This window comes from Muntiacus reevesi, chromosome 4 (genome assembly GCF_963930625.1).
Source record: "Muntiacus reevesi chromosome 4, mMunRee1.1, whole genome shotgun sequence".
NCBI classification, from domain to species: Eukaryota; Metazoa; Chordata; class Mammalia; order Artiodactyla; family Cervidae; genus Muntiacus; species Muntiacus reevesi.
Window position 1 is genome coordinate 48370490 of NC_089252.1, and position 72089 is coordinate 48442578.

Below are 72089 nucleotides of genomic sequence, written 5' to 3' on the forward strand. Positions count from 1 at the left end.
TGGTGGCTGTCCACCAAGCCCCGCCCCCTCTCCCCGCCCCGCCCCACCCCTTCTCACTCGCCCCGCCCCCTCTCCCCCACCCCGCCCCACCCCCCACAATTCTGCCTTAATTGGTCTGGGGTGCGGCCTGGACATCTGTGCTTTCAGAAGGCACCAGGAGATTCTAATACACAGACAGGGTTGAGAACTTACTGTTCTTGTCTAAATTCAATTTACCGTTGAGGATTTGGAGACCCATGTCTCCCAAACTACAGTCCTTCATTTAAATTCTTGTTGGCCTCCCTAGTTGGGAGTTTAGCCAATACCTAAATCTCACACATCCCCAAATGGAAAACATGTTCCTTTCCAACCAGCTTAAGCTATTTATTTATCATATTATTTTATTTTATTGAAGTATAGTTGATTTACAATGCGTGTTATTTTCAGATGTACAGCAAAATGATTCAGTTATGTGTGTGTATATACACACGCACACACATATATGTATATATACACACACATGCACGCACATATACATATATATATATATATACACTTTTTCAGATTCCAAGCTGAAGCTTTTAATGCCATTGCCATCATTATCCTCAATGCCTTCCTGGAAACCTCAAGCAGCTTTAATATTCTCCTTATCCCCAAGATGAACTCTGGAACTGGAAGGATATTTCTTGTCTATTTTTTTCTGTTTCCACTATGCTCATGACCTCGTCCATCAGCTGGTAAGCTGGTCTCCTTGCTTCTCTCCCTTGCTTTATTCTACCCCCGAAATATGAGGCTCGGTGGAGGGTGGTCTCTCAACTCCTCAGCCTGGTCTTAAAAGGCTCTGGGTCTTTGTTTTGTTTTAAAATTTCTTTACTTATTTTTGGCTGCGCTGGATTTTTGCTGCCACATGCGGGTTTTCTCTAGTTGTGGCGAGCAGGGGCTCCTCTCTAGTTGTGATGCACGGGCTTCTCATTATGGTGGCTGCTCTTGCTGCAGACCACAGGCTTAGTTGCCCCAAGGCATTTGGAATCTTCCTGGACCAGGGATCGAACCCCTGTCCCCTGCATTGGCAGGTGGGACTTGTAACCACTGAACCACCAGGGAAGTCCCTGGCTCTTTGGTTTTATTCTCTCTTGCTGCCAGCTAGCAGACCTGGACCCTGGACCCTACTTGCTGAATACGCTTTTTTCTTTTTAAGTGTCTGCTCAGGCTCTGCTCGTAATTTTCCTTCTCCTTTTCGGCCTGTTGAATCTCACTTACCCTTCAAAGTCCAACTCCAGTGTGGCTGCAACCATTAAGTCTTTTGCGATCACCTCCTGCCAAAGGGATTTCTCTCTGAATTCTTGCAGCACTTTCTTTGTGTTTGACATTGGGCACTTGGCAGATGCTGAGTTTCACATGGAGACTTTGAGCTCCATGGGGACTGGGGCCCTGTTCTGTGTGTCTCTGTGTCTCCCAGCTGATACCCAGCATAGGCTTCTCTGTCATGGTGGGGGTGTAGTCAGTATCTGTTGTGTGAGTGACTGCAGGGTTGAAAGACAAACAGCTAAATGACTTTTGCAAGATCATCCCGGTTGTTTGATGGTCTGAGTAGGAAGACAGTCTGTATCTTTGATATCTACACTTTATTCTGCTTCAAGGAGCCTGTTTTGCTTAGATAATTCACAAATGGTGTACTTTATAGAATATTAATTGTTTCATTAAGAACACATGTTTGTTAATTTTGAAAAGAATCACAAGTAAGAAAAAGCTGAACAGTTTGAAAGAGGAAAAAGTAATCTTGTATGTGGCTCAACCGAAACAACCAAACATTAAAGAGGCATGGAGTATGACATTTTCCTGTCATTCCTGGGAGGGTCTGGGAAACCTGGATGTCAGAGGAGGAAGGGACAAGAACAAGTTGAACAAAATGCTTCTATTAAGAGAAGATAAAGAGCCTCAGTCAGTCAGTCAGTTCAGTCGCTTAGTCGTGTCTGACTCTTTGCGACCCCATGGACCGCAGCACGCCAGGCCACCCTGTTCGTCACCAACTCCCGGAGTTGACTCAAACTCATGCCCATCGAGTCGGTGATGCCATCAAGCCATCTCATCCTCTGTCGTCCCCTCCTCCTCCTGCCCCCAATCCCTCCCAGCATTAGGGTCTTTTCCAATGAGTCAACTCTTCGCATCAGGTGGCCAAAGTATTGGAGTTTCAGCTTCAGCATCAGTCCGTCCAATGAACACCCAGGACTGATCTCCTTTAGGATGGACTGGTTTGATCTCCTTGCAGTCCAAGGGACTCTCAAGAGTCTTCTCCAACACCACAGTTCAAAAGCGTCAATTTTTCGGTGCTCAGCTTTCTTAACAGTCCAACTCTCACATCCACACATGACCACTGGAAAAACCATAGCCTTGACTAGACAGACCTTTGTTGGCAAAGTAATGTCTCAGCTTTTTAATATGCTGTCTAGGTTGGTCATAACTTTCCTTCCAAGGAGTAAGCGTCTTTTAATTTCATGGCTGCAATCACCATCTGCAGTGATTTTGGAGCCCCCCAAAATAAAGTCTGACTCTGTTTCCACTGTCTCCCCATCTATTTCCCATGAAATGATGGGACCAGATGCCATGATCTTAGTTTTCTGAATGTTAAGCTTTAAGCCAACTTTTTCACTCTCCTCTTTCACTTTCATCAAGGGGCTTTTTAGTTCCTCTTCACTCTCAGCCATAAGGGTGGTGTCATCTGCATATCTGAGGTTATTGATATTTCTCCCGGCAATCTTGATTCCAGCTTGTGCTTCTTCCAGCCCAGCATTTCTCATGATGTACTCTGCATATAAGTTAAATAAGCAGGGTGACAATATACAGCCTTAATGTATTCCTTTTCCTATTTGGAACCAGTCTGTTGTTCCATGTCCAGTTCTAACTGTTGCTTCCTGACCTGCATACAGTTTTCTCAAGAGGCAGGTCAGGTGGTCTGGTATTCCCATATCTTCAAGAATTTTCCACAGTTTATTGTGATCCACACACTCAAAGGCTTTGGCATAGTCAATAAAGCAGAAATAGATATTTTCCTGGAACTCTCTTGCTTTTTTGATGATCCAGTGGATGTTGGCAATTTGATCTCTGGTTCCTCTGCCTTTTCTAAAATCAGCTTGAACATCTGGAAGTTCTCGGTTCACGTATTGCTGAAGCCTGGCTTGGAGAATTTTGAGCATTACTTTACTAGCGTGTGATATGAGTGCAATTGTGTGCATAGTTTGAGCATTCTTTGGCATTGCCTTTCTTAGGGATTGGAATGAAAACCGACATTTTCCAGTCCTGTGGTCACTGCTGAGTTTTCCAAATTTGCTGGCATATTGAGTGCAGCACTTTCACAGCATCATCTTTCAGGATTTGAAATAGCTCAACTGGAATTCCATCACATCCACTAGCTTTGGTCATAGTGATGCTTTCTAAGGCCCACTTGACTTCACATTCCAGGATGTCTGGCTCTAGGTCAGTGATCACACCATTGTGATTATCTGGGTTGTGAAAATCTTTTTTGTACAGTTCTTCTGTGTGTTCTTGCCACCTCTTCTTAATATCTTCTGCTTCTGTCAGGTCATATCATTTCTGTCCTTTATCGAACCCATCTTTGCCTGAAATGTTCCCTTGATATCTCTAATTTTCTTGAAGAGATCTCTACTCTTTCCCATTCTGTTGTTTTCCTCTATTTCTTTGCATTGATCGCTGAGGAAGGCTTTCTTCTCTCTCCTGGCTGTTCTTTGGAACTCTGCATTCAAATGGGAACATCTTTCCTTTTCTCCTTTGCTTTTCGCTTCTCTTCTTCAAGCATCCGGGGGACCTGGCTTCTCTGTGGTGCTGCCGGCTTTTGATGGTGAGCAGTTGTGTGCAGTAGCGCCCAGTGGACTAGGGTGCAACCCCGGGTAGCAAGGGTTAGGGCAGTTTCCTCCCCATTTACACCTCATTAAACTTCTGAATGCTGGAGCTTTGCTAGCAGACTGGATTAGGTTTAATCTCTCCTGAATTCCACACATTGCATTTAAGCTGCACAGTTAATTGCCTAAGGGGTAATTGAAAATGCAGCATAAAAAGTGTGGTGAGCGAAGGCTATTACACAGACCTCAAAGTTCTGTATTTCTGATTAACTTTGTGAGCTTAGCGCACGTTAACCCGCGTTCCCTTTGATGACCGGCATTGGGTTCAGGCCAGTGAGTTCCTGCTAAGCGCGTGCGTTTGAGAATCTTAACTGCCACCTTGATCCTCGCCCCCTCCCTCTCTCTACTTCTCCCTCCCTCCCTTCCTCTCTCTGTCTTTTGCATTCCTGGGATACGGGATTTCTCAAACTGTTCGCTCTGGAAGGAGACCGACTGTTGAAGCCTAGAAAGCAGCCACGTGGGGCCCAGTGATGCTTGTGGAGAGCGTGGGGACACCTCGGCTCCCCCAGGCGCCTGCCCAGCGGCCCGCGGAGGTGCCCTGGCCCCCGCCCGGGTCCCTCAGCTCCCTGACGATGGGGCCCGAGCGTTCTGGACGTGCTCCCTGCCTCACGGGCTAATGTTCATCCTCCATACAAGGCATAATATGCAGGCAACCTTCTTCCCCCCCGCCCCGGGCAAGGTGGGAAAAGAAATCCTTGTTTCTGCGTTCTTAGAAGAAGGGTCTCCCCTCTGTGAGGTCTGGGTCCTAAGGTGACTCCGGAAACCCAAGAGACGCGTCTGCTTTTCCTCAGAGGTGGCCTGTGCGTCTCTGCTGGAAACGCCCAGAAACGTGTATACAGCAGACCGAGAGGTGTGAAGACACACACTGAAAATGGTTGATGAAGGACCGCCCTGGCGGCCCAGTGGGTAAGACTCTGCTCTCCCAATGCAGAGGACACAGGTTCGATTCCTGGTGGGGGAAGTAAGGTCCCACATGCCACACGAAGTGGCCACAAAAGAATAGAAAATGGCTGATGAATGGCTGCACCCACCACGAGCCCCTTGTGGAGAGTGCTGGGACACACCCGCCTGACACTGATTTGAGGGGTGTGTGATATTGGATGCTCACGCAGGTGAGGGGTGTGTCCGTCGGAAAGGCGGTGGTGCCGTGAATCCTGGGCCCCGCCCTGTCATTGAGAGTGTCTGGCCTTCTGGAAGTTGCTCACTGTCTCTGAGCCTGACTTTCCACATCTCCAGGACCATCTCCTGGGGCCCTTCCAGCTGTGGGAGAAGGATGTTTAAGAAGATTCTCTGGGCATTGTCTCCAGTGCTAGAAACCACACGGAAATATAGTAGCCCTAAGGGATGGGCTTCCAATGCCAAGAGTCAGAGAACCATCCAGCAAATAGTAACACAACCCACTAGGGTCTCCCTGTCACCTGATGGTCTGCATCAGTTCAGTTCAGTCGCTCAGTCGTGTCCGACTCTTTGCGACCCCATAGACTGCAGAACGCCAGGGTTCCCTGTCCATCACCAACTCCCGGAGCTTGCTCAGACTCGTGTCCGTGGAGTTGATGATGCCATCCAACCATCTCATCCTTTATTAATCTGTTCCCTAATTTAGTTGAGTCCTAGACCTTCTTTGCTAATGGACCTCACTCAGGACTGGCCATTATGAATTTATAGATTTTTCCTCTTCTCCCCTGGGCTCAAGTGTCTATAGCAATTGAGGTCCTTGCTGGGTTGTGATGGGGAAAATAAGAATGAAATTAACAGCGCTTTCCAACAAGGATAAACTTAATGGAGGTAACAGATAAAATGTTTAATTAAACAGGCATGTATCACTGTCTACTTTGAGTCTAAATAAATTTGCCTCTTAACTTGGGTGGGATAAGAGGTTAATGAAAAAACCAGCAGATGTGTGGCCACAGCTGGGTGCTCCCTGATAAAGGCAGTGTCTGGGTTTGAGAAGGTGGGGGATGATTCCATCCAGTATAATCTCCATCCAATGTAATGCTGCTGAAGGACACAGCCCTAGCGAGGGTCAGCTATGTCTCCTTTCTCCTCTCCCCTAATACACACACACACACACACACACAAGCATGCGTGCACACACGTGAGTGTGAGTGAAAGTCACTCAGTCGTGTCTGACTTTTTGTGACCCCATGGACTATATAGTCCATGGAATTCTCCAGGCCAGAGTATTGGAGTGGGCAACCTTTTCCTTCTCCAGGGGATCTTCCCAACCCAGGGATCGAACCCAGGTCTCCACATTGCAGGTGGGTTCTTTACCAGCTCAGCCACAAGGGAAACACACACATGAGGAGTATTTATTTCCTGTGGATGAAGCTAACTCACAAACATTGAACTGAAAAGAGAGACAGGAAACAGAAGGAAGATTGTCAAGTTCAGCCACATCGTGCATCATTCTGGGGGAAGGGAAAACTCACCCCTAGTATTTCTCCTCCTCCCACCTCCAGGCAACTAACATTTACTTAGCCCTTTCTTGTGGTCTACTTTAAATTTTTTTTTTTTTTTTTTGGTTGTGGTTAAATAAGCATAGGACTTCTCAGGTGGCTCAGTGGTAAAGAACCTGTCTGCCAATGCAGGAGACACAAGAGACACTGGTTTGATCTCTGGGTTGGGAACACCCCTTCCCGGAGCAGGAAATGCCAACCCACTCCAGTATTCTCACCAGGAAAATTCCATGGACAGAGGAGCCTGGTGGGCTACAGTCTGTGGGGTCACAAAGAGTCAGACATGACTGAGTGACTGACACAAATGTGTATAACACAAGATTTACCATCTTAACCATTTTAATTGTGCAATTCAACAGCATCAAGTAATTCACACTGTTGTGCTATGATCACCACCATCCATCTACAGAATTCTTTTCATCTCGTAGAACAGAAACTCCATACCCACTAAGCACTAACTCCTCATTCTCTCCCCCTAGTTTCTGACAACCACCCTTCTGCTTGATCTTTATGAATATAATTATTCTGAGTACCTCATATGACTGGAATCATATAGTATTTGTCTTTTTGTGGTTGGCTTATTTCACTCAGCATAAGCGTGTATCAGAATTTCCTTCCTTTTTAAGGCCAAACACTTTTCCACTGTATGTATAGACCACACTTTTTAAATTCATCTGTTGGTGGACACTTGGGTTGCTTTCTCCTTTGACTGGTGCGAATAACACGGCTGTGAATATGGGTGGACAAATGTCTCTTCAAGCCCCTGCTTTTAAACTTTTTGGGAATATACTCAGGAGTGGAATTGCTGGATCATGTGGTAATTCTATGGTTAATTTTTTGAGGAAGAGCCTTGCAGTTTTCCAAAATGGCTACACTGCTTTACACTTATACCGGCTGTATACAGGGGTTCTGGTTTCTCTACGTCCTTGCTGACATCTGTTATTTTCTTTCCTCCATCCCTCCCTTTCTTCCTCCCTCCTTCCCTTCCTTCCTTCCTTTTCCTCTCCTTCAAGAAAGAGATGAAGAAGGGGAGGCAGCTTGCTTTAGCCTTTGTCCTCTCTTGCAGCTCCTTTGCCCCCTCTCCTGGGTCCTTTTTCTCCCTCTGATAGTATCCCCTCATTTCCAGAGGAGGAGGCTTCATGGCAGAGCTTCTTGGGATAGAAATCTGACAGTTTCTGGGTTTATGGTACCAGTTGGAAAATCATCTGTGTCTTCTCCTCTGTCCCCACAAAGCCTGTCTGTGCACGTGAATGCCCACACATGTGTGAAGCATAAGTGAATGATGAAGGACAAATCTAGGCTCGGTGACCGCTGAGTTACTTCCATCCAGTTTATCAAATATTGAGTGTTCTAGCTTGCACCGTGCTCTGGAGAATGGAAAGGAAGAAGTTAAGAGGTAATCCTTCACCTGGAAATACAAGGGAAGACAAACTTTACTGGTGAAAAAGAATCAGGGAACAATACTGGGTAGCATAGAGGCAGCTGCTAAGTAAATATAATTTTTAAATTCTAGCATAATCAATGAGAATAATGTACTGGAAGCCAGAGAGAGGCAGAGCTCAGTCATCGTGGCTGAGGGGTTGTTTTAGGAGGCTTGCTGTGAGCTGGGAAGGAAGAATCAGACTGGGACAGAGGAAAGAAGGGCTGCAGATACCGAATGATTGTACCGTGTGGAGTCCTGTTCTATCTTGTCCCTGAAACAGCGATGGATTTATTAGCTCTGTTTACCATCTTGATTGAACCCCATCCTCTGTCACCAAGGTTCCTTTGGCTCTGCTGGGAAAGCGCATGTGTAGACCTGCCATTGAAGAGGTAGCGTCCCACCTTGACATCGACCTCACCTCCTTTCAAATACTTCCCCCTACTCCCTCTTTACGTTTCCCAATCAGGATTCGAATTTCTGGGCTCCTGTTTGTCAGATCTGTCCCCTGGGGGAAAAATATGAATACTTTCAAGAAATCCTTTTTTCTGAATGATTATAGGTGGCATTGGCCTCTTTAGGGACCCTTGGCTAACATCTAGCCCTAGAAATGAAAAAGGAAGAAAGATGTGGCATGTTCATTGTAGAAAAGTCATTTGTTACAGAATTAAAAGTGTTGGTGGCACTCAAGTGATCCCATGATCACTCGTTTATAAAACCCAGGATATGTGACTGCTTCTCTCCATCTCAGTGGAAAATTATCTAATCAAAATTCAGAGGTACCAGCCCTGAAGGCTCCTCTTTGCTGTGGTTTTGTGAGCAAATAAAGCTGAGAACGAGAGATGGAAATATTTTCTAAACGTTATAAAGGTCTTCGTTTTTATTTATTGTCCAAAATGCTCTTTTTCTGAGAAGGTGGCAGCTTTGCCTGTAACATTTGCTGTTGTTTTATGGGAAAGGCATCTCTTTATAGAAAAGGGGACAAATTGATTAGGGACCCACACACACTTCCTCCCTAGTTCTGTGTGGTTGTTGATTGACCTATTGTGTACTAACTCAGCTGCTGAAATTTGGGTCCTGCTAGTGGGTCCAAAACTTATCTGACTCCTGTTTGTTTTGTCTCTGCTTTTCTTGCCTCTCAAGATGTTTTCTTTGAAAAGGCAGCCCAAGGTTAACAATGGATAATTTGCCACTGGTTGCCCAGAGCAGCTCTTTCCAAAGGCTGCGTTCCTGTGTGTGCAGCGGAGGCTAGATAATGATACAGCTTTATCTTTGAAGGCAAACGTCCTTCCTACCAATGGGTGCCCCAAATCCTTTCCAGGGTTAATTAATGCAGCTACAAAGTGGAAATAAAAAATGACGGTGGAGGGGAAGGGAAGAGCAGCTCGGGAGCTGTTAGCAAAGGAAAAAAAGATAACACCTCTTATATTCTAAAGCACGCTCAGCAAAGCTAGTCATCCCAGCTGCAGGAAAGATCGTGTCTGGGCCAACTGAACACCTATTAAAGGCGAAAGAAGATATATCCAGGTACCCATGTGCCAAGGTCTCTTCTGGTGTGACATTACAGCAGTGATCGTGGTGATCACATGCCAGGTAACGCAGAGGGTGGAGGCCACGCACCAGGCCCCGCGGTAGCTGCTTCTTCATTAGGGTTTCTCCGCTCGTCACTGTTGACATCTGGGGCAGGATAATTCTGTGTTCTGGGAGGCTGTCCTGTGCATTTAGGATGTTCAGTAGCATCTCTGGTCTCTGCTCATTAGTTGCCAGTAGAACCCCACCCTCAATGTGTGGCCAAGTATATCACAATGTGTGGCCAAAAATACCAAAAATATCTCCTGCTATTGCTGAATGCCTACAGGGTCATGTTATTTAACCCTTCCCACATGGTATGAGGGACACTGTTATTATCTCAATGTGACCAAGCAGAAACCTGAGAGATGAGAATGTTAGATGGCTTGCCCAAGGTCATAGTATATATGATTCAGGACGGTGAGTGTCCTAACCACAAGACCAAGTGATCTTTTAGGACACATTTGTGTGCTCTGCTGGTGAATAAGTAGCTATTTTTAGCAGTGAGGTACTTTATTACTTACGCAGATACTAATCACATAGGATCCTTTATCATACCTTTCTACTCTACAAACATTACTACTTAACACATCAGGTGTCTTCAACTGTTGCTCCATTCATACTATCTAAAAGAAAATGTTGCCAGCCTATCCAAACAAAGAACAATACGACAGATGCTGGATACAGACCACATCATTAGTTTAACTTATCTTAATGTTTTATCATATTTGCTTTAGATTATTTTAATTAAAAAAAGAAGATATTCTGATGTCTTCCAGTTTCTGTTCTGCTCTCTTCTAGCCCAGAGATAATCCCTATCCTGAATTGAGTGTTCGTCATGCCCATGATTATTTTCATATCTTGTTACATATTTGTGTCCCCAAATGACATATTGTAGTTTCCCATGTTTATTTGTGCTATCTGAATGCTGTTATAATGAAGTTATCACAGTGTATGGGTTTTGCTTACCATTTTAAAATTAAGTTTAAATTTTGGAATAATTTTAGATTTATAAAAAATTCATAAATATAGTACAGAGTTCTTACATACACCTTTCACAGTTTCTCCTATTGTTACCAATTTATATTATGGTGATACATTTGTTAAAACTAAGAAACCAATATTATTACTATTAATGAAACTATAGTTATCCAGATTTTACGAATTTTTCTACTAATAGTCTGTTTCTTTTCTGGGATAAAACTCATTGCATTTAACTTCACATTTTAAAAAAAGTAACAGATTTATTAAGATATAATTCACATACCATACAATTCACTGATTTAATCAATGATTTTTAGTATATTCACAATCAATTTTAGAATATCTTCATCATGCCAAAAAGAAGCATGTCTATTAAAAATCATATCTCATTCCCTTCCCCGCACCCTTCCCCCCAATCCTAGGCAACCACTAATCTTTTTTCTGCCTCTATATATTTTCTTGTTTTGGACTTTTCATATAAATGGAATCATACATCATGTGGTCTTTTGGGACTGGCTCTTTAACTTAGCGTAATGTGTTCAATGGTCATTTGTGTTGTGGAATTAAATAGTACATCATTCCTTTTTATTCCTGGATAATATTCATGGTATGAATTTACCACTTTTTGCTTATATGCTCATTGGTTGATAGATGTTTGGGTTTTTTTTTTTTTGGCTGTGATGAAAGATGCTGCTATGAACACTCACATGCAGATTTTTGTGTGTACATTTTATTTTCTTGGGTACATATATAGGAGTAGGGTTGCTGGGTCATATGGTAACACTATGTACAATGTTTTGAGGAATTGCCAGACTGTTTTCCAAAGTGGCTGCACCATTTTACATTCCCACTCACAGTGTATGAGGATTCTGATTTCTCTATATCCTTGCTAAACACTTATTATTATCTAACTTTTTCTGATTTTAGCATACTTGTTTGAGTGAAGTGGTGTCTCATTGCAGTTTCTCTTTTAAAGCTTGATTTTTATTTATTTATCTCTTGGCTGTGCTGGGTCTTTGTCGCTGCTGGCTTTTCTCCAGTTTCGGAGAGCTGGGGCTTCTCTCTGGTTGCACAGGTGCATGGGCTTCTCTTTGCAGTGGCATCTCTTGTAGCAGAGCATGGGCTCTCAGGCTCACAGGCTTCAGTAGTGGTAGCTCCCGGGCTCTAGCGCACAGGCCCAATTGTTGTGGCGCTGAGGCTTGGTTGCTTTGTGACTTGTGGGATCTTCTTGGACCAGGGATTGAACCCATGTCTCCTGCTCATTACCACTGAGGCACCAGGGAAACCCCTCATTGCAGTTTTGAATTATATCTTCTGATGGTTTATGATGTTGTGAATCTTTTCATGGGCTTATTTCTCATTTACGTATCTTTGGAGAAATGTCTGTTAAAATACTTTGTCGTTTAAAAAATTGGGTTGTCTTTTTATTATTAACTTGTAACAATTCTTTTAAAATTGCCTTTATTGAGATATCTTTGACATATAAATACTGGATACATTTAAACTATACAACCTGATGTTTTGATATATGTGTAAATTGTGAGGAGATCATCATAGTCAAGCTTACTAACATATCTATCACCTTCACATAGTTACAATTTTTGTGCATTTGCATATGTATTTTGAGAAGACTTAAGATCTGTCTTAGCAAATTTCAAGTAAATAATACAATATTGTTAACTATTATCACCATGCTGCACATTGAATCTGTAGACCTATTCATTTTCTATAACTGAAACTTTGTACCCTTTGAACAACACCCATTTCTCCCTGCCCCCCAGCCCCTGACAATCACCATTCTACTTTCTGCTTCAACGACTTTGACTGCTTTAGATTCCACATGTAAATGAGATTGTGGAGTATATGGCTTTCTTGGTCTGGCTTGTTTTGTTTAGCATAATGTCCTCTAGATTCATTCATATTGTTGCAGATGACAGAGTTTCCTTCTTTTTTAAAGGCTGAATAATATTATATATATATATAACATTTTCTTTATTCATCTGTTGAAGAATATTTTGAAGGGCATTTAAATTGTTTCCATATCTTTGCTATCATGAATCATGATGGAAATGAATGTAGGCGTGCAGATACTGCTTTGAGATAGTCCTTTGGTTTTATAGCCAGAAGTGGGACTGCTGAATCATATGAAGGTCCTATTTTTAGCTTTTTGAGGAAGCACCATACTATTTTCCATAATGGCTGTGCTAATGCACATTCACATCAGTAGCACACAAGGATTCTCATTTCTTAACACCCTCATCAGCACTTGTTATCTTTTCTCTTTTTGATAATAATCACCCTAACATGTGTGAGAGGATATCTTGTTGTGGTTTTATTAACATTTTTCTAATGATGAGAGATGCTGAGTATTTTTTCAGACATCTGTTAGCATTTGAATTTATTCTTTTGAGAAATGCCTGTTAAGTTTCCTCTGCCCATTAAAAAAAATTAGGTTGTTTATATTTTTGGAATTTAGTTATATGGATTTCTTATGTATTTTGGATATTAACCTTTCATTAGATATATCTCTTGCAAATACTTTCTCCTGTTTTGTAGGTTGCCTTCTCATTTTGTTGGCTTTTTCCTTTGCTGTGCAGAAGCTTTTAGTTGAATCCAGTCTCACTTTCCTATTTTTGCTTTTGTTGCCTGTGCTATTGGTATTATCATATCCAAAAAATTTATTGCCAAGGCCAATGTCAAGGGGGTTTTCTCTTATGTTTTCTTCTAGGAGTTTCATAGTTTTGAGTTTTACTTTTAAGTCCTTAATCCATTTTGAGTTAATGTTGTATATGATATGAGATAAGGATCCAGTTTAATTCTGTTGCATGTAGATTTTCAGTTTTCCCATCACCATTTGTTGAAGAGACTATCTTTTTCCAACTGTCTGCTCTTGGCGCCCTGGTCAAAGATTAGCTGATGGTAAATGCATGAGTTTATTTATGGGTTTTCCATTCTGTTTCACTGGTCTGCATGTCTGTTTTTACGCTAGTATCATACTGTTTGGATGGCTATAGCTTTGTAAGATAGTTTGAACCAGACAGTGTAATACATCCAAATTTGTTCTTCTTGCTCAAAATTGATTTGGCAATTTGGGTCTTCTGTGATTCTATATGAATTTTAGGATTTTTTTTTTCTAATTATGTAAAATATTTGGGAAGTTTTGTTAGAGATTGATTTGAATGGGCCTTTAAGCAATATTAATTCTTCTAATCCATGAACATGGAATGTCTTTCCACTTATTTGTGTATTTTAAAATTTCCTTCATCAATGTTTTATAATTTTCAGTGCAAGTCCTTGATATCTTTGGTTAAGTTAGCTCCTAAGTATTTTATTCTGTTTGCTGCTAATGTGATATTGTTTTCTTAATTTCTCTTTTGAACAGTTTGTTATTAGTGTGATGTCATTGATTTGCATATGTTTAAATTGATCCTGAAACTTTACTGAATTTATTAGTTCTAACAGGTTGTGTGTATGTGTTTATTTTTTAGGTGCTCTGAGGTTGGGTGCAAATATATTGATAATTATTCTATCTTCCTGTTGAACTGACCTTTTAATTATTATATAATGCCTTTTTTTTCCTAGTGACAGTTTTTTACTTCAAGTCTACTTTTTCTTGTTATACTTTTCTTTCCTTTGGTTACCACTTGCATGGAATATCTTTTTTTATGTATTCGCTTTGAGCCTATGTGTGTCTTGATACTTAAAGTGAGTCTCTTATAGACTGCATATTACTAGATCTTGTTGTTATTTTTGTTTTTAATCCATTCAAGTAAAATGACTCTGTCATTTTAACCAAGTTTTTGATTCCTGAGTTTAATTCTTTGATATTTATAATACTTATTCATAGTTAAGAACTTACTATTCTATGTTAATTATTTCCAGTTTTGCAGCTCATTTGTTTCCTTTTTTCCTTTCTTCCTGTCTTCTTTTTTTGTTATTTTTTTTAAAAAATAGTAATTTAGTTTTGTTCCTTTCTATTTTGTGTATCTACTATTTCTTTTTTTTTGTGGTTACCATGAGGCTCATATACATCTTGTATTTATGCACATCTATTTTAGTTTAATAACAACTCAAATTCAAATGTATATAATGTATATAAAGCCTCTCTAATTTTCCCCCCCCTCACAATTTTGTGTTCTTGAAGTCAAAATTTACTTTTTTTTTAATGTTGAGAATGTTGCCAAATTTTTTTTGTTATAATTATTCTTAAAACTTTTGTCTTTTAACTTTTCTTATGAGGTTATGGCTAATTTGTGTAGCACCATTATATTATTCTGTATTTCACTATATGTTTACCTTTCAGTTCAGTTCAGTTCAGTTCAGTCTCTCAGTTGTGTCCGACTCTTTGTGACCCCATGAATCGCAGCATGCCAGGCCTCCCTGTCTATCACCAACTCCTGGAGTTTACCCAAACTCATGTCCATCGAGTCAGTGATGCCATCCAGCCATCTTATCCTATGTCATCCCCTTCTCTTCCTGCCCCCAATCTCTCCCATCATCAGGGTCTTTTCCAATAAGTCAACTCTTTGCATGAGGCGGCCAAAGTATTGGAGTTTCAGCTTCAACATCAGTCCTTCCAATGAATACCCAGGACTGATCTTCTTTAGGATGGACTGGTTGGATCTCCTTGCAGTCCAAGGGACTCTCAAGAGTCTTCTCCAACACCACAGTTCAAAAGCATCAATTTTTTGGCTCTCAGTTTTCTTCACAGTCCAACTCTCACACCCGTACATGACCACTGGAAAAACCATAGCCTTGAATAGATGGACCTTTGTTGGCAAAGTAATATCTGTGCTTTTTAATATGCTATCTAGGTTGGTCATTTTTACCTTTACTGGTGAGATTTATACCTTCACATGCTTTTATGTTGTTGTTTGTATTTTGGGTTCCATTTGAAGAAGGTCTTATGTGGCTCTTGTAGCAAAAGTTATGGTGTGTTCACGGTGGCTGTGATGGCTGTCCTCACCAGTACTTTTGGGTCCAGTGGCAAGTGTGCCTGGATAGGCATGGCTAGGGTAGGAGGCAGAAGGGCTGGTGTTGGAGGTATGTGTGTGCAGTGGTGGTGGCCAACAGTGGGGCCTGGGTCTGGCCCTTTGCAGGCATGTACATGGTTGCAGAGGCTAGAAGTGAGCATTTGTGTGGCAGCAGGGTTCAGGGCTGGTTGTGGACACCTGAAAAACAGCTGGTGGATCTCAGGACTGGGGCGTTGCAATGGCACTGGCTGGGTTGGGTTCCAGGGGGTGGGATGAGGGTGGTTCAGGCAGCCTTTGTTCACAAAGGAGAAGACTGTGGCACCCTCAGTGGTGAAAGCCATGGGGGTCATCAGTGGCTGCAGTGAGCTATGGGGTCTTTTATGGAGCAGGCTGCTAGTGATTGCAATGGCAAACACTGGGGGCCTCCACCGTGAAAGCTGCAGGAGGTCCGTGGCAGCGCTAGAGCTGATGAGTTGGCAAAGGCTTCTAGAGTTTTCCGCAGAGTAGAAGTGGCAGGCTTCTACGGAGCAGGCCACTGGAGACCATGGTAGTTGTCCACAAATGAAGGAGAGATAGACTTTCCAGAAGTTGAAGGTGTTTATCACCACTAGACCTGCCTTATAGGAAATGCTAAAGGGAATTTTTCAAGTTGAAATAAAAGGACACTAATTAGTAACACAAAAACATATGAAGGTATAAAACTCTGGTAAAAATAAGTATATGGTCAAATTCAGGAAAATCGAATACTATAGTGGTGGTACAGAAATTACTTTTAACTCAAGTATAAAAGTTAAAAGACAGAAATATTAAAAATAGGTATAGTTACCATAATAGTTAATGGATATACCATATAAGATGATGCAAATTGTGACAGTGGTAACAGAAAATTAGGTAGGGGGTAGGAAAAATGTAGAATTTTTGTAGGCAATTGAAGTTAAGTTGCTATTAGTTTAAAATTGACTGCTATAAAATGTTTTATGTGAGTCTTGTTGTCATCACAAGGAAAAAGTCTCTAGAAGATATGCAAAATGTAAAGACAAATGAATCAGAGGATATCACTACAAAAAGTCAAATCACAAAGGAAGACAACAAGAGAGGAAGGAAGAAAAAAAAAATACCAAACAATGAGAAGTCAATTCACAAAATGGGAAGAGTAAGTCCTTATCTGTCAATAATTACTTTAAATGTAAATGGATTAAATTCAAGACAAGAATGACTGAATGGACAGGAAGATAAGATACAGCAACATTTACAACAGATTTGTTTTACCATTAGGGCATAATGGCCAAGATATGGAAACAACATAAGTATCCATCAGCAGCTTAACAGGTTAAAAAAAAATCACACACACACACACAGAGAAATATTATTCAGTCTTAAAAAAGAAGGAAATCCTGCCATTTGTGAAACCATGGATGAACCTGGAGGGCATTATGCTAAGTTAAGTCAGACTGACTTAAATACTGTATGAAGTAGCTTATGTATAGAATCTAAAACAGTCAAACTCATAAAAGCAGAAAGTAGAATGGTGGTTGCTGGGGCCAAGGGGGTGGGAGAAATGGGAAGTGTTTATTAAAGGATACAAAAGTTTAGTTATATGGATTGAAAAAGTTCTGGAGATGTAATATATAGCACAATGACTGTAACTGATAATAACATATTATATACTTGAAATTTGCTGAGAGAGTAGAATTTGTGTTCTCACCCCTCCCCCAAATCATTACTATGTGGGATGATGGATATGTTAATTAACTTGATTGTGGTAATCATTTCACAACATATATGTATATCAAAGCATCATGTTGTACAGTTTAAATATATTCAATTTTTATGTATCAAGTACCACTATATGAGATGGAAAGAACTTATGTCCTATTGTGCTATAGCTAATTAATTTGTGTTTATAAAGGGTTTTGAGATCTAAAATTGAAAATAGTTATGAGGCAGAAAGTAAGTATCATTATGATGATTTATTTGTGTACTGTTATTTGGTGTTATTTTATTACTGAGGTTATATAATTTATTGTCATAAGGCGAAGGAGAGCTCATTGCCTGGGAAAATGAAAATATACAGTAGATATAGTAATATATCTATTACACATATTTTAAAGGGAGCCGCCTGCTTGCATTTATCACCTGTGTTATGTGAGGGTGAGTTATGAGACCTCACAAAAAAGGTGTATCTCTTTTTGTGTGCTCATAATTTAGAAGTAGTGGCTGAATGGATTTCAAAGAACTCTCTCTCAAAAAAAATGAGCACCATAGGACTCAGATCAGCTCAGAGATTTGAGTGACTAGAGCCGTTTCTCTGCCTAGGGGTGTACTGAAGTGAATGAAGGAGAACGTACATGCAAAGAAGAGGCTAGAACTTTTGTCCTATTGCTGTGCTTGAGTGTTGTACGCTGAAGACTACCAAACTGACATAAATATTTTGAGGTGTCATGCTACTTAAATAGGGAGGTCATTTTTATTTTTAGTGGTGGAGTCATTCATTGTTTCCATTTTATAGGTTGAAAAACCAAGCAGGAGATAGATTATGCCTCTGACATCTGGTGGAGAAATAAGTTCTTGTCATCTTAGCGCTAATCATTAAGAATAATAACCACGGCAGTTTATTGTGTAATAACCATGTAGATTACATAGCAAGGAGCCTGGCACACAGTGACTAGTGTTGCTGTGTCAGACACTGTGCTGAGGGCTTTACTTGGATTACTACATTAGATCCTCACTTTAGCCGTAAGAGGTATCAGCTCCCATTTGAGAGGTGCAGAAACAGTGGAAACAGTGGCTGATTTTATTTTTCTGGGCTCCAAAATCACTGCAGATGGTGATTGCAGCCGTGAAATTAAAAGACGCTTACTCCTTGGAAGGAAAGTTATGACCAACCTAGACAGCATATTAAAAAGCAGAGACATTACTTTGCCAACAAAGATCTGCCTAGTCAAAGCTATGGTTTGTCCAGTAGTCATGTATGGATGTGAGAGTTGGACTATAAAGAAAGCTGAGCGCCAAAGAATTGATGCTTCTGAACTGTGGTGTTGGAGAAGGCTCTTAAGAGTCCCTTGGACTGCAAGGAGATCCAATCAGTCCATCCTAAAGGAGATCAGTCCTGGGTGTTCATTGGAAGGACTGATGTTGAAGCTGAAACTCCAATACTTTGGCCACCTGAAACGAAGAGCTGACTCATTTGAAAAGACCCTGATGCTGGGAAAGATTGAGGGCAGGAGGAGAAGGGGACGACAGAGGATGAGGTGGTTGGGTGGCATCACCAACTCAATGGACATGGGTTTGGGTGGACTCTGGGAGTTGGTGATGGACAGGGAGGCCTGGTGTGCTGTGCTTCATGGGGTCACAAAGAATCGGACACAACTGAGCGACTGAACTGAACTGAACTGAAACTGAGGTGCAGAAAGTTTCAGTCAATCAGTGATTGATGAACATACAAATCCGTGTCCATCTGATTCCAGAGTCTTTGTCATTAGCCATCAACTCTCTACTGCTCTTCGATATAGTAGCTGCTAGTCACTTTTGGATAGTGAGAGCTTGAAATGTGGTTAGTCAGGATCACAGCACAATTTGCTATGAATGTAAAATACATACAACATTTTGAAGACAGAGCAAAAAAAGAATGTAAAATATCTCATTAATATTTAACAATATTGACTACATGTTGAGATGGCAGTGTTTTTGGACTTATTTGGATTAAATAAGAATGTATTATTGAAATTGATTCTACTTATTCTTTTTAAGTTTATTTTTTATGTGGCTATTAGATAATTTAGAATTGTGTATGTGGCACACATTGTATGCCTATTGGACCATTCTGCTAGACTCTGTTACTGTTCTAACCAGAAGTCTCTGCCCACAGTAAGCCCTCCACATGTCCCAGCATACCCATGACTTATATAATCAAGGTTGGAAACCAAAGAAGGGAGAAAATGATAAATTGCCAAGTGATTCCTTTCGGCATGAGTGGAACACAGCTTGACAGACTCAGAAGACAGACTCTAAAGTGGCCGCTTCCAGGGCTCAGGTCCCCAGTATCCCACCTTCCCAGCCCTTCCTCACTATCCTTCCCTCCTCTCATCAACAAACATACCAGGAGCACTTAGAACAGGCCGGGGACTGGGCAAGGCGCTGTAAATTACAAAGGTAATAAGACCAGTGACAAGGTGTTCACTCCCTGATAGAGATATTGATCTGTATTAGTTTGCTAGGGTTTCAATAACAAGGTGCCACAGACTGGGTGTTTGAACAGCAGAATTTTTCCCCTCATGGTCTGGAGGCTAGAAATCAGACATCAAGGTGTTAGCGGTGATATTTTTTTCTGAGGTCTTTTTCCTCGGCATGGAGTTGGCTATCTCCTCCTTCACATTGTCTTCCCTCATTGTCTATATCCAGATTTCTTCTCTCATAAGGGCACTAGTCATATTGGATTAGGGCCCACCCTCATGACCCCATTGAACCTTATTGTCTCGGTAAGGACTGTCTCCATATACGGTCACCTTCTGAAGTATTGGGATTAAGACTCCAGCACAGGAGTTTTGGTGTATTCAGTTGAATGTGTAACAGGACCTGTGAAGCAAGGGCAGTGGCCATGTGGGAGATGAAGTATGTGATGCCTTGTGGCTGGGTGTTGAGTTTTTTGTCAGGGAAGACTACTCATGTGAGGTGGGGATTGGTGGGCTCTTTTCTTTTTCTTTAGTCAGATAAACTGCCTGCTGTTCTCAGTACACATAGAACTAAAGGCAGATATTGGCGGCTTTGCTTTGTTTTGTGTTCTCAAGTTAAAGTGTAGCAAGACACATTTTTTTTTTTTTTTTTTTGAGTGGCTTAGAAGCTGCCTCACCCCTTGGTATATAGACTTGATGGTCAAGGAGGCAATGATCAGCTTGCTTAGGGGTAGACAGAAACCAGTGACAGACACAAGAATGGGTAACAGACCCCCCCTAAAATAAAATTACTTTGAAGAAAAGAATTGTCTACCTTTGTGATTAGGCTTAGACCCAGAGGGCCAGGTGTTTTTTAATGGGGTCCTTGTTTGGCGCAGGGCGTTACTGATGCTGGAAGCTTTTCAGGACCCTCTACATTTGAAGGATTTGAGATTTAGGGGCCATGGATGGATGTAAAGGTTTGGACTTGAAGAAGGCACTCGGAGTACAGGGTCTCCGAAGGGACTTGGACTAACTAGGGCATCAGAGCAGAAGGGAAATGTATCCACAGGATTGTGTTCAGGGGATAAGTGATTGTGAGATGTCTACAGAGTGAACAAGCACCCAGTGTTTCCAAAATACAACCTGGCAAGAAGTGGCTGTTGTAGGAACAGGACTGCAATTCTCTCCATAGGATTTTGACAGAGGACCCTTCTGAGATGAAGTAAGCTCCTTTGATTTGTTAAGAAAAAATTTAAGGGAAGTGAGAAGGTCCCAAGAGAAAGATGAATGCTTAAATAATTTACTGGGAAAAGAATAAACAATTGTATCCTGTGTGATGGAGGCTATTCAGTGGGGTTCTAGAGTGGCTAGCATACAACTTGGAAGGATGAGTTGGAGATTTGTAGAAGGTAAAGTTAAAGGGAGACATTCCAGGCAGAGAAAAGAGCAATTGCAAAGCCCTGGAAACATTTGGTTTGTTAGGGAAGTGGCTGCTAGTGTGGACCATAGAGTTTTTTTTTTTTTTTCTATTTATTTTTATTAGTTGGAGGCTAATTACAGTATTGTAGTGGGTTTTGTCATACATTGACATGAATCAGCCATGGATTTACATGTATTCCCCATCCTGATCCCTCCTCCCACCTCCCTCTCTACCTGATCCCTCTGGGTCTTCCCAGTGCACCAGGCCCGAGCCCTTGTCTCATGCATCCAACCTGGGCTGATGATCTGTTTCACCCAAGATAATATACATGTTTCGATGCTGTTCTCTCAAAACATCCCACCCTCGCCTTCTCCCACAGAGTCCAAAAGTCTGTTCTGTACATCTGTGTCTCTTTTTCTGTTTTGCATATAGGGTTATCATTACCATCTTTCTAAATTCCATATATATGTGTTAGTATACTGTATTGGTCTTTACCTTTCTGGCTTACTTCACTCTGTATAATGGGCTCCAGTTTCATCCATCTCATTAGAACTGATTCAAATGAATTCTTTTTAATGGCTGAGTAATATTCCATGGTGTATATGTACCACAGCTTCCTTATCCATTTGTCTGCTGATGGGCATCTAGGTTGCTTCCATGTCCTGGCTATTATAAACAGTGCTGCAATGAACATTGGGTTGCACGTGTCTCTTTCAGATCTGGTTTCCTTGGTGTGTGACCATAGAGTTTTTAATGGGAGAAGGAAGAAGGGATGAAGCTGAAACGGTATGCCAGTCTGGCACAAAGGTTTCTGTGCTGTGCTATGGAGTCTGAACTTTATCTGATTGGTATGATGGAGTGATTTGGTGATGGGGGCTGTGTTTCTTTAGCTGAAGAGTGGGTGAGAAGGAAGAGAGACCCTGAGCGGGGACATTGTTATTCAGTCACTAAGTCATGTCCCACTCTTTGAGACCCCATAGACCGCAGCACGCCAGGCTTCCCTGCCCTTCACTAATCTCCCAGGGTTTGCTTAGACTGATGTCCATTGAGTCACTGATGCTACCCAACCATCTCATCCAGCCACCACCATAATCTGGGTTCATGTGATAGGGTCAATAAAGTGGGTGGGGCTGTACAAATGACCCATTGGGCCCATGGACAAATAGTAGAACTTCTATTTCTTTATAATCTACAAAGCAAATAAGATATTTACTGGCATTTATCTCTGTAATCACACAGTATCCTGAGCTTGCTTGGGTTGTAGGGTGCAGCCACGTGCCTTCCAGGACTCACGGATCCTGAGGTTGGGTGGAGGCTCCCCCAGGTGCTGGTGCTAACAATGGGGACTGCACTCCTTCGCTTGCTTCCAATGTATTTTTCTGCTCACTTGCTTAATTGAGTGAATTTACAGATGGTTTTTCTTGGTTATATCTCACTTAACATGCACAAAATAGATGAGAGGCTTTAACAGTTCTAAAATGAAACTCTGGGCTTAAGGCGACATGAATAATGCAACCAGCAAGCAGAGCTTGGGCAGACGGTGGCGTTACTGCTTCTACTTTTAGGACAAATTCTTTGTCTAACACAATATGAAGTAAAAATAGTTACAGTATAGTCCCCCAACGAGAGATGGGCTCCCAAAATTGAAACCAACATTTTTAAAATATGAATTTATATCACTGTTGCTAATGTCAAACCTTAACTGTATGTTGGCCAGTAATATACTTAGCAAGAAAGTTAGCAGAAATATTCTCTGCTTCTTTATTGTATCTTTTAAAAATATTTTTTTTGGTGTGTGTTTTATAATATGCATATTATTAAAACAGTGGTACACGTACATAATCCATAAATAAGTAAATATATATGTATGTAATTGGAGAGTGAATGTTCAAAATTTTTACCAAATGGGTTTTCAATACCAAAATTTTGCAGTCGACTGCTTAAAATGAGAGATTGAAATCAATGTGCAGACCCCCTGTGGATTCCTGATTGCCCTTTGGGAGTCCTGCTAGGGTTTTTCCACACAACACTCACGTGATGATTATTAGTTCACTGTCTCCCTGCTCTGGAGACCCTAGGGTACCCAGCATGATCTGAAAATACAGGTTCAGAAACTCCTTTCTGTGATATTTCTCTCCTCAGAGGTGTCTAGGGGTTTCCTTGGCTGCGGCATTGTGGGAGGGTCTTCACGGCCATCAGATTACGTAGCTCTGCAGATCTGAGGTCCGGGCAATGCTTGGCTACGTCTCACAATTGACCTGGGCAGTGGGTAACGTCCTGGATGCAGGCTAAGCAGTGCCCCATCCATTCAGGAACCTGTCACCACGAACGGTAACCTGGCGAGTGTCCCTGGCGTCAGGGGCCGGAGTCAAGCCTTGGGCTTAGCTTGGTTTTAGGCATTTGGGTAGTGTCCCTCCTCACAGTTTCTCTCCACGTCTACCTGCTCAGACTTTCTAAGGCAGATACCTACAAACAAGGACACAGGCTTTGGGTCTTGACCCAGTGCTTCTTTTCTTCAGCTCCTCCCTACTCTGTTTGGTTCCAGCCCCAATATCCTTTATTTTTCAGTGTGAAAAATCCCTCTTTTCTATCACAAAATTTCCACCCTCCCTCCCTTCCTTCCTCTCTTCCTTTTCCCAGCTTTATTGAGATATAATTGACCCATAACATTGTATGCTTATGGTGTGTTGATCTGATACATTCATAAATTGTAAGGGGCTTCCCAGATGGCTCAAGCTATAAAGAATCTGCCTGCAGTGCAGGAGATCCAGGAGACAAGGGTTCGACCCCTGGATCAGGAAGATCCCCTGGAGAAGGAAATGGCAACCCACTCCAGTATTCTTGCCTGGAAAGTTCCAAGGATAGAGGAGCCTGGCAAGCTACAGTCCATAAGGTTGAAAAGAGTGAGACCTGACTGAGCCACTGAACTGAACTGAATGTGGAAAAAAAATTGGAATAGAGTAAGATGCATTTCATGGGAAAAACACAATAAAAGAAACCCAATGTACTTTTAGTTTGGCTCCTAGTAGATAGTTCTTTCAAATGACATCTGGACTCTGCCCAATTCCTCCTCTTCTGCTCGTGTTTGCTGTGGTGACATGTGCTATGACTTGGCCAAGATACAGCTGGGATGCTGAGCCCGCCTTGGTTTTCCACCACACCTTCTCTGTTCCAGATGGAAGAGGGTCTGCCTTGGTGCCCAGGCTGCCAGATCTGTTCCCTTTTCCAGCCTACCCCAGCATCAACCTGAATTAGTTAGGACTCTTGGTTGAAAGTGACAGAAACCAACATTAGCTGCTGGTAGCCAAGTGGAAGATTTATTGAGTCACCTAACTGAGAATTTTAAGAGCACATCCAGATCCCCACGCAGCTGGACCATGGGGTCCACCAAGGCTGAGCTCACCCCCTCTTGGCCATACTTAAATTCTCCTTGGCTTCTTTCTCACAAAGTTTTTCTCTCAGAGCTTCTCCAAGCTTGTATTATAGTTTTAGCTGCCAGGTCCAGCAAAACAAAGGCCTTCCTTCTCTCTTAGAATCCATATATCAAGTCTTATGGAGGGGATTGAATTGGCTTTGCTGTGGTCACCTGCCCATTCCAGACCTGTGTCCACTGTGGCCAGGGGACTGGGAGGCTCTTCCTGGTCAGCTATGCCTTTGGTATTATATGCCTTCCCTGCAGCTGAAGGTGGTTGTGCTGGTCCCGTCCGACTACCAAAGTGGGTTTCCCACAGCAAAGAGAGGTTCTGTAGTCAGAAAAAGGACCCCTGGTGAGGCCAAAACAAGAACTCCCCTCTAGAAACCCTAAATAGGGGCCACTTGTGCTGGAGTTTGTTGTAGCTGCTGTTGTTCAGTCACTACGTTGTGTTCGCCTCTTTGATACCCCATGGACTGCAGCACGTCAGGCTTCCCTGTCCTTCCCCATCTCCTGGAGTTTGCTCAAACTCAAGTCCGTTGAGTCGGTGATACTATCCAACCGTCTCATGCTCTGTTGCCCCCTTCTCTTCCCGCCCTTCATCTTTCCTAGCATCAGGGTCTTTCCCAAAGAGTCAGCTCTTCTCATCAGGTGACCAAAGTATTGGAGTTTCAGCTTCAGCATCAGTCCTTCCAATGAATATTCAGGACTGATTTCCTTTAGGATGGACTGGCTTGCTCTCCTTGCAGTCCAAGGGACTCTCAAGAGTCTTCTCTAGCACCACAGTTCAAAAGCATCAGTTCTTCTGTGCTCAGCCCTCTTTCAGCTGAGTAGTTTGCTACCAGGCTACAAAGCCGTGAAGCCGTATTAGTAACAACAACATCATAAGAGGTAGGAATCATGTAGCAGGCACTTCCAAGTGCTTCCTGCATCCCATATTTCATCCTACAGCCATCCTAGGAGGTACACTGGAGCGTAGCCTCGCATTTTACACTGAGAAAGTAGAGGCAAGTGGCTTGTCCAGTGTCACACACATACCAGTACTCACTGTTTATATAGAGATTAGAATGCAATAGTTTGAACTTCCCTGGCAGTCCAGTGGTTAAGACTCTGTGCTTCCACTGCAGGGGGCATGGCTTCCATCTCTGGTCAGAGAACCAAGATCTCTTATGCTGCATGGCTCAGCCAAAAGATAAAAAATAAAAATTTTTTTTAAAAAGATAAAATAGTTTGAGTTTCTACTTAACTCTCCCCGTCTTCCTCTTCTTGCTCCTCTCCCTTATTGTTGTTATTATTATTGTTATTATCTTCTCCTTAAGACTCAGGCATGAGTTGGAGGAGGCTCAGCTTGGCTGGCAGACTTGCTCAGAGAGATGCTGTGTGATCCTCTTAATCAACATTTCCCACTGATCCTTTCCTCTGCACCCTGGCTCTCTTGTCTTAAGATGTTATTACCCATTGGGCTTCTTGGTGATTTTAGGGTGAACACTGCTGAGGTTCTCAAGAGGTCACCATAGTTCCATTGGCCCTGCTTCTCCAGTAGACTTGCAGCGCTGAGCTTTCTGAGCTGTGCCCTCTGTTCTGTTATTCCTGAGCTGTTATTTACTCTTCCAGATGAGGAGCTGGAGTCTAGAGAGAGAAGTGACTTGCCCCTGGTTCCACAGCTGGTTTGTGGTGGGGCTAGCACTTGACTTTGTCTAGTTCATGGCTATTCTTTCCATTCTCTATGCAAAGAGATTTTGTCCCAGTCTTACAATAGATCCTGGGAGTGAGCCCTGATCCCTTAGCCTATATGTCATGACTTCAAGTCCTCTGGACTTGGGGCCAAAACTCTCAATCCCAAGCCTGGATTCAGTACCTACTGAGTCTTTGGGTAGATCACTTCACTTCTCAGAGCCTCATGTTCCCCCCCAACCTCCAAACATTGAAGTAATACTATCAGCTCTGTCTGCCTGTGAATGTGTTATTATTATTTGGTTTGTTGTTGTTGTTCAGTTGCCAAGTCATGTCCAACTCTTTGTGACCCCATGGACTGCGGCCCACCAGGCCTCCCTGTCCCTCACCATCTCCTAGGATTTGCCCAAGTTCATATCCATTGAATCGGTGATGCTATACAACCATCTCAACCTCTGTTGCCTTCTTCTCCTGCCTTCAATCTTTTCCAGCATCAGGGTCTTTTCCAATGAATTGGCCGTTTGTATCAGGTGGCCATTATGTAGTTACCTATTTTATTTATTTATTTTAAACTTTTTATTTTGTATTGGGTTATAGCCAATTAGCAATGTTGTGACAGTTTCAGGTAACAGTGAAGGGACTCAGCCATACATATACATGTATCCATTGTGAATGTATTAATGAAAGGGTAAAATGGGATGAAATATATGAATGGGTTTTGGAAGCTGTATTTTCCTCTATAAATGTTTCATAGTATTTTAGTGTAACTCATTGTAAATCTTCAGCAAATGTTTTCTTATTAAATGATTCAATGCAGAAGCACTTCCTTTTGAATCAGCTCCCTAGTCCTGGAATCTTATCTAGATAGTATTTTCTCTGGATTTTGGCTGATAATGGTTATTTACTTGTCATTCTCAGATAGGGATTCCAAAGTGATATTTAAATCTTCTTTCCACAGTCTCAGGGAAGGTTCCTGGATGTTTGCTTGGAAAAGGCACATGTAATCCATAATAATGAGATCAATATACTTTATAGACCTTTCTTGATTAGAAATGTTAACACATCTGAGATGCTGTGCCCTGTCGGTAGCACGATTGTTAGAGCAACTAAATGAGGCAAATTCAGTCTGTTCTTGGGCAGAAGAAGCTAGAAATCAACTCACCTTGTGTGTCCTTTGGGTTTCTGTGTGTGTCACCAAGAATAATGTGTCTTTCAGACTTAGAGAATGAACTTACGGTTATCAGGAGGGAAGGGTGGAGGGAAGGTATCATTAGGGAGTTTGGGGTGGACACGTACACACTGCTGTATGTAAAATGGAAAACCAACAAAGTTTTACTGTACTGCACATGGAACTCTGCTCAATGTTATGTGGCACTCTGGATGGGAGGGGAGTTTGGGGGAGAATGGATACATGTGTATGTATGACTGAGTCCCTTTGCTGTCCATTTGGAACTATTGCAGCCTTGTTAAGTGGCTACACTCCGATATAAAATAAAAAACTAAAAAAAGAAAGATGAGCACTTTTGAGCATTTTGTACTTTTTGGTTTGCAGGTGGCTGGTACCTTCACCTGGCCTTTCTTGTGTGTGCACGTGTCCTGACCTCCTCTTCTTGTAAGGACACCAGTCATATTGGAGTAGGGTCTGCCCTAATGGCCTCATTTTACCTCCAAGACCCTGTCTCCAAATGCAGTCACATTCTAAGACACTGTGACTTCAACATAGACATTTTGGGAGGATGTTCAGCCCATAACACCAAACAACCCAACGCACGGTGTCCTTGTGTGGGCAGGCACCTGTGTGTAGCCGTGGTGGGGAGGGGCCACAATCGCAGGGCAGGAGAGCTCAGGTGGAGACCCTGGACATCTTCACTGAAGCCCAGGGTTAAGAATCATCAGCTAACCCAGGACTGAGTGGGCAGTGTGGACCTCGGGTTCTGCTCCTGGTTCTTAAGAGATCAGGCCCCAGCACACTCTGCTGGGAGTCAGAGAACCAATGCCAAGGTTTAAACCTGGGAAGAAGCTTTTTAAAACTCTGGGTCAGCCTAAAAGACACGTTAAGTAGGAAGTCTCTTTAATGTTTTCTTAGTGATGGAGATGATGGACGAGCAAGTTAGCCGGTGACACTGTGGCCCGTCATTAAATAACAGGTGAATCATTAACTTGGAATGGAGACAGGGGGCCCAAACTTCATCATTTTTATTCCCACCTTTGGGGAAGCCTGGCAGCATAAATGCCCTCACCCCTGCCACGAGGAACTGTTCTGAAATGCAAAGTGTGGTTCAGCCAGCGAAGTCAAAGGAACGGTAAATGGTCTCATTTCTATCTTTTTGAGTAATGATATGCCACTTTCCCCATAAATTGCATAAAGATGAAGAAGAAAAATAATTCTTTGACCTTTCTCATTTATAACCACACTTAGATATTTCTTCTCATCTCTTATGCTGGCCGCAGAGCTTCACCCCGCCGAGACTTCATTTCCTGCAGTTGCAGCATTAAAATGGATAGAACCTCCTTCTCTCCTTTCTTCTGCCCTGCAACCTGAAGCCAGGGCTGGGAAAGACACAGGACCCCAGTGAGGGGCGTTGCGAGTGAAATCCCTCCTTTCTAAGCACACCATTCCCACAGCACAGAGCAAATAGGCGCCTGATAGGAAGGACTGTGAACGTTAAGCACGTGGTCTGTGGCCGTCACACCTTCCAGCTGATGAATATCTTTTATCCAGATAAATGTACTTATAATTTGTTGGTTTTAATTACTGTAGCCTTGCGAAGTCTTGAGCCAGTAATTCCTTTCTCAACAAATTAGAGGCCTGAAATAATTCTGTGGGAAGACTAATTGCTCACTCTGGTTTTTGGACATTTGTCTGAAACATATTTCCAAAACTCAGCTGGGTGTTGTTAACCATTCAGCTGTGAGGACTCTGGTTGCCTTGTGACCTGTAAACCCCCTCATTGGAGTGGCTTCTGCATTGCTAACGTCGAAGTGTAAATCTCTGTTCGGCTCCCAGCTCCCTTTTTAGGATGGCAGAAAGATCTCATCTTAATAATGTGAAGCTTTTGTTCCAAAAGAAGAAAGTAAGGGAATTCTCCCCCTGCCGGATCTCAGCTCTTAAATGAAAAGAAGAGTCTGGTGTGGACACGTTACCGGAAGCACCAACCACTTTTCGTCCAACTTTGTCCCAAGATTGGGTACTGAACCATTCAAAGTCTGCATTGGGAAAATATGTAAGCTTTCTCCCCTATTCTAATTTCTGCTCATTTTCTCTATTTTGCTTATGTCTGTCTTTCTCCACCAAGTGAGAACTGGTTTTGCTGGCTTTCTGTCAATAGGAAATCTCTGCTAATTGGTGTTTCTCTGCTTTGCAAGCAGAATGATAACTGATATTCATAATGATATTCCAGATGCTCTTCATGAACCCGAAGGGGCTCATGAATTCTCAAAGAATGATTGACTTCTGTGCAGAATAATCTTAGTGTCACGTGTATTTTATGGTTTTCTGATTCACTGCAAATTGGATGTCCTTGTATGGGTATAACTTTCAGTTTACCAAAGTATTAATTAAGCAGAGTCCAAGTCTTTGGACTTCTCAGGTGGCTCAGCGGCAAAGAATCTGCTGCCGATGCAGGAGATGTGGGTTCGATTTCTGGGTTGGGAAGATCCCCTGGAGGAGGAAATAGTGACTCACCCTGGTATTCTTGCCTAGGAGAAAAGCCAGGGACAGAGGAGGCTGGCAGGCTGCAGTCCACAGGATCACAAAGAGTCTTTTAGAGATGGAAAACTGGACTTTTTCTATTTGGCAACTCCTGGTGGTAGGACGCAAGTCAAGTCTAATTCTTCTTTTATCTTTGGTGTCCTTAGTAGGTCCTTGGAGGATGCTGTGGGATAACTGCACTGTGCAGGGACATGGAGAGCTGTAGGCTTGAAGAAGGCCCATCATCTTAGCAAGCCTGAGCCAGAGGCCTGAATGGGCTTGTTAAACCTGAACGGTCAGATGGATGGGACCAGAACAGGCTGCAAAGAAATAAAAGTGAGGAAAACTCACATACAGAATACAAGTCAGAGCAGACTAAAAGATCTAAACCCAGGGGGTTGAGTATGGTTCCCAAAGATGGAAGTTTGGCTTATGAGGACCCTAAAGCTCTGTGTGTGGGTGACTGTGAGGTCCCTGTCGTCACTCAGAGTCATGTGGGACCAAGGATGCTGGATCCCTGAGGTCTTAATGGAAAGGGGGAAATACAGATGGGTACTTGCTTGTGGTCCAGTGGCTAAGACTCAGCGCTCCCAACGCAGGGGGCCCAGGTTCCATCCCTGGTCAGGGAACTAGATCCTGCAGGCTGCAACTACGAGTTCTTGAGCTGCAACGAAGATGCCACATGCCATTAACCAAAGATCCCGAGAGCTGCAACGAAGATCTGGTGTGCCACAACTAAGACCTGGTGCAGCCAAACAAATAAATACAAAATAAACAGGTAAATAAATCCTAGGAATAAAAGCCAACTCGGGCTGTGCTTAGTTGCTCAGTCGTGTCCGACTCTTAGAGACCCTTTGGACTGTAGCCCAGCAGACACCTCTGTCCGTGGGGATTTTCCAGGCAGGGATACTGGAGTGGGTTGCCATGCCCTCCTCCAGGGGATATTCCCAGCCCAGGGACTGAACCCAAGTCTTCTGCATTGTAGGCAGATTCTTTACCAGCTGAGCTACCAGGGAAGCCCCAAAGCCAACTTAGTTTCCTTAGGAAAAAAAAAAAAAAAAAGAAGGATGTGGGTAACTGGTTACTGAGACAAACCAGCTGTGTCTTCTCACTTTGTGATTCTGACTGCCGCAGCCAAATTGATGGTGTCAGTCTGCTTTCGTGGTCTAATCTACCCACTCACCTTCGTTGCTGTCTGTCTCCTTTACATGCACCAGAAGACATAAAGTCAGTGCCATTTGACTCCTGGCTAAACACTCTTGTGCTCTGTGGGAGACCAGTTAGCCTTGCATATTATATACCTTAAATTGTATTAAGTGACCCTGACATTTATTGCTCTCACTGGGTCAAAGCATCTGTGTAATGGAGAGGAGGTAAGAAAGAGTTCACTGTCTGTCTGTTTCACATACCTAATTCTGTGTAACAAACCACCCCAAAGCAAGTGCCTTAGAACAGCTATGATTATTTTATTTCTTCATGAGTTTGAGGACTGACTAGAAGTTCTTCGGTCTGGCCTCCTTTGGGGGTGTCCCATGTCGTTGCATACAGGTAGGGGATTAACTGACTGGCAGATTTAAGAAGGCCTCTCTTGCATATCTGGGGTCTGGGTGCAGATTGTTGGCAGGAATGCCCTTCTACATGGCTCAGTTCTCTCTCCTCTCTTCTCTCTCTCTGGAGTCTCATCCTCTAGGGCTTCTCCATGTCTCTATGTCTCATCCTCTGGGGTTTCTCTGCAACAAGGCAGCTTGGACTTCCTTACTGCATGGCAGCTGGGTTCCCAGGATGCGAAGGGAGAAGCTGCCAGGGCAAGGCTCAGCCTAAAACGGGTCCCGTGTAACTTCTGTCACCTTTGATGGGTTAGAAAAAGTCATGGGTGAGCTCAGACTCACTTGATGCTTGTGAACTGTGGTGTTCGAGAAGACTCTTAAGAGTCCCTTGGACTGCAAGGAGATCCAACCAGTCCATCCTAAAGGAAATCAGTCCTGAACGTTTATTGGGAGGACTGATTTTGAAGCTGAAACTCCAATACTTTGGCCACCTGATGTGAAGAGCTGACTCACTGGAAAAGACCCTGATGCTGGGAAAGATTGAAGGCAGGAGGAGAAGGGGACGACAGAGGATGAGATGGTTGAAAGGCATCACCGGCTCAATGGACATGAGTTTGAGTAAACTCTGGGAGTTGGTGATGGTCGGGGAGGCCTGGCATGCTGCAGTCCATGAGGTTGCAAAGAGTTGGACACAACTGAGCAACTGAGCTGAACTGAACTGAGCTCAGACTCAAGGGAAAGGGAAGAGTTCTCATTTCTTGTTGAGAAGAGCAACTAATAATTTGCGGCCATTTTTGGAAATCCAAAAAGGGGATATATGTATATGTATGACTGACTCACTTTGCTGTGTAGCAGAAAATAACTCAACATTGTAAAGCAACTATACTCCAATAAAAAAAGTTACTGATTGTCAGCCAAGGGGAGGGAAATACGTTAGCGCTTATCCTGTAGGTTGTTGTGAGGTTTAAATGAGGTCAATGCAAACATAGCATTTAGGGAAGGTAGATAAACAGTTATATTTCTTCTCCCTGATTTAAGGATCCATTCTCATGGGTAGGGACAGTTGACAGAAAACTGTAATTCAGGGATCGGGTTTCTGGTCGATTGTGGTTTAGTTATTCCCAAGCAGTAATTAAGTGAGATGATACATGTAAACTACTTAGACTAGTCAGTGCCTAGGACATGGTAATCACTCAATAAATGTAAGCTAGTACTTTTATCACTATCAGTATCGAGGAGCAATGATTCCTAAAAACAAAACAACATCTCCAAGACTATAGGCAACCCACCATCATGATTATGAACATCCTTCCTTTCATTTGAGTTACTTTTAACCTTTGTGTAACAGAATTTTAGAGATGTTTACAATCTCAGAGGTTTAGATCAGAAAGAAATTTAAAGCCAAGTTTTGCCACTTCACATAGCTAATTAGAGGATTACTTCCAAATTTCAAGACCCCAAGCTTCTAGCCAAGGGCTCTCTTCACTGCATCCTTAGGTATAGATGTTCAAACTCATTTGCTTTAAATATAAGAGCTAGGAATACAAAGCTGTATTTGGCAAGTATAACACATTTAAATATGTAGTTTGGTTTTATAAATCAGCATGTACTTTGGAGGAGTGAGAAAAAACTGGAAAGATAGAGGACAGAGCAAGGACAGAAAGAGAAGATAGATAAACCCAGAAGAACAGAAAGAGGGTTAAAAGATTAAAGATGATTTGTTTAATGACTTTTATGAGTACTAAGTGCTGGAAAGCTGTCGGGCAAGAATTTGTTCTCCGTCTGCCCCCAAAGTCCTACCCCCTCATCTGGCAGTAGCACCCTCACCTAACTTTTTGAAAATACCCTCCTTAATTCCAGCCTGCTACTTCTGATGGTTCTGACTGTCGCATCATCTACTTTCGTGGCCATGAGGATTGGTCAGGTGGGGACCAGTTAGAGTACTTTTCTAGGCTGTATGGAGCAGAGCAAGTAAAGCATCTTGATTAAGGTTGGCTTGCTTCCAACCACTTTTCAGTAAAACCTGCCATAGACAGTTTAGCCATGTCCACTTTCCTTGGCCATGCCCTCAGTCTTCCTATATCCTATTGCTCTCTTCTTTGTTATTCATTTATTAAATTTTTATTGACCTTTTGCTATGCACCTGGCATAATAATACAGTCATAGTTCTTTCATTCATGGACCCTACAGTCTGCTGAATATAGACATGGGTGATAGACAATTAAAAAGTTTACAAAAACACGATTATGATTTGTGATAAGAGCACTGTTGTAGGCTGAATAAAGGCCCTCAAAGATGTCTATGTCCTAATCCTCAGAGCCTGTGAGGTTAACACCCCATGTGTTACCTTTCATGGCCAACGGCACTTTGCAATCGTGATTAGTTAAGCCTCTCCTAATGGGAAGATTATCCTGGATTATCTGTGGGAGCCCAATGTCATCACCAGGGTCCTTATAAGAGGGAGGCAGGAGGGTTAGACTCAGAGAAGGTGATGTAATGATGGACACATAAACAGAGATTAGAGGATGCTCTGCTGCTGGCTTTGATGATTGAAGTGGCCACGGGCCAAGGAGGGCAAGTGGCCTCTAGAAACTAGAAAAAGGAAGAACACACATTCTTCCCTGGAATCCCTAGAAGGAACACAACACCTTACTTTTGGGAATGCTGACCCCCAGAACTGTAAGAAGACACGTTTAAATTGTTTAATCACTAAGCTTCTGGTAATTGATGGGAGTAGAAACAGGAAACTAACACAAGCTTTAAAGGAAAAAGGTGGATACATGAAAGGATAATGTGAGGAACCTTCCTAAGATTAGGGGGTCAGCAAAGACCTTGTGAAAAACTCATATTTTGCTTAAGAGCTCATGGAAAAGAAAGAACCAGCCTTAGAAAAAGAGGAGGGGTGTTGACGGCTGCATTCAGGAACACAAGGCCAGAAAAAACCTTAAACTAGATAGGTCTGTCTGTTCTAACAACTGAAAGGAGCCTAATGGGGCAGGATGCAGGAGAGTGGCATCAGCTGAGGTCACTGGTCCTTAGTGATCCACACCCACTACCAGGAGTTCCATTCTTCCTCCTTCTTGGCCTTCTAAGTCCTTCCCACCTTCTCTTCCAGCTCCACCTACATCCTTACCTCAAAGCCTTCCATGATCTCAGCAGCTTTATTCATCTCCCTCTTTCATCCAAACTGTGCTTTCTCTTTGCAAATAAGGTGGACCTATGAGTACCCACCCTCCCCCCCAGATTTATCCTTGGGGAAGGTATCTTCAAATTTTTCAAGGATGTTTTAGTTTTAAAGATAAGCATTACAATAGAATAAGCTTGGGCTATCCTTTAGAAGCACCTGCTTGAGTTTTATTTTAAGATTTCAGAGCCGTCGCAGGGTCACTTGAAGGTTAAATGATGTCCAGGCGAGCCATAGAAGCAAAGGTTTTGAAGAAGCTCGAGCAGAAGAGTGGAGGGAAATGAAATGATTGGAGGGCACACAGCATGTAAGATTGAGCAGCAGAAGGCAGCAGCCTGCTGGCCTTATAAGCAGGTTTATTCTGTGGATTCTTTCCTTCGATGTTGCTGTTGTTGAGTCGCTAAGTTGATAGTAGCAAGCCAGGCTCCCATGTCCCTCATTATCTCCTGAAGTTTGCTTAAATTCATGTCCACTGAGTCGGTGACACCATCTAACTATTTCACTCCCTCTCTCTCCCTTCTCTTTCTGCCCTCAATGTTTCCCAGCATCAGGGTCTTTTCCAATGAGTCAGTTCTTCGCATCAGGTGGCCAAAGTATTGGAGCCTCAGCTTCAGTGTCAGTCCTTTCAATGAATATTCTGGGGTGATTTCCTTAAGAATTGACTGGTTTGATCTCCTTGCAGCCTAAGGAACTCTTAAGGGTCTTCTCCAGCACCTTCTTATAACACTTCACTACTAGTAGATCTTTTTCAGTTTTGCATCCTCTATTAATTGATTAGTCTGTCATGCGTCAATGGTTAAAAGTGAGGTCACTGAAATCAAACACAGCGATGATGGCTGTGAACTCAGTGCTAATGACTCAAATGATGATCTGTCATGCTCAAAATCAGAAGATTCATATTGATACTAAGTAAAATAGGAAATGTGCAAATATATTTTTCCATGATTGTGTCCAATAGTACCAATCAATTTTAAGTAAAACATTGTCAATTATCACATTAAATTAATGCAGTTTTAAATATCTTTGGTTTTATACTTTTATTTGTATTTAAAATTTTTGTTTTGATTTTACCAAGAGAAATGTAAGTATAATAAGTTTATAATTAATTATATGTTATACAGATTGCCTTTGCTGTACATTTCATGTAGAATAATATTATAATAAAATATACTTAATATTGATATTAATAAAATTACTAAATTAATAAAATTAATAAAAGTTATTAATAATAAAAATATTAAAATGAATATAATAAAATAAAAAATAAAAAAATAAAAATCCCCACACTGGGGATCTGTGGAAAATATTTTTCTTTAAAGGGAATCCATAGCTTACTAAGTTTGAGAAACACTGATCTGTAATATTCATATTGTACAGTTTTTGAAATACTAGTTCTTGAGTCGCTACTTCCTCTGTGTGAGTTTATACCTACTGCCTCAAAAGAAAGGAGAACTCATTCAGGGTGAATGAAGGGCATATATAGGCGTTTTCTGAGAATCCACAGGTCCCATGGCAGTGCTGGGCACACAGAAGATGACCAACAAATCCTAGGGGAATGTATTAATCATGTCTTTTTATTATCTGTTTCTGGTGCTCTGGGGCCTGCCTGAAGGTGGAGGGACAGCCTCTCTCAGGGATCGTCATTCCCATGATAAATTGCCGTCATCATGCCGTCCACGTGTCAGGGGAACGGTCCAGCGCACACCGCCCCCCGCCCAACCCCTTCCCACCCCTCCTCTATCGCTGTGAGGCTCTGGACCGCTCTCCACCCACTCTCATCTCCCCGTGGCCAGGTGCAGACACTGAGGGACAGCCCCGACACCCCAGAGCCCGCTGGAAGTTTTGAAACTAGTCAGTCCTGACCTGCCTTAAGTGTTCCTTCCTGTGTAGACCACAATGAGGGAGCTTGTCCACATTCTCCTCTTGCCCCTTCTGCCTCCTGACCGATCCGGATGCTTACGCGTGGTGCTCCCTCCTCCTGGGAGCTGTAACAAACTCTTCCCTGGGGGCTTCCCAGGTGGCACTAGGGGTAAAGAACTCACTTGCGAACGCAGGAGACGTAAGAGAGGTGGGTTCAATCCCTGGGTCAGGAAGATCTCCTGGAATAGGATATGGTAACCCACCCCTGTATTCTTGCCCAGACAATCCCATAGACAGAGGAGGCTGGCGGGCTACAGTTTCTAGGGTTGCAAAGAGTCAGACTCGCCTGAAGCAATTTAGCATGCATGTACTGTCTCTTCAGTGGCAATGGGCTCCTGATCTCTTGACTTTACCATCCCTGGATTAAAAAAACCCTACATTTTAAAACGGAATGCATACATAATCCCATTGTTCTATGCTCTTTATACAAAAAGGTTGCAGTTTCTTCAGTCACCAAGAGAAAACCTCTTATTCACCGTGCATTTGTGTGACTCCACTGTAGAATGTGATGTCCTTCAGGGCTAGGATTGAGTGTGAATCTGGGCTGAGATGTCTGCACTTCCAGTGCAGAGTCTGTGACCACAACAGGTTATTAAAAAATTGATTTAATAATTTTATTATGATTATTATGTAATAATCACCTCAGAGGTTTACTTTACCTTTCTATCCTCATAAGTGTCATGTTTTTGCTAACTCAGCTGATGAGCCCCAGTTTGACAATGCTGCTGGGTCCAAAACCCCTTGCCTAAAAGTGAATTCCTGTTTCAACCCAGGTCCCTTCCTCCCTCAGGCCCCATGTGTGTCTTATTTGGGTAGTCTGGTTTCAGGACTCAGCACAAACCACACCTCCTCCTGGAAGCCCACCTTGACTTCTCCTGCCCGTCACAGCTCCCTTTTCTTTGGGCTCAAACACTCTCTGACTTATCTTCCCTTCATTACTCCCCACCAAGCAGTGCTTGTTTTCATAGTAGGGTTTCCTCAAGTGTTTATTAATCACCAAACTGCTCTCTTCCTCTCCCTTTCCCTCTAACTGTTGCTGGCCAGGGCAACTTCATCCCACCCAGGGGTAGGGCTTGAAATGATGGAACCAGATCTGTACAGGTGGAAACAAACTGATTGCACAGGAAGTGGTTTACAGTTTTTATTTCCAACCGTTTCTCTCGTTAAAAAATCGTCCCATAGCCTTCTCTGGTCGCCGAGAAGCCACATTGATTTTTATTCACCCAGTCAGATTTCTGAATCCTCCTAGAGTTAACAGAGTTGGTTCACAGGGTATTTGTCAGAAACAAGAGCCTCTCAAATCAAGATCTTGCTCTCCCCAGGCAATTCCATCCATGGCCCTCCAAGACTTCGCATCAACGCTAAGCTCATCACCCTAGCAACCAGGAACTTCAAACTGTCCTCTGGATTCCACTGACATCTCCTGCATTTGATGGGTGAAGGGTGATGAGCCATGAGCTCTGATGATGGCAAATGGAAGATTCTTTCTCCGGAGCAGGCAGCCTGCAGGATGTGTGCCAGACTCTCTTGGATGAATTTCAGTGTGTTCGGAGGTTGTCATGTCGAGCTCTCTGAAAATTGGACTCAGCAAAAGTTGATTATGGTACAAATTTAATCTGTCACTCTACCTAAAACCCATAGCTCTCCTTTACCATACGATTTGGTTCAGTTTTCTTTGTAATTTTTTTTTTAAATTAACTTTTGAGATCACTGTCAGTTTCACAGTGATTTGAGGCACAGTTTCAAGACATTCAGAGCCCCTGTACCCTTTACTGAGTTCCCCCTAACAGTAGCTCTGGAAAATCAGATGTTGACATCCTGCAAAAGGGGTGGGGTCCTGGGTAGAAGAAGTGTGGGTGTTCCTTTTTACTGCTGAGTGTGGGTGGGAATTTGGGCCTCCCCAAGGCCTCCACTGACACCAGAAAGGAGTGGTTTGTCATTGCTTGATGGGCAGTGAAGTCCCAGATGCCCACCTGGCCTGTCTGACCCCTCCCTGGTGCAGGGTTTGAGGCACCTAGCTAGAGCCTAGCCTGGGTGGAATCTAGGGTTCTCACTCAGCTTTTGCTGGTGGGGGTGGGACCATAGTTGTTTCCTGAGGTGTCTGGCTGAACTCAGGATAAGCAGTTCAGCCAGATAAGCAGTTCAGTTTAGAGGATAAGCAGTTATCATCTAAAAGTCTTGCCTTTCTAGGCTGCCCTTTTGCCTGTCCTTTGGCAAGAGAGAGCTGGCTTTTGCTGCTCTTCTTTCATCTGCTCTGCACGGCATTTCTGGGTTGCCAGGCACTTAAGCTCCAAGTCTGGGATATGTGAAGCCAAAAACAAACAAAAAAACCCAGTGAACTCATCACTGTATCATTCTTTGGGTCTTGAGGTCCCTCCCTGGCCCCGCCTTCCTTTTTTTTAATTCTTTTCTCAGCATCTTATTTTTAACGTCCAGGATTTTAGCTGTACTTAGCAGGAGAAATAGGAATAAGCATAAGGAGTCCATCGTTTTGGACGTGGAAGTCCCCAGGTGTCTTTTTCTTCTTTAAACATGGATGGCCCTGATCTGTCTGCTGCTCACCTTGCCAGCACTCGTCACACCTGCTTCTTGCCTGATGCTCGAACACTACCTACCTGCAAAACAGCCCTGCTGTCGCCATTTCAGGTCTCTTCACCCACACTCTTGCTAATAAAAACAAGCACGTATACAGCACTTATTATGTGCCAGGCACATTATATGTTATAATTATGAATTAAGGACTATTATTATAGAGATGAAGAAACTGGGGCCCAAAGAGATTAAGCAATTCACTTGTGGTCACCCAGCCAGTAAGCCACAGAGCCTGGGTTTGGATTCAGGCAGCCGGTTCTGAAGCCACTTCCCTGCCGGATCTGGCTGTCGAACTTGAACTTGAGTGGCATCAGCATACCCTCCAGGGCTTGAAAATACAGACTGCTGGGCCCGCACCCAGAAATCCTGAGTCTAAGGTGGGGCCTTTAGAATTTGCCTTTCTAACAAGTTTCCAGCTGATTCTATTTTCTGGGAACCACACTTTGCAAACCAATCACTTTGCCACCCTCTCCTTCACCCCAATTTGCTTGGCTAATTGCTAAGCAGCCTTTTTGATTCAGCAAAGCTGAATTTTGCCTGATTTGACTTAGTCTTCCTCCTCCACCCTCAGAGGGTTTTAGCAGTCTCAGCATAGCTGTCATTGTAGTTGCCACGTTATATGGAAATTATCTGTTTATGTATTTCCAAACCCCTTGAGGGCAGAGAGGTTAGTGCAGAACAAAGTATATGTTATTCATCTTTGTACAGTCATCTGGGGTGACTGTTGAAAACGGGATTCCTGGGCCCAGCCCACGAAGTTTCTAAATCAGTAGATCGGGGCAGGACCCAAGAAGCTGCCCTTTAAACAAACATCTTGCATGATCCTGATGTGGTTGCAGAGGTGAGGGGGAGCGTGGGGGAGGAACTTTGAAAAACTGCCCTAGAACTTTGCATTACGTTTGGCATTAAGTGCCCAATAATTATTTCTTCACTGTATGTTATTGAGCTGAACTTTGGGCTGAATGGTAACCCTCACCCCAGTTTCCATGACAGCAGTTTTTTGCGCTCATCCCTCCACCCCCATCCAAATCATTCCTTGCTAATCAGAACTGTCGTTTATATAGTACAGCTGATTTCAGTTAGTTAGTGAGTCAACTTGGAAACATAAACAATTTTTGTTGATGGTATCTTTTTAAAAAAATATTAAGATGTAACTTACACAGAGAAAAGGTACAAATCTTAGTGGTCAGCCCTGGGTAAGCACCCCTCAGATCACAAAGTGGAATATTTCCAGCCCCTAGCAGATGCCATCATGACTCTTTCTATTCAATACATCTCCTCCAATGGTGATTCTGACTTCTATCACCATAGATTATTTCCGCTTGCTCTTGAACTGTGTATAAATGAAATTATATAGAACGCACACGTTTGTACTTGGCTCTTTATGCTCCACATTCTGTATTTGAGCTTTGTTTATGTCTGTGTATGCAACAATAGTTTGTTTCTTGGCTGTGCTGTCTTCCATTCTTTTTTTTTTTTAAATCATTTGTGAAATTTATTTTTAAAAACATTAAAATTTTTGTTGATGGATAGTTGATTTACAAGGTTGTGTTAGTTTCATTATACAGCAAAGACAATCAGTTATACGTATGCATATATCCACTCTTTTTTTAGATTCTTTTCTCATATAGGTCGTTACAGAGTATTGAAAAGAGTTCCCGGTGCTATACAGTAGGTCCTTATTAGTTATCGATTTATATATAGTAGTGTGTACATATCGATCCCAATCTTTCAATTTATCCCTCTCCCCCTTTCTGCCCTGGTAACCTTAAATTTGTTTCTTGTAACTGTGATTTTATTTCTGCTTTGTAAACAAGTTCATTTGTACTATTTTTTTTTTATTCCATGTATAAGTGACATCATGATATTTGTCTTTCTCTGTCTGACTTACTTCACTTAGTATGATGATCTCTAGGTCCACCTGTGTTGTTGCAAATGGTATTATTTTGTTCTTTTTCATTGATGAGTAATATTCCCCTGCATGTATGTGCCACATCTTTATCCATTTCTTTGTCGATGGATGGTGAGGTTGCTTCCATGTCCTGGCTACTGTAAATAGTGCTGCAATGAATACTGGGCTGCATGTATCTTTTTGAATTATGGTTTTCTCTAGATATATGCCCAGGAGTGGATTGCTGGTAGTTCTATTTTTAGTTTTTTAAGGAATCACCATACTGTTCATCATAGTGCTTTACCAATCTGTATTCCATTCTAAGAATATAAAACCAGCAGCTGTTCTTAGACTGGATTTGTCTTTTTTTTGGTTGCTTCTTTTTTATTGTGATAAAATATGCATGCGTGCACGCTAAGTTGCTTCAGCTGTGTCCAACTCTTTGCCACTTTATGGACTCCAGCCCACCAGACTACTCTGTCCATGGGATTCTCCAGGCAAGAATACTGGAGTGGGTTGCCATGTTCTTCTCCAGGGGATCTTCCCGACCCAGGGATCGAACCTGCGTCTGCTGTGGCTTCTGCATTGCAGGCAGATTCTTTACTGCTGAGCCACTGCGGAAGTCAGATAAAATATATAAAACTTAAACTTTGCCGTTTTAGCTCTTTTTAACTGAACATTTCAGTGGCATTAAGTGCATTCACAATGTTGTATAACCATTACCACGCTCAATCTCCAAAATTTTTTCATCTTCTCAAACAAAAACGCTGTACCCATCGAGTAATAACTCCCCATTACCTTCCCCAAGTTCCTAACAACCACCATTCTACTTTCTGTTTGACTACTCCAGGTATCTCATACAAGTAAAATCACATAAAGTCTATCTTTTGTGACTGGCTTATATATTAATACACACACACACACACGCGCACACATACACACAGACACACACACACACACATATATATTCCCTGGTATCTCAGTGCCTGCCAATGCAGGATACACAGACTTGATCCCTGGGTCAGGAAGTTCCCCTGGAAAAGGAGATGGCAACCCATTCCAGTATTCTCGCCTGGGAAATCCCATGGACGGAGGAGCCTGGTGAGCTACAGTCCATGGGGTTGCAGGATCAGACACAACTTAATGACTAAACAACAGCAACACATATATATGTATACGTGTGTGTGTGTGTGTGTGTGTATACACATTATGTATACATGCACATATTATGTATACACACACACATATACACACCACATAAATCTCATTTTGTTTATCTTACAATTGTGGATGGACACTTGCATTGTTCCTACCTTTTGGCTGCTGAGATTTCTCTTTTTTAGTTTCAGGGTATCCATGGCTTATCATTGCTGCCCCAGGAAAGTGCACACATGCAGATTCCTCGGGCCATGTGATAATGAGGGTGGTCCCTGGACTATCATTCCTTGGAGAGGCTGCAGCTGGCAGGAAGTGTTAGTTGGAATCTGAGAAACAAAGCGTGAGGATCTAGAGTCTGGGAATCGTAACAAGTGAGGCACCACTCTGTAAACAGAGAGGAGAGAGTGGAGTGAGCAGGGTGAATGTGGATGTGGGTGAGCCTGGCAGCCAGTTGGGAAATAACTCCACGAAAGCCATTGATCTAGGGGACATTTTCAATTTCTCTGTTACACGGCCCAGGGTTCCTTTGAAGGCTGGGTTTTTAAAGAGCTCAGTCCAGGCTGCTTGCTGATTTTGCTTCTATTGCCGTGAATTCTACCATCTTTTACTACTAATGCTTCCCAAATCTGTCCCGTTAGCACTAACTTTCTCTTGGGCTCTAGATCCATATTTCCACTGACTAGCTGGTAAATACAGCTGTGTGTTCAAGGACACTTCAGATTCAATATGCACTAAATCAAATTTTTTAAATATTCTATAGTGATTAATGTCATTACCATTTACTCAGTTCCGGAAACCAGAATGCCAGGAATCATCCTCGACTCCTTCCCTCCCTAATTTCCATCTACTGATTCTACTTCTAAAATATCTCTAGACCATGTCCATTTTCTCTTAGGTCATGTTTCCATGTCTGAATTCCACCCTATGTCTCGTTTCACAGATACTCGTCCCTTCTTCCTCATTTCTGTTGGGGTTATTTTTCCAAAACAGGTTTGATCATGTTATTTGTAGCACCTCTTCTTGTCTTTAAAACTTTGAAGTCTCCTGGTCATTGCCAATAGGCTAAATTTTATGCTCCTAATATGGTTTATACGGCCCTCCTGACACATCACTCAGTCACTCATCCAGCATCTTCTTACATTTTACACCTTTCACATTATGCTTAATTTATGCTCATCATTTTTCACATTCTCTAATATTGGACTTTGTCTTACGCTACTATCTTTGCTTGTGCTATTTTTTCTGAAAGCAGAACATTTAGAATTCTATTCGTTATTTTCATTCCCTCACCATTTTATTTTTTAAATTTTTGTTTGCTCTTTACAAAATTTTTAAATTTTTGGCCAGGCCATGTAGCATGTAGGGTTTTTTTCTGACCAAGGATTGAACCCATGCACCCCTGCGTTGGGAATATGGAGTCTTAATTATTGGACCACAAAGAAGGATCCTTATTTTTTTTTAATTTTTGAAATGAATTTTTATTGGAGTATGGTTGAGCTACAATGTTATATTAGTTTCTGCTGTATTGCAAAGTGATTCAGTTATACATAGACACATAGCCACCCCTTTAAGTGATTCTTTTCCCGTACAGGTCATCACAGAGTATTGAGTAGGGTTCCCAGTACTATACAGTAGGCTTTAATGAATTATCTATTGTATATATAGTAGTGTGTATATGTCAACCCCAATATCCCAATTTATCCCTCATGCCCTTTCCCTCCTGGTAACCAAGTTTGTTTTCTACATCTGTGACTCTATTTCTGTTTTGTAAATAAGTTCATTTGTCCTCTATTCATTTTGGAAGAATCAGGCTGCCTGCCAATCTTCTCATCTTTGGTGATGGTTGTTCTTGTTGGAGGCTGTAGAACTTGTTCAGAGTCTGTAGTGAAGGCTTCTGAGGCTTTGAACACTCCGTTACACAGTCTCGAGTTCCCACAAAGTGCCCCATCAGAGCCCAGTCTTAATGTCCCTTGATATGACCCAGCACACACTTCCTTGGGTCTTTGGTGGAGATGGTAAAAGGAACCTATCTGAATCTACCTTCTATAGCCTAACATTCTGATGTTTGCCGTATGAGCCCCATTCATCAAATTGAGATGTTATCTACTGTGCAGGAGTTCATGACATTACATGAATAGATACCTGTGAAAACCTTTTGTAAGCTGTGAATATTACATTAGTCATTATTAATATATACTTCATTCTTTTACTCTTTCCTTTTTATATTTCTCTTGTTCCTCTTTCTTCTCTCTTCATTTTTTCTATATCTTTTCTTTTCTCTTCCTGTATTTCTTGTAAATATTTTCTTCCTTCCCTTGTGATTGACAGTCACACTCATATGTCATTTTAGCCCCTCTGGGTACCCTGGTAGATTTTTGACCCACGCCCTTACACAAAGTAGTGCCAAGCCATCCCAACACAGCCTTGAAAAAAAATCTTATATTGCCGCCATTTACTTATACATTTCTTCAGGGCATTATCAACTCTTCTTGGTCTGGGGAAGAGTTTGCCAATGTACACAGTCTCTTTGTCGTTGGAGTTTTAGAAAAGACTTTCCATGTAACATTGTCAACTGATTAACCTTTAGGCCTGGGAAAAAATGGGAATATCAAAGCAGTAATATTTTCAGCTGTTTTCCACTGAAGGGCACATCAATCACAGAAATGTCTTTGCTTCCTGTTTGGTTACTGCACCAACAATTGAGTATAACTTTATGAGTTAGAGGGAGATAATGGTTTCTGGGGGTAATAAAGCTGTCAGGAGGAGGGAGACTTTCATCTAACTTTATAAAAAATGTGAAAGCATTGGGTGGCGGCACAAGGACGTTGAGGAGATGGCAACATCTGGAGAATCTAAAGACCCAAACAGTCTCATAACTTATGGCCCCGAGAGAAATGCACTGGGCCAGGAGCCTGCAAACCTGGGTTCTCTTCTCATCCCTATCACGGACTTCCAGAGTGACCTTGGGCAAGTTGCCCGATCATTTATTTTTTTTGCTTCTAGTATTCATACTATAGGCAAGGATAATAATACTAAATAATACCACTAATATTTATCCATTTGTTACTCAAAGAGAGTTTTTATTTCTCTGTTCTCTCTCTTTTGATAGGTAAATGAGGCCCCTGCTTTGAAGCTGTTATGTAAATTCAAGGTCTTGTTCTCATCATACACATATATTTTTATTTACAAAGAGCTTTAATTTATTTTATTAGGAAATCATCAGACCTGGGATGCCAAGAAGTTTAATATTTAAGCTATGCCAATTTTAAAGAGAGTCCCCCTGCCCCATTCTCTTTCGGTAGATAAATGAGGCACCCCTTTTGAAGATGTTGTGTAAATTCAAGGTCTTATTTCCTCTCTCCCTCCCTCCTCCCCCTTCCTCGTCAGAGTGTGTACACACACAGTTTTTACAAAGAGCTTTAATTACTTTGTTTAGGAATTCATCAGACCTGGGATGCCAAGAAGTTTAATTTTAAGGCCATGTCAATTTTAAAGAGGTAGTAGATGCAGCTCAGAGAAATTGGTATTTGCAGAATCAGAACTTTAAGATCCTTTTAATCACACCAGTTTTCTCCTGATTAATCACAGACCTATAAGAAAAAGAGAAACTTTGCAAATAAAATCAGATGACCTTGGAAGTACAACTATCTGTATTTAAATTTGGCAAGCGGGTCACGTTCAGTGTGGAATAGCAGTAAAATATCCCCAGTTGAGCTGGGTGTTACACAGGAAAATGGGGTGGGGCCGGGGTTAGGGCTCAGCCCACCCCCCTTCTCCTCACACAGACCTCCCAAGGCACAGTGACATCATACATCTTATTACTTGTAGCATTTATTTTTCAATTCCAGTCTACTTCTTGAAATTGCTTTCTTTTATTGCAATTTGACTTTTAAGGGATGATTATTCCTGTGGTTACAGATTCATTCATGCCACAAATATTAAGTCCTTCAAGACCTCAGTCAGTATGATGGCCTGGGGGGATAGAGTGGTGGACCCTGCAGATGGGCCTCCTACCTTCATTGACCTTGGGATTGAGAGGAGAGACTTCAGAACACTGCCAAGGAAACATCTGGTTGCAGTGGTGATAAAGTGAAGAAGAGAAAGCACAGGAGCCATGTCACTATAAAAGGAGATTGTCCATAAGTGACTGTCCTGTAAGTGATCTTATTATAGCTCCCGGATTTCTTTCATCTTCCTTGAGGCCACTCTATTTGCCCCACCAACATCTCCCCCATGCTTCTGTGTGTGTTTTTTTAATTTTAATTAATTAATTCATTTTTAATTGTGGTAAAATACATACAACATAAAATTTACCATCTTAACCATTTTTAAGTGGACAGTTCAGTACCTTTACATTGGTGGGCAATCACAACCTTCATCCAACCCCAGAACTCTTTTCATCTTGCTAAATTGAACCTCTACACCCATTAAAAAACAACTCCCCACTCCCTCTTTTCCTGGCCCCTGGTGACCACCATTCTATTTTCAGTCTCTGTGAATTTGATGCTGGTAGGTTCTGCATGTAAGTAGAGTCAGACAGTATTTGTGTTTTGGGGACTGGCTTATTTCACTTCGTATAATGTCTTTGATTTTTGTCCGTGCTGTGGCAGGTGTTAGATTTTCCTTCTTTTTTAAGACTGAATGGTAGTCCGTTGCATGTATGTACCACATTTTGTTTATCCGTTGGTGGACACTTAGGCTGCTCTGTCTTTTGCCTATTGTGCATAATACTGCTGTAAAGGTGTGTATAATTATCTCCTTGAGACCTTGTTTTCAGTTCTTCCGGGTGAATACCTAGAAGTGGAATTGCTGGATCCTGTAGCACTTCTGTGTTTCATTTTATGAGGAATGTGTGTGTATTTTGTCCTTGGTTTCTGTCCTGATATAGCCACACTATCTCTGGCCAGTAACATACTTGGTGGCCAGTACAAGGCATGCCTGACTTATATTGTTTCTTTTGTTTCTTTTTCTGCCTTAAGAGGCTTGTGCCAACACCATGGTGCACCTCTGCTTGTTCTTTTTTCTTTCCTGATCTGCTCAGAACTTATCTAAGACCGCCCCCCACCCCCACCGCACCCTGCCAAAGGCAGTCTCCTTAAGGCACCGAACACATTGTCTTTTCTGGATTCAATTCATTGAGTCATAGATTCCTAATTATGGCAGATAAATGAGTTTAATACCATCGGTGATAACTTAAATATCAAGGGAATGAAAAGCTCTTTGCTTAAAGTGCATGTAGAAACTATAAATGATGAGAAAGTCAAGGTCATCAACCTCAAAAGCCTTTGGAATGCCCACCAACTCCTCCCACCCTCACAAAAGTTTCTAAAAGCTTCCCTTGCCTTCCAACCTGCCTTTAATTAATTCTCCTTTTCCTCAAACTTAAACACTGAAGATAATGAAAAAAGCCATTTCTTATTCTACTCTATTGTTTTTCTGAGCTGTTTCATTACTAGTTTAGAAACTTGTTTTCTACTATTTTTCCTGCAAATGTGCAGAATTTCAATTACCTTAAGATCCCTTCCAACCCTGGAATCCAATAATTTTGTATTATAGAATAAATAGGCCTTCTGAGGGATAACTTACAAACTTTACCATGGTTGATAAGATTTTTTTCTCTATGGGGAAATCTTCCTTGAGACTTGAATTCCAACCAAATGACTTCTAAATAAGTATTCAAAATATAATTCTTTTGTAAGTAGGACCATTCAAATTATAAACTCTTTTGGGTCCTGAACTGTTTTACATACAATCATCTCTTCCAAAATGCCTAAAATGCCTTACACAAAGCTTGGTGGAGGCAGTGAAAAGATTGGGAGACTCCACATTCTCTCTGGGAAATTCACATCTGGTGTTGCAGAGCTTGTGTCTTCTGTTTTGCAGTTGAGGTCAATTTCTACTTGCTTTGTTCTTTGTTAAGCCAGAAACTGATGGTTTACAAAATATCTAATGCACCTCGTTTTATTTTTCTGCTCAAAACTATCCTTTAATTTTAATTTTATTTATATTGAAGTGTAGCTGATGTACAGTATTATATAAGTAATAGGTGTGCGGGCATGCCTGCTGTTGCTTCAGTCATATCCAACTCTTTGCAACGCTATGGACTGCAGCCCGCCAGGCTCCTCTGTCCATGGGATTCTCCAGGCCAGAATACTGGAGTGGGTTGCCGTCCCGCCTCCAGGGGATCTTCCCGACCCAGGGATCGAACCCGGGTCTCTTGTGTCTCCTGCACTGGCAGGCAGGTTCTTTACCAGTAGTGCCACTTGGGAAGCCCTGAGTAATAGGTATACAATATAGTGATTCACAATTTTAAAGCTTTAACTCCATTTATAAAAAATAGAAATCTCATACAGTTCCATTTATAAAATGTATAAACTCAACCTATGAAATAGTATCTATATTCCTTGTGTTGCACAATATATCTTTGTAGCTTATTTTACACATATGTTTGTACCTCTTCATTCCCTATCCCTTTATTACCCCCCACCCCCACTTCCTTCTCCTCCCTGGTAACCGCTAGTTTTTTCTCTGTATCTGTGAGTCTATTTCTTTTTTTGTTAGAATCACTAGTTGTATTTTTTAGGTTTCACATATAACTGGTATCATATAGTATTTGTCTTTCTCTGATTTATTTCACTTAGCATTATGCTTCCCAAGTCTGTCTATGTTATTGCAAATGGCAAAATTTCATTCTTTTTTATGACTGAGTAGTATGCCATTGTTTACATGTATGTGTGGCATGTTCATTTGCTCATTTGTGTCTTACTCTTTGTAACTCCATGGACTGTAGCCCACCAGGCTCCTCTTCCATGGGGTTTTCCAGGCAAGAATACTGGAGTGAGTTGCCATTTCCTTTTCCAGGGAATCTTCCTGACCCAGAGATTGAACCTGTGTGTCTCTTTTGTCTCCTGCCTTGGTCTCCTACCACGAGCGCCACCTGGAAGCCTGTGTACATGTATACACCACTTATTTACCAATTCATCCATTGGATGGGCTTCCCTGATAGATCAGTTGGTAAAGAATCCGCCTGCAATGCAGGAGACCCCAGTTTGAGTCCTGGTCTGGGAAGATCTGCTGGAGAAGGAATAGGCTACCCACTCTAGTATTCTTGGGCTTTCTTTGTGGTTCAGCTGGTAAAGAATCCACCTACAATGCAGAAGACCTGGGTTCAATCCTTGGGTTGGGAAGATCCCCTGGAGAAGGGAAAGGCTACCCACTCCAGTGTTCTTGCCTGGAGAATTCCATGGACTGTCTAGTCCATGGGGTCACAAAGAGTTGGACTTTCAATTTCACTTTCTTTTCCACTGGACATTTAGGTTGCTTTCATCTCTTGGCAATTATAAATAATGCTGCTGTGAACATTGGGGTGCACATATCTTTTTGAATTAATGTTTTTTTCAAGTATATATCCAGTAGTGAAACTGCTGGGTCATATGGTAGCTCTATTTTTCATTTTTTTGAGAAACCTCTGTACTATTTTTCACAATGGCTACACTAATTTACATTCCCACCAGCAGTGTATGAGGGTTCCCTTTTCTCCACGTCCTCACCAACATTTGTTATTTGTGGTCTTTTCAATCATAGCCACTCTGACAGGTGTGAGGTGGTATCTCGGTGTGGGTTTGACTTGCATTTCCCTGATGATTAGCAATGTTGAGCATCTTTTCCCTGCCTGTTGGCCAACCAGAAGCAACTGACTTTAAATGCCATTAGGTTTTTAAAAATTGTGAAATGTCAACCACACAGAAAAATACAGATTTATATACCATATTTTGAGAACTATATACCATATATCCACCATTTACAATGAACAGACATTGACATTTTGCAATATTTGCTTCATAGCGTTTTTCTTTGGGAAATAAAATATCACAGTTAAAAATCTCTCTACACTGACCCCTTTCCTTGTCCCTTCTTCCCTCTTTCCCTCACCAGAGAGAACCAACCTCCTTAAGCTGGCTTGTTTGATTTTCACCCATAATTTTATATTTTACTATATTTATATGCTTCTAAACAATGCAGTTATTGTTCCATGCATTGAAAGAGACAGCAGTTGTAAAATAAATAGTAAAAACTGTATACAGCCTTTGGTAATTTGCTATTCTTACTTAACATCAATTTTGAAATCTATCCATGTTGATGCATATGAATCTAACTCATGTACATTAACCATTGTATAGAGTTCCATCCGATGAATAAACCACAATTGATTTTCCCTTTCCTTCTTGAAGGCTAAGGTTTCCTAAGAAGCAGAACCTAAGGCCAAAGCTTGCATGGAGACCAAAGCTTCCTAAGGAGTTTGGTCCCAAGGAAGCAGGAGTGAAGAAGGGCACTGAGTCAGGAAAGGTGGGGAAGCTGATGTGAGGATGCTGGCCACTGCCTCCCATCAGGGATGCTGATTGCTGAATTTTGCAGGACCCATCACATTATACAAACTTCTGTGTCTCAAGACAGTTTGTGGGGAGGGAGAAGAATTTAACCATCATCGATCTCCCATTTACCAAATATTTGCCTCATGTAGAGTGTCAGATTTAACAAATAAAAATATAAGACATCACTTAAAATTGAATTTCAGATAAACAACAAATAATTTTTTTTAGTGTAAGTATATCCCATGTGAGATTTAGGACATACTTATGCTGAAACATTATTTGTTGTTTTTCTGAAATTCAAGTATTTCAGATAAAATATTATGTATTTTTTCTGGCAACCCCAGATTTACTGGGTGTTAACACCTTGTGATTCCAGAGAGTGCCTATGGGAATGTCTGGTCCTGGTATGATAGCGTGCACATCAGAGAATTATAAGCTTGTCATTGGAAGACAGCTTAAAGGCCATCCAGAAGGGTAGTTCTCAGTATTTTTTTCTATTTCCATGCTTCTGGGGCTCATAACACAATTCCACTCATAGTAATGACTGATAATAATAATGAATGGTATCTCACTGGGGCATATGTGAGTATCAAATGAGAATCTGGTGCTAGAGGTATTGTGTGTGTGTGTGTGTGTGTGTGTGTTTGAGAGAGAATGAGTGAGCTTAGATCGGGCCAGTGTTGAAAGGCACATATGTTTTGAAAATATGTTTAGTCAATTCTAATCTGTCCTCCAATGGTTGTGTAGCCCAGCCCCTCAACAAGTCACTGATTCCCTTTAGGGAATCATGCAAAACTCTCTAAAGAAGCTGCTGTTTGAGCTAAAATTTGGGGCTTGATTTGACATTAACTATTTGAAAAGAAATGGAATCGAGGAGAGCATTTCAAGCTATGAGAACAGCTTTTTCAAAGCCCTCTAAGTGGGAAGGTGTAGTGTGTGTGTGGGAAAACTGAAAGATGGTGAGACTGGCTGAAGGAAAGGAGGGGAGGAGTGGAGAGATACATGGCTGGAGAGATGGGTGGTGGCTCCTGCAAGGCTTAACATGCCGTGCTAAAGATTTTGGACCTTATCCTAATGATTCTGAAAAATCATAAAATGATCTGCATGGGGGCAAGGCATAAATGAGTCTCATTTTTCTTATAAGGATGAGATTTGGAGAACAGATTTGAGGGGATATCATTAGATGATGAAAGTCTAGTGGGGATGTCGTATCAGATTGGATTAAGTCTTCATGGCAATGAAGACTCAGAGAGGTAGATTGATTCAGAAGATCCCGAGCAGGTTAAATCAATGGGACTTAGAGCTTTGGCAGGGAAAGAGAGGTGTTCGTAAAGGATGTGTCTCACGTCTCTGGCTTGTGTGGCTGGAAGGTAAGTGGTGTCAATCATTGCGACAGAAAGCCCTGGAGTCAGGTGGGTGTGGAATTAACGTGGACCTAGTTATTATGGTGTGCTTTTAAGACATCTGAATGGAGATGTGCAAGGCCACTCAATATCTGGTTATGATGTTTTGGAGGCATGATTTGGGCTGAAGTTGGCGGTTGGTGATCCAACCCAGGGCCATGAACGAGGATACCTTAGCATAGAGTGAAGGATAGAGAGAGACCAGACATCCAGGACTTAACAGGAACTTAACAGGAGCTAGTGTTAATCTGATAAGCCAAGTTTTGATCAAATCTCCTGAAAGAAGAGATTTCTTTCACTGGCAACCAATAGAGCCCTGTGGAGAAGTGCTTTAATCGGAACGGACAACTTCTGAGGGAGAAATTTAAGTCATGTGACAGTTTGGGGAGGGTGTATTTGATCAGGCGGGGCCTCGTGGGGTCTCATACGTCACACTGGGATGGAAGCTGCTTTCTGGTTCTACGACCATGATATCTATTATGTTCCTGCACATGTTAGGTGTATTAGACAGAGGGTGAGCAGAGAGACACTTACAGTATTTAAACTGATGAATTTGTGAGACGAGCTAAACAGAGTACAGCTTTCTCTTTCAGGAAAAAGATGCAAATAAGAGAAAAACAGGCAGATACAGGACTTTTTTGGTGGTAAAGAAACTCATAGAGGGTCTCCTGGCATCAGTACAATTCAGCACCATCTCCTACACCTTCTCTGTCTTCTTCTACAGCTTTAAACTGTGAGCCCTGAGGACAATCATGAGTGTCATTTACTGTCACTTATTGAGTGTCTGTATGCAGATCAAGAAGCAACAGTTAGAAGTGGACATGGAACAACATATTGGTTCCAAATGAGGAAAGGAGTACATTAAGGCTGTATATTGTCACCCTGCTTATTTAAATTAAATGCAGAGTACATCATGCGAAATGCTGGACTGGATGAAGCATAAGCTGGAATCAAGATTGCCAGAGGAAATATCAATAACCTCGGATATACAGATGATACCACCCTTATGGCAGAAAATGAAGAACTAAAGAGCCTCTTGATAAAAGAGAAAGAGGAGAGTGAAAAAGCTGGCTTAAAACTCAACATTCAAAAAACTAAGATCATGGCATCTGGTCCTATCACTTCATGGCAAATAGATGGGGAAACAATGGAAACAGTGACAGACTTTATTTTTTTGGCCTCCAAAATCACTGTAGATGGTGACTCCAGCCATGAAATTAAAAGATGCTTGCTCCATGGAAAACAGCTATGACCAACGTAGACAGCATATTAAAAGCAGAGACGTTACTTTGCCGACAAAGGTCCATCTAGTCAAAGCTATGGTTTTTCTAGTAGTCATGTATGAATGTGAAAGTTGGACTATAAAGAAAGCTGAGTGCCGAAGAATTGATGCTTTTGGACTGTGGTGTTGGAGAAGACTCTTAAGAGTCCCTTGACTGCAAGGAGATTCAACCAGTCCATCCTAAAGGAAATCAACCCTGAATATTCATTGGAAGGACCAATGCTAAAGCTGAAACTCCAATACTTTGGCCACCTGATGCGAAGAACTGACTCATTGGAAAAGATCCTGATGCTGGAAAAGATTGAAGGCAGGAGGAGAAGGGGACAACAGAGGATGAGATGGTTGTATGGCATTATCGATTTGATGGATATGAGTTTGAGCAAGCTCCGGGAGTTGGTGATGGACAGGGAGGCCTGGAGTGCTGCAGTCTATGGGGTCACAGAGAATTGGACACGACTGAGTGAATGAACTGACTGAGTGTCTTGGGGCTTCCCAGGTGGTGCTAGTGGTAAAGAACCCACCTGCCAATGCAGGAGTCATGAGAGATTCGGGTTTAACCCCTGGGTTGGGTAGATCCCCTGGAGGAAGGCATGGCAACCCACTCCAGTATTCTTGCCTAGAGAATCCTATGGACAGAGGAGCCTGGTGGACTACAGTCCATAGCGTTGCACACAGTCAGACACAACTGAAGCGACTTAGCATGCATGCCCTGAGGGTCTTCTATGCATCAGACACATGGAACCTCTGTGGTGTAGATATTACTACACTCATTTCAAAAATAACCAAAAACAGAGGCTCAAAGTGCTTAGTAATTTGTGTGATGTCTCACATTGCTAGTAAGGGACAGCCTGGGGATTTGATTGTAAGTCTGACTCTCAGACAATGCCATCTCCTATTCACTTTTCTCTTAAGTGCACAGCATGAAGAGGCCCTAAAGGTTAGATGAGACTGAATTCTAAAACAAAGATTCCATTCTGTCCCCTAGTATTCACTTTGTAACGTAGGAAAGTGGACTCAGATGTTTTGGACTTCATTGGATGAAAGGGTTGTTGGGAACTAGCCTTTCTTTAACTAGAAAATTCAATTAACTAGAACACTCCATTCCCGGTATACTCCTGTTAATTGCTGTTTTACTGGTTCCACGGGAGAGAAGAAATGGGATTGCTCTGGGGAAAGAGAACGAGCAAATGCAAAGTCTGAGCATCCCACGGGTTTTTGAGGATAAATCATCTGGTTAAGATGGGATCTCTTTCTTCATACTTGACATCTTTATTGACTTTGAATTAAAAGCAAATGCCACCCATGAGTTCTTCACATCAGAGTGGCATTGTTGGGAATGATCCCTGTGCCTCCTCTGGGTTTCAAGCTGCGTATTGGAAGATTTTCTCGGTTCTGTTGGGCTGGTCAGCATTGTCATTATTTTTCCCCTGATGCCACTTTGGTTCCTAAGTCAGAGGGTTATTAATTTTTACTGTGCATTTAGACCTGAGAAATTTTGTGTAATTATGACCGCACTGTTTGAATAACCTTCTTCTTAAGAGTGGAAAGAAAGAGGTAAAAAGGTGCAAACACTTCTAAGCCAGCCCTTCAAGTACACATGGGGTTTGTGCTTATCTGGTTATTTTCAAGCAGGGCTTTCCATGGGGAAAGAACAGTGGGAGTAAACACTCTTCCAGGGACCTGCCCAGGGGTGTCATTTCAGAGCAATTAGAAGTCCCAGGGTCTTGGATGTCACCAAATCTGAAGCTGCTCCAAGATGTAAACTGCCTAGTAGAGGGGAAAACATACCTGCTCTTCTGCCAGGCTGCATCTTCAGACTTGAGGAACAGAGGGTCCAATATTAACACCACTTACAGCAGTCCCGGCTGGGATTCTCTGTGCATGTGCTGTGTGCCAGGCCCAGAGCTAAGGGAGCCGACATTTCTCCTTTCTCTTTTCCTTTTCACAGTAACCCTCTGGGATGGGTATTGTGTGGGCCGCTGCATATCCTCTGGACCCCACATCTTGCATCAGCTCTTATCGTAATGGTTGGTTCTGAGCAGGCTTCTGGCAACCCACTCCAGTATTCTTACCTGGAGAGTCCCTTGGACAGAGGAGCCTGGCAGGCTACAGTCCACAGGGTCGAAAAGAGTCGGACACGACTGAAGCGACTTAGCACGCACGTACAAGCAGGTGAGCGTTGTGTGGGCACAGAGAGGGCCTCTCCTGAGTCTTTCTCTTCCCACCTTGAAGCTTCTCTGATACCTGGAGTTGGGAGGCGAAGCTCAACCCAGAAGTACAGGAGTCAGTGCTTATGTGACCGCCTTTGACCAACAGGGACGAGAGTGCCTAGACAAATGCTTCCTCCTTCTGTCTCCAGACAGACCCTTCAGAGACCTATTTCACAAGCCTCAGAAGGTGCTTTTGAATTGTGGTGCTAGAGAAGATGCTTGAGAGTCCCTCGGACAGCGAGGAGATCAAACCAATCTACCCTTAAGGAAATCAGTCCTGAATATTCATTGGAAGGACTGATGCTGAAGCTGAAGCTCCAATACTTTGGCCACCTGATGTTAAGAACTGACTCACTGGGAAAGACCCTGATGCTGAAAGATTGAGGGCAGGAGGAGAGGGAGGTGGCAGAGGATGAGACGGTTAGATAATATCATGGACTCAATGGACATGAGTTTGAGCAGACTCCAGGAGATGGTGAAGGACGGGAAGCCTGGCATGCTGCAGTCCACGGGGTCACAAAGAGTCAGCGACAACTGAGCGACTCAACAAGAGAAGGCCACAGTGGGCTGAACACAGTCACTGTTACCCTGGCAGCTCAACCACGTCCCTGGTTCTGCTCTCCCGGGCCCTCATGCCTGCTCCTGTGAACACTCTGCAGGGAAGCCTCGTCTCAGGCTCTCCCCGGGGCTGTGGGGCAGTGGTGGGGACACAGGCTGGACGAATATCGTGGGGATTCTCTAAAGCCGCTTGACCCTCCTTGCTGCTGCTCCTGCAGCACCCGTTGGCAACTCTATGCTCTCCAGCTCCTGACAGGAAGGGCTTATGATGGCTTTCTCATCATGGGAGTAATCCACTGTTGGCTTTTTACCCAAATGTTGCTGCTGCTGGTTCCATGGGGGACCTGCAGAGCTGTCATCTTTGACCCTCAATTCAGAAATTTGCAAGCACTACCCTTTTCAAACACTCCCCCCTCCACCCCAGTTCCAGCCCCCATCCAGAAATCTGACAGAGGGGACTGTCTGAGTTGGGACCTCCTACAGCCAACTCTTAAACAGTGATCCTAAAATCACGTTTCATTGGATTTCTCGAGTGGTGCAGTGGATAGGAATCCACCCACCAATGCAGGGGACATGGGTTTGATCCCTGATCTGGGAAGATTCCACACCCAGCAGAGCAATTAACGCCATGAGCCACAAGAGCTGAGCCTGCATACCTAAAGCCTGGACTTGGCAACCAGGAGCCACCCCCGTGAGTAGCCCGAGACGAAGAAGAGCCCCTGCTGGCCGCAACTAGAGAAGGCCAGTGGGCAGCAACACAGACACAGTGCGGCAAAAAAAAAACCACCTTGTTTTGTTGCTTTTCACATTTTATCTTCTTCACTGGGAACTGTGGGAATTCTGGAGAGACTCCTGGGTGGGCAGGTTTTGAGACCTGCCTGGGTCTATGGTTTTAGCTGTGTCCAATTTGGTGGGGGCAGATCTCAGCTCTAGTCTGCTCCTCCCAGCTTGGTGTACTCTCATCCCCACGTCACAGATTAGGAAACTGAGGCCTGGGGAGGCTTAGGGAAGTAACTTGCTCAGGGTCAGATAGGTTCCAGCTGGTCCCATTCATAACCGGGTTCCCCTTGCTCTGGCTCCCCCGTTGTAACCACCCTACCACTCTGCCCTACACGGCCCTCCTCCAGGATGGGGCCTCCTGGTGAGCTCCCCTTCCAAGAATACCAGTAGAAGGCAGCTCCACTGAGACATCTGAGAAGGAATCTGAACCTGGAGACAAAGAACCCCTCATGAAAACTTGGGAAGCTCCATATCTTGTTTGTTGTCTTTGTTGTCCGTTGTCCGTTGTCTGTTGCAGCACAGCAGTTCAAAGAAATTTTTTTTAAGTAATTAAAATTTGGCTCAAAGTTATGTTCCAGCCTGGATGGGAGGGGGTTTAGAGGGAGAATGGATACATGTGTATATATGGCTGAGTCTCTTCCCTGTTTCCCTGTAACTATGATAACATTGTTAATCAGCTATACACCAGTACAAAATGTTTTTGGTGTAAGAAAAATAAAAATAAAAATTTTTTATTATTGAAGTATAATTGCTCTTGGTTCAGCTCAGTTCAGTCGCTCAGTCATGTCCGACTCTTTGCAACCCCATGGACTACAGCATGCCAGGCTTTCCTATCTACCACCAACTCCTGGAGCTTACTCAAACTCATGTCTGTCGTGTCGATGATGCCATCCAACCATCTCATCCTCTGTCGTCCCCTTCTCCTGCCTTCAATCTTTCCCGGCATCAGGGTCTTTTTCAATGAGTCAGTTCTTCGCATCAGGTGGCCAAAGTATTGGAGTTTTAGCTTTAACATTGATCCTTCCAATGAATATTCAGGGTTGATTTCCTTTAGGATGGACTGGTTGAATCTCCTTGCAGTCCAAGGGACTCTTAAGAGTCTTCTCCAACACCACAGTTCAAAAGCATCAGTTCTCTGGTGCTCAGCTTTTGTTATGGTCCAGCTCTCACATCCATGCATGACCACTGGAAAAACCACAACCTTGACCAGACGGACCTTTCTTGGCAAAGTAAGGCTTTGCGGTGTTGTATTAGTGTCTGCTGCACAGCAAAGCGAATCAGCTGGATGTGGACATCTGTCCTCATCCTCTCAGGCCTCCCTCCCACACCCCCTCCCTCATCCCACCCGCCCAGGTCATCACAGAGCATCGAGCTGAGCTCCCTGTGTCATAAGCACAGAAGTTGAGTGACATCCTTACCGTGAGAAGGGCTTGTGCGCTTGTCCATGGCGGCAGGAGAGGCAGGTGCCTCCTGGAGCTCGGACCCTGGGAGAAGAAGGGGAGTTGAGTGGGCGGGCCGGGGGCCGCAGGCAGCGGGACGGAAGGCAGGAGTGGACGTGCGCCTGCAACTCCAGGGAAGGGAGGCCGAGGTGCAGCTCCGGGCCTGAGCAGCGGGCCCGGGTTGTGGTGGTCGAAGTCCAGCGTGGGCAGGACTGGCTTCATGGGCTGTGACCGGTGCTCAGTTTTACACTGTGCCATCACAGTGTTAAAATTCTGAACAATTTCTGAACAAACCCTGCATTTCAATTTTGTACGGGACTCTGAAGGCTATGCAGCCGATGCAGAGAGCGTGGTTTCCTAACAGGTCTTATCTCATGGAGCCCATCAGAGGCCACCTACTGATGGGATTTCACAAGAACTAAAAAGGGCTGTTTGCTTCAAAGCACCTTTCTACTTTCCTTTTGCTTGGGAAGCAAAAGGAGTTAAGGATTAAAGTGCAAATTCCCCAAGGAAAGAGAGTGGTGGTTTAAATGCCTGTTAAAATTTAAAGAGCCAAATGCAGCTGGCTTGCTTGGGAGCAGGTTTCAACCAGGGTGGAGAGAGAGACTGCTCAACCGTACCTGGAGCTTAAGGTGGGGTTGCTGGGGGCTGGGACACAGTAGCATCCACCCAAGAAAACCATCCCAAGGGGAAATGGATGCTTATGTTGAAGACTCCTTTGAATATCATGACTTCCCAGGTGGCACGAGCGATAAATGAACCTGCTTGCTAATTCAGGAGACTGAAGAGACATGGGTTTGATACCTGGATGGGGAAGATCCCTTGGAGGAGGGCATGGCAACCCACTCCAGTATTCTTGCTTGGAGAATCCCATAGATAGAGCTTTCCTGAGAGCCCCTCTTTGATGCAACTGAATTAAATTAAAATTTATTCCCCAAACTTCTCTTACTTTGGCCTTGGCCATCTTTTGTGTAATGGAAATAATAGAGAACTCGAAGGGTAGAAGTGAGGATTAAATCAGCCAACATGCGGAAACTCCAGCCATGCGCTGAACACGGGCCATGTCTGCGGCCAGGGTCCATTTCAGTTCTCTTACAACACTGTGTGTGCTTTGAGTTCCAGGTGATTGAAAGGGCTCATGCATTTATCTGGGTAATTTGGGTCAATGCCTACTGTTGAGGGTCAAGGTCTAGCATTTTCCACGGTGGTGATGATATTTCTAGTGACTCTTTAGTGGTCTTAAAGGCACAGCTCTCAATTACAACTTTGTTCCAGCTGAGCAGGAGATTTTTTTTTTTCAGGTTGTGAGTGTTCCTGAAGAGCCTTCATAAACTTCCATAGAAACTATGGCTTGACTCTTAAAAGATTCATTTGGTTTAATTTACCTACATGAGTCCATATGAGCTACTTGAGTATTGTTCTGGGGGGATCCTATTCTGGGGATCCATCTATGTCATACTGGATTTTTATTGGGGCCTCTGTGTGTGGCATGTGGGTACACACGGGTCAACTCTTCTTCCTGTTTAAACATAATTTGTTATTTGGATGTACTCAAAGGAAAAAAAAATAAACTTCATATTTTATTTTTCACCAGCAAATGTACTTCCAGGCATGTTCTCCTTTAGTTTGCTCACTGTTTACAATGGTCTCTGGCAGTAATGATTTGATGAAAGACATGTAGCTTAAGAAAAACGGTGCTTCACTCTGGTGGTGGTTTAGTCACTAAGGTGTGTCCGACTTTTGCAATCCCATGGACTGTAGCCTGCCAGGCTCCTCTGTCTATGGGATTCTCCAGGTGAGAATATTGGAGTGGGTTGCCACTTCCTTTTCGTGAGGGTCTTCCCGACCCAGGAGTTGAACCCAGGTCTCCTGCATTGCAGGCAGATTCTTTACCAGCTGAGATATGAGGGAAGCACCATTTAGTGGTCAGAGAAGGTGTTTTTGGCTAGTATAAGTGTTTAGTCTCAGCTTACACCAGTTTACACCAGACTAGAATTTATAGATTATGTGAATTAAAAATGAAAACCAAACTCAAACAAAATAGAAATCATTCCAATTATTCAAGCTCTTATTTTTCCTTTAAAAATTGTACAAGTAATTCATATTTGTTGTTAGAATATTAGAGGGGGAAAATTAGCAAAAAATAAGATAGAAAATCTCTGGTAATGTCTTCCTGCCTCTCAACTCTGCTTCAGTCTTGAGGACAGAAGAACCTGCTGGGCTATAGTCCATGGGATTGCAGAGTCAGATGCAACTAACACAACACCTGGTAGTTTTATTTTTAATTTTTTGATGAGCCTCTACCAATTTACATTCCCACCAACAGTGTATAAGGATTGTCTTTTCTCCACGTTCTTGTCAATACTTGTTTCTTTTTTTTTGTTTTTGTTTTGATAATAGTCTTTTTAACAAATGAGAGTGATATCTCATTGTGGTTTTGATTTGCATTTCCCTGATGGTGAGTGATATAGAGCATCTTTTCACGTGTCTGTTAGCCATTTGTACATATTCTTTGGAAAAGTGTTTTTTCAAGTCTTTTGCTCAATTTCTGAATTTTTTCTTTTTTTTTTTTTTTTGCTATTGAGCTATAGGAGTTCCTTATATATTTTGGATATTAACCTCTTATCTGATGTTTTGAAAATATTTTCTTCCACAATTGTGGAAAAGTGTTGAATTTTGATGAAAGATTTTTTCTGCATCTGTTGAAATGACCATGCAATTTTATCCTTCATTCTGCTAATGTATTGTATCACATTTATTGATTTTGGGATATTGAACCATTTTTGCACCCCAGGGATTAATTCCACTTTGTCATACTGGACGTTTCTTTTAGAGTGCTGTTGAATTTGGTTTGCTAATATTTTGTTGAGGATTCTTGCATCTATGTTCACTGGGATATTGGCCTGCAGTTTTCTTATGATGTCTTTGTCTGGCTTTGGCATCAGGGTGATGCTGGCCTTATAAAATGAGTTTGGAAGTGTTTCCTCTTCTATACTTTGAGAAAAGTTTAAGCAGATATTATTGGTATTAATTGTTTAAATGTTTGATACAATTCCCCTGTGAAACCGTTTGGTCCTGGGGTTTTCTTTATTGGGAGAATTTTGATTACTGATTCAATCTCCAAACTTGTCACTGTTCAAGCTTTCTGTTTCTTCTTAGTAGGTCGTATGTTTCTGAAATCAATACACTTCTTCTAGGTTGTTCAATTTGTTGATGTATAATTGTTCACAATTGTCCCATGATCTTCACTTCTGTGGCATCAGTTGTAATGCCTCCTCTTCCATTTCTCGTTTTATTTGAGTCTTCTTTCTTTTCCTATTCATTTCTCTTTTTCTCTTCTCTTTCTTCATAGCCTGGATAAGGGTTTGTAAATTTTGTTTATCTTTTCAAAAACTAACTCTTAGTTTCATTGATTTTTTTTCTATTGTCTTTATTTTCTAGTTATTTTTGCTCTAATCCTTATTATTCCTTTCCTTCTGGTAACTTTGGATTTAGTTTGCTCTTCTTTATCTAGTTCCTTTAGGTATAAAGTTAGATTGTTTCACTGAGATCCTTATCCTTTTTTAATGTAGGCCTTTAGAGCTATAAACTTTTCACTTAGCGCTGCTTTTGCTGAGTCTCGTAAGTTTTGATCTGTTGTGTTTTCATTTTTGTCTGTCTCAAGGTAGTTTTAAAATTCTCTTTTGATCTTTTCATCTGGCCCAATATTTGCTTAAGAGTGTGCTGTTTAATTTCCCTATGTTTATAAATTTTCCCATTTTCCTTATGTTACTGATTTCTAGTTTTAATCCATGGTGGTTGGAAGAGATATTTGGCATACTTTCATCCTTTTAAAATTTGTTGAGTCTTGTTTTATAATACAGCATGTGATCTATCCTGGAGAATGTTCCGTGTGTGCTTGAGAGGAATGTGTATCCTAGCAGGGTCATGCCAGTTGCTGAGATGTGTGAGCTGCTTTCTTTGTTCTTAGCTGCCTCTGCACAACCTAGCCATGCTGATTCCCTCAGTGAAACAGGTGCGATGAGACAAAGGCGGGCCTCTTGGGCAGCAGCGTTAAAGGTTGTGGAGGTCGAAATTGTGAGCCCATGGGGCTTGTCTTGATCCTGAGTAGAGCTGGCTTATGTGCCAAGTTACTTGAGTTGTGTCTGACTCTCCGCGGCCCTATGGACTGTAGCCCGCCAGGCTCCTCTGTCTGCGGAATTCTCCAGGCAAGAACACTGGAGTGGGTTGCCATGCCCTCCTTCAGGGTATCTTCCTGACCCAGGGACTGAACCCGCGTCTCATGTCTCTTGTGTAGGCAAGCAAGTTCCTTAACCACTAATGCTGACTTAGGGGATACATAATGCAGGTAAAGAGCAGCTGCTCTTTTTGTTCATTTCATTACAGCTGTACTTGGATTTTGTGCTCTGCTGGGATGCTGAACCTCTCAGTTGGACTCCAGAGCTCTCATAAAGTTGCTTTCATCTTGGGATGGTGGTTAGATTAGTGTTTCTGTGGAAAGGATGAGGCTTGGAAATTTTTTTTTTTTCCTTTAAAAGATATTTATTTATTTTGGGGAGCTTCCCTCATAGCTCAGTTGGTAAAGAACCTGCCTGCAATGCAGGAGACCCGGGTTTGATTCCTGGACCAGGAAGGTCCTCTGGAGAAGGATATGGAAACCCACTCCAGTATTCTAACCTGGAGAATCCCATAGACAGAGAGCCTGACAGTTTACAGTCCATGGAATTGCAAGAGTCAGACACACTTAGCAACTAAACCACCACCAGAGTGAAGCACCATTTTTCTTAAGCTACATGTCTTTCATCAAGTCATTAGTGCCAGAGAATATTTTCATCTGTGGATGATGGTTACAATTAGTGTTTCTGTGGAAAGGATGAGACTTGGATTTTTTTTTTTTTACTTTAAAAAATATTTATTTATTTTTCATTGGAGGATAATTACTTTACAATATTGTGTTGGTTTCTGCCATATATCAGAATGAATCAGCCATAAGCATAGGTATGTCCCCTCCCTCTTGAATCTTCCTCCCACCTCCCACCCCATCCCACCCCTCTAGGTTATCATAGAGCCTTGGATTTGAACTCCCTGCATCATGCAGTAAATTTCCACTGGCTGCCTATTTGACATGTGGTGCTGTACATGTTTCAACGCTCCTCTCTCAAATCATCGCACCCTCTCCTTCCCCCACTGTGCCCTCAAGTCTGTTCTCTATGTCTGTGACTCTTTTGCTGCCCTGCAAATAGGTTCATCAATACCATCTCTCTGGATGCCATATATATGTGTTAATATATGATATTTGTCTCTGTCTGCCTTACTTTGCTTTGTATAACAGGCTCTAGGTTCAGCCACCTCTTTAGAACAGAGTCAAATTAATTTCCTTTTGTGGCCGAGTAATATTCCGTGATGTGTATGCACCACAACTTCTTATCCTTCCGTCTGTCGATGGACATCTAGGTTTCTTCCGTGTCCAGGCTATTGTAAATCGGGTGCATGAGTCTTTCCACCATCTTGCTCTGACTGTCTTTTCTCATTCAAGTTGAGAGCTTCCCTGTTCGCAGGATGATGAGTGACTTTCAGTTGAAGTTTGGACATTTGGGATCCTGCGTTATGAGACCCTGGATCTTGCTTAGTCTTCTGTTGCAGCAGGGTTTTGGACATTGCTCTGCAGGGAAAGAGGAGCCCTGCTCATTACTGCCAGGTGTGGTTCGAGTCCAGCTTCCCCACCAGCTCTTGATATCTAGAGTGAGGTGCTTCTTGTTACTGCCGGCTGGGGCAGGAATTTAAGGTCCCCACTCAGCCTTCTGGTTTCATCCTTGCTGAGAGGGTCAGAAGTGTCTTGTAACTACACTTTTTCATGTCCTCCAAAGACACTGTGGTGGGATAACTCATTACCACTCATTACAACTTTCTGTTAGATCATTTCTGACTCCACACAAGTGGGAGGGAAGGGGGAACTTGTGTCCATCATGTTGGGGTGGAAGTCTAGACTCTCCACTTGGCCTCTGCTGGCAGGGGTAGGGGCTGCAGCTTTTTCTGGGGTGTTTAATAAGAGTAGATAGGTTATTGTTTCAAAGTTTCTGACTTGTTAGGCTGCCCTTTTCCTGGTTCTTTGGCTGGACCAAGCCGGCTCTTGTTCTAAGTATTTTGTCTGCACTCATCGGCCTTTCTGAGTTGCAGGCTTCTTCATCACCACCCAGTCTGAAATTCATGTGGCAAAAAAACCTGGGGAACTCATCTTTGGGTCTTAAAGTTCCTAGCTAGCCTGTCTTCCTCCCTCCATCTTTCAGAGGCTTCCTACCTTTGTTTTATACATAAGGTCCAGAGTTTTTAGCTATATTCAAGGGGAGGAACAGTGAATATATGTCTGCTATCTTTACAGAGACAGAGATCTCTTTACTGGTGTTAATATGTATTTGTATATATATCACATTATAAAAATATATGTATATCATATTAACATATAAAGAGTGTTTACTTTTTGGGAGTCAGTTTTTTAAAATATAAATATTAATGTATATTTTAGTACTTTTATTGTTTTATCTTTTACATGTAAAACTTTAAGCCAGTGTTTATCAAAGGATAGCTTACAGATCTCAGTCTCTGGGCCCCCCCCTAAGAACTGAATCAGAATCTCTGGGAGTCTCTCTTTATGCCAAATTCTCCAGATGATTAAATATATGCCAACATTTGAGATCTATAGTTTTATCTTTTTAGAAAATTTTTTTGATGTAAGCTGTGAGGCAGGAGTCTCACCTATTTCTTTCCCCTAAGAGCTTAGCCAATTGTCTTAAAACTGTTTATTAAATTGCCCTCCTTCCTTCACTGATTTAAAATGCCACCATGATAAAATATTAAATTTATCTATAAATATAAATATAAACAGTTGGGTCTGTTTCCAGATTTTCCATTCTGCTTCATTGATCTGTCTGACCATTCTGGCGCCAGTAACTTACGTTTTTAAATTGCTGTAACTTGAGTCTATGTAGACTTCTGAATGTCGCCCTGCACCAGCCTCTAAAAGCCTTGGAAGAAACCACTTGCCAGGAGAGAATTAGATGACTCATCTGTGAAAATACTTTATAAATTGCAAGGATCTCTGGCCTCTCAACCCACCCCTGACACCAGCACTTCCTAAAACACTGATCTCATCCTGTCCCTTCTTGACTCCAGAACCTTAGTCATAAGATGAAGCTCATTATCCTGATATCCAGGGCCTTCCTCTGCAAACTAGTCTCCATCTACCTTTTCAAAACCACCTCCGCTTGCCTACAATTTAATCCTATTCCCCTAACCAGGTTAATTTACTATCTGTTTTCCAGATATGCCTGACACATTTCTTGCCTTGTTCTTCTGGCTCTCCCCACTTGAAGTGTGTCCTTCAAGACCAAACTCCCTTCCAGAAAGCTTTTTATCTGAATTTTCCAGCTTACCTGACCTCTCTCTGCACTCTCTTTACACTTAACACATGTTGACCTGTGACAGCTCTCGTCTGGGGAGATGACTGTTACTTATGCTTCCTGGAGGGTATATATCATCTCACCCAGTGACGCTGTCTTATCCTCCCTTACAGAGGCTTGGCCTTTGTCTGTGTCTGTCCCCGTGTCTCCCTAGAAAATGTGATGCATACAGTGGACATTCGCTCGGTCAGCGTTTCCCACCCGGGTAGTACTAGACCTCAGAGAAAGTACGTGATTGACTTGTGTAGGTCAAACCCAGGAGGAGGACTGATCTTCTTGTTTTACCCCTTTTCAGGTGACTGTTCTGTTCGGAGCAGAGTCACAGGCTCTGAAGCTCCGTGTTCTCAGCCATCACTGAGAACTTTATATTAATGAGCGAGGTGATGACCTCGTGGGACATGATGATCCTGTGAAGAGCTGTAGAAACCCATGACTGTCTTCCTTAGATCCTGGCAAATATCTCTGTGCGGCTCAGCGTGGTTTCTACTGGACAGAGAAAAAGATGTTTTAGAAATGTTATCACCGTCTGCCCTGCCCATCACCCAGGACAGGGAATTGACCCACGAGGCCTCAGCAGCCATTAAAAATTTTTTTTTTAATAAAAGCTTTTTTTTTTTTTTTTTTTTAAATCACTTGCTCCAATGTTTCTGTGGCCACTGCTGACTGGACTGATCAAAGAGTGTGCAGTGATGATCGGAGCCAGTCTGGTTCTTACTCTGATCACTGGAACTCAGAAATACGTCGGATCCTTGCCAGTTGGGTGTTGGTGCTGCAGCTGACAGAGCCTACAAGCAGAGTGAGTGCCAGGTGGCTGGGATGGCAAAGAGGAACTGAAATATGGAGAATGGGAAGAAAAAGGAGAATGAAAAGGTTTCAGGCAGAGGGATGGCAAGAATACCTGGCCCTGGAACTACACAGTCTGGAAGCAGTCTTTATCTGAGCTCTCCTGAGCTAATCCCCCGCACTGCCCACCCCCCAACCCTGGGTCTCGTCTGTTCCCATCCTGGAATCTTCATGAGATCATTTGAGCCTAATGATAAACCCTATGTTTCATACGTTTTTTGGACTAAGCTTCAGGGAGAGGTGAGGCTCTGCTTCTTTCAACCAAATTAGCCTGGATAGGACAGATGACAGTGAAGTCAGTGCTTCCCAGCTGTTTTTCTGTCTGGGAAGAATATACAGTATATTTAAACTATAACAAGAGTCATGTAAGTTAGAAGAGCTGGATGCTCCCAACAAGATTTTAAGTCTTTGAAACATTTTATCGTGAACAATTTCAAACATACAGCAAAGTGGAAAGAATAATAGAATAAACATTATCCATCTGCCATGCAGATTCAACCATTATTAACACTTTTTTTTTTTTTCAAATTTGCTTCATCTCTTGTTTTATCATTGCTGAAACATTTTAAAGTAAATTATGGATAGTATAGCACATCACCTTAAATACTTCAGCATCCATCTCCGAAAGGGGGCGTTTTCCTGCATAGCTACAATGCCATTTTCATATATAATCAGATTGACATTGCTCTCTTACTATCACTAATAACCTGTCTATATTGAAATACTCATGGTTTTCCTACACTGTCTTTTATAGATGCTTTCGAGCCAGGATACAAACAACGATGACACTGCATTGGATTGTTATGCCCTTCTGGTCTCTCCACGCAGAACAGTTCATTCCTCTATCTTTTCTTTTTTAATGGAGAAATTAGGTCATATATTTTGTAGAATGTCCTACATTCTAGATTTGTCCGATGGTTTCCACTTATTAACAGTATTGTTTCTCCAGTTTCTCTCTTCCCTTGCATTTCTCCACAAAACAAGCTAACTTTAAAGGCTAGGTTGGGTTCAAGTTAGACCTTTTTGGAGACAGTACCTCACAGGTGATGATGCCATGTGCTTTGCATCACATCGCATCAGAAAGCACAGTATACTTGGCTGACTGTCCCGCTGTGAGTGATGTCACGTTGGTTATTCTGTAAAGATGGTGACAGCCAGATCTCTCCATTGAAAGGGAAGACACTCCCCTTTATGGTTAGCAAATAAGTTATGCGTGATACTGATCAGCTTCCATTAACCTTTCCCCTCATAATCTTGGTAATCAGTGTTGATCCTTTCCTGAATGGATACATTTTCTCACCACCTGGTTCTTTCTGACAATAGGTCAGGTTACAAAGGGGTTTGAAAAGAAGAGACACAAATCTCCTTTACTGGAGGTCATTGTACATGTTACTGTTTATTCATTTATTTAGCTGTGCTGGTTTTAGTTGTCGCATGCAAACTCTTAGCTGCTGCCTGTGGGATCAAGTTCCCTGGCCTGGGTTCAAACCCTGGGCCCCTGCGCTGGGAGTACAGGGTCTTAGCCACTGAACCACTTGGGAAGTCCCCCACGTTACTGTTAATATGGATGGAGTTACTGTTACCTACTGCAGCCTAGTAAACCCCGCCAAGGTATAGTGACTTAAAACAACAGTGATTATGGTCTCTGTGGGTCAGGGATTTGGGGAAGTGATGGTTGGGGGCTTCTTACTTGGGATATTTCAGGTGGTTGTCCTCAGGCAGGGTAGGAGCTGGAAAAGCATAAACTTGCAATGTATGGGAGGTTGGCCAGACGTCCCTCCGTCTTCATATGGTCTCTGCATGAGCTGGTTGGTTTCCTCACAGCATGGTGGCCATAGGATGGTAGGACTACTTTACACGGTGGCTCAAAATTCCAACATGGTTCCAGCAAATGAAGTGAAAGTGGCATCATCTTTTGTAACTTAGCCTTGGAGGTCACATAGCTTCATAAACATATTAGTAGACCAGCCATTGGCCCCAGACTCAAGGGGAAAGGTCATGGATCCCACTTCTCTATGTTAAGAGTGTCAAAAAATTTGTAGACATGTTTTAAAGCCACCTCATGCTTTTTAAGAAGTATATGTAGAAAGTACATTGAGGAAGTTTTTTTTTTTATCTTTTTAGAAAAAGACATCTACCTTGACTAATTTTTGTCTTTTTTGGGGAAAAAAGAATATGAATCATTGAGAAAACTTTTCAATGGAACAGTGAAAAATAAGACAAACAAACAGAAAGAAAACCAGTAAAAGGATGAAATATGTAGATGTGCAAGGTACCTGGACTGATTCAAGTTCCTTCCATTAAGTACCAAACTCACTTGCTGGCAGTGAAGGTGAAACATGAAGGATTTTGGTCTTTATAGCTCTAGCTGTTTAGTAAAAAGAAGTTTGGAAATCTATCTGAAGAGTCACTTTTCCCCTTGACACAGATTCTGGGAAGACTTGATTGATCACATCGTTTCATCAGAGCCATTGAGAAATAAGAATCGTTGATGCCTGGCTTTTGTTGCTTTAAAGAGAGAGAGATGCTCTTTGAGTGGACACTTGTGATATCACTTCTTTAAGGAAACAGAGAGATAAATACTAATACTAGCTTTGGCAACCCACTCCAGTACTCTCGCCTGGAAAATCTCATGGGCAGAGGAGCCTAGTAGGCTGCAGTCCATGAGGTCGCAAAGAGTCGGATATGACTGAATGACTTCACTTTCACTTTTCACTTTCATGCATTGGAGAAGGAAATGGCAACCCACTCCAGTGATCTTGCCTGGAGAAACCCAGGGACGGCAGAATCTGGTGGGCTGCCGTCTATGGGGTCGCACAGGGTCGGACATGAGTGAAGTGACTTAGCAGCAGCAACTTTTCACTTGTTTCCACAGAGAACACAGATATACTGTAGTTTGTTGCTTTCTGAAGTTCTGATAGCGTCTGCCCCAGGGAAGCCACGGTAATGAATTTTTAACTCTGGCTGCTGCACAATCGTGGGGGCGGGGACACTTTTTGAAAACCCTGATGCCTAGGCTATTCCTCAGAACAATTGAATAAAGTCTCTGGGGTTGGCCCCCAGTTGGTCATCAGTATTTTTTTTTCATGTTCCCCATGTGATTCCAATGTGCAGTCTGTGTGGAGAACCATCGCTTTTGAGCTGAGCTTGGCAAACTTCTCCTGCGAATGGCCACAGAAACAAACATTTCTGGTTTTTCGGGAAGCACTGTTTCTGTTGCAACCATTCGTGTCTGCAGTAGGAAAGCAGTCACAGACAATATGTCATGAAAGGGTGTGGCTGTGTTCCAAGAAAGAGGCTATTTACAAAAACAAAAGGTGATGGATTGGGGCATGGGCCCTGGTTTGCAACCTCTGGTTTAGAGGCTTGGTTGGTTTACAGTTCTCAGGAGCACCATCTTTGGATGTGGTGCCCTAGATGCACAAATGTGAAACAGGGGATACTTTTTTCAGCTATCGTGGCCGACATGGGCAGGTTAAGTGGCAGTCTGAGCTGTTCTTCAGTATCTCTTTTTCAAAAGGAAAGAGGTTCATTCACAAACTTATATACTTGCTTGCCCGGGCATCCCCACCTTCCAGCTCCCCTCTCACCCCACTCTTTTGTCCTCAGGACACAGGTCTCTGGAGCTAGGGTGACCCTAGGGGTCCCTCCTTCCCTGCTCCCTCCAGGAGGGCTGAGGTTGCTGATGCTGCTACATCCGGGACCAGAAGGGCAGAATCAGAGCTTGGGCCCTGCCCCCTGGTCTAGAGACTCGCTCTGTAACGGAGCAGGACCCTATGGGGGCTTCCTCAGACAGGCCTCCCCCATATCCTCTGCTTCAGCTCCTCTCAAGTACCTGGATAACAGAGTTCGATAGAAACTTCCGAGCTGTTTTGCAGATGTGAAATTGCTTAGTCGCTCAGTCACGTCTGACTCTTTGTGACCCCGTGGACTGTTGCTCTCCAGGCTCTTCTGTCCATGGGATTCACCAGGTAAGAATATACAGGAGTGGGTTGCCATTTCCTTCTCCAGGGGATCTTCCCCACCCAGGGATTGAAGCTGGGTCTCCTGCATTTCAGGCAGATGTGAAAACCCCCCATCAAATGGAAGAGGTGAACTATTCGATTACCTTGAGCACATAACCCCAGGTCTCCTGGAGCCTAAGGACTGATAAATTTAACCCCTGTGACACCACCCTTTTTCCTCATCGTCAGCTAGTCAGAGAATTGTGCACAAACTGATCACAGACCTGAGACATCTCTCCCTCGCCTGACTTTTAAAAATGTTTTTCCAAAAGCTTTCAGGGAGCTTGAGGGTTTTTAGGGCATGAACCCTCTTCTTGCATAGCCTTGCAATAAAAGTGTCTCTGCCCTAAGCTCCAAAGTTTCAGTTTGTTTGGCCTCACTGTGTGTTGAGTCCAAACAAACTTACATTAACAACTCCTACTTTCCAACTTCCTCAAGCGTGCCCGCTAAGCTTCTGCCGCTCTGCCTCTTTAGAGCACTCACTGCCGTGAATCTTGGACCTTGGCATGGTCTTAATTTGTTTCCAAGCACTGTAAATTATTTGAGGCCGGGGTAAGCCATTGTTCTGTGTTCTCCACCCCTGCCTTCCAAGTACTGTGTCTCCCCCCATGTCTCACTGTCAGCAACACTTCCTCTGTACCCAAGCCCAAAACTTAAGCCCCTTAACTTCTGCATCCTTACGTCCCTTAACTTCTCTGCTGGTTAAGGCTCAGCAATCTTTCTTGCCCCAAACCTGACCTCAAAATCTCTCCCACTGGAGCTCAGAGGCCCTATTCTTTCTTGGCCTTATTTGCAGGCCTCTGCATATTTTGGCCACCTGATGTGAAGAGCCGACTGATTGGAAAAGACCCTGATGCTGGGGAAGATTGAGGGCAGGAGGAGAAGGGGACGACAGAGGATGAGATGGTTGGATGGCATCACCGACTCCACGGACAGGAGTTTGAGCAAGCTCCGGGAGATGGTGAAGGGCAGGGAAGGCTGGTGTGCTGCAGTCCACGGGGTCACAAAGAGTAGGACACGACTGAATGACTGAACAATAACAATAACTCTAGTCTTTTGGGCTTCCCAGGTAGCACTAGTGGTAAAAAATTAGCCTTCGAAAGCAAGATACACAAGAGATGTGAGTTTGATCCCTGGGTTGGGAAGCTCCCCTGGAGGAGGAAAAGGTCACCCACTCCAGTATTCTTGCCTGGAAAATTCCATGGGCAGAGGAGCCTGGTGGGCCCCAGTCCTTGGGGTCACAAAGAGTCAGACATGACATGAGTGGTCTTTTGGCATCATTTAAAAGACGGTCCACATTGTGTTATTATCAGTGCTGTCTTAATCCTGAGCCGCTTTCCATCTGTGTCATCTTTTGAGTAATCTCATCTGCTCTCATGATTGTGGATTCCAAAAATATAATACTTACACAATTGTCTTGACTTTGTCTGGTATAATTGTAGTTGCCCACTAGCTGAAACAGTCAATTTAAAATTCTTGTTGGATGTCAAAAAACTTAGCAAAGAATGACTTGTTTACTCTTTGATTGCATTTACTAAATAACTGAATGCTGGATTTATCATCCTTCTTTGCCCTTATACCATTTTCCTTTAATTATGTCGTGTGAATAAATTTCTAGTTGTATGAGGTAAAGGAATTATTAAATGGAAAGGTAGGGAAATTTGGGAGATCTGATTTCTTTTGGTCTTAATTACTGACTGTATTCAGTGTCTAGATAATTTGATTCTGAGATAATTCTTGTGAAGTAAATATTGTATATATTCCTGTATAAAAAGGCTCATTAGGAACAATCAAATAGAA

The 72089-nt window shown here is 42.6% G+C and overlaps 1 long non-coding RNA gene across 1 annotated transcript; it reads right to left on the reverse strand.

Moving 5' to 3' along the window:
* Positions 1 to 45399: 45399 nt before the first annotated feature.
* Positions 45400 to 58333, reverse strand: LOC136166206 (uncharacterized). The gene is made up of 3 exons (XR_010662861.1): positions 57965 to 58333; positions 45956 to 46061; positions 45400 to 45531 (listed from the first exon to the last, which is right to left on the reverse strand). It is a non-coding gene; the product is annotated as an uncharacterized lncRNA (long non-coding RNA).
* Between the last annotated feature and the right edge of the window lie 13756 nt (positions 58334 to 72089).